The following is a 65,115-nucleotide window of genomic DNA, read 5'->3' on the forward strand; positions in this document are numbered from 1 at the left end:
AGATGACCATAAAGTGAGGAAGAGATTCCACGCCACATGGCTTATCGCCAGAGTCTGAAATAGTTTTTGTTCTCTTGTGTTGACTTTCTTTTTGGATTTTTCATTTTTGATTTTGTTATTTCGTCACCTGTGCTCGCCCACCCGCCACGGAGTCCAACAAGGGGGCACTTTCCAAGTGGCAGGGATATGCATGTGGTATACTCCGTAGGTAAGATTACCTCCCGATTGACCGGTTGAGCCACCACATTCTAGGAAGTATTCTGAGAGTAGGAGAAAGGAGAACTAAAGGGGTAGAAAGTAGGGGCAACGGTGGTATCAAGAGAGATACACGGAGAAAAATAGAGAAAGTGAGCAAGTAAAGAAAGACCTCCTTGGGCTTGGCGTGATCATCCGATTAGTTGAGACCGGGCCCATCCCGACAACCCGTCTAGAAGAAGTAGAGGCCAAAGTAATTGATTGCATCAGAAAGCCTATGCTCAACTACCAGGATCCTTTCCTCCCCCGACACGGGACGCACCCCACGGCAAACAGGTTGCCTCTACTTAGTCGCCTCGTAAGAAACGTAGTGAGGCACGTCGGGCCAATTCTACAACCCCGGACCCGCAGGGGGATATTTCATTGAAAGAGTTCAGGAGAAATAATAAAGAAACAATATGAAATTAGAAATTCTTTAAATTGAAAACTAATCATGCGACTGATTTGTGGAAGATCAAAAGAGCTTTCAGATCAAGTGCAATTTCTTCAAGATTCATGCATAGCCAGTGATACGATTGGTCGCTGGTCTGTTGGATTTAGATTATGCAGTGATACGATTGGTCGCTGGTCTGTTGGATTTAGATTATGTAGTGATACTATTGGTCACTGGTCTGTTGGATGTAGATTATGCAGTAACTGAACTGGCATTGTACTAGAAGTAATTTTCGTATGTTGTCCTGGACAAGAAGATATGTGAATATTGTGTGACGTTAACAGAACAATAATCCATAATAAATATGATACAAAACTGCCACAAGGATCATTGAATGCACATTCAGCACAGCCTAATATACAAGAATTTGTGTGGGAGAAAAGGCATTTTTAGAAAAGAAACCTCACTTGAAATATTATTTTAATTAAGAACAAACGTAAATATTCTCATCTTTCGATGTATTCACATGTTTACTACACTTCAGAAAAATGTGTCTGGGGCAAGAGGCATTCATATCAACCTTGCGGACTGAACATTTGATTTCCCGGGGAGGGGTATATTTATTGAGTACAAGACCCAATATTTTCCATTCATTGCAATATTTGGGACAAAATAGTTTGAGACAAATGAAAATAATGCTGTTTTAAAACTCAGTTTATAGTATTTTGCAGATAAAAGACTTAGATTTTATTACTAAAAGCGGACATATATGCATCAATTTTCATATAGAAGTCCTGAGCATGTATGTCAATCCCTGGTCACCGTGAAGCCGATAAAGTTATTATGTAGTAATAGCAAACATGGGCTTCAGAACGATTCAAAATGGCCATTATCTGCATCTCAGAGTTTTTTAAATATGTGATGGAAGGGCCGATGACGTTCCAATTGCATTCTTAACCAAAAGGGAGGTTACCCAGTGTGAGAAGAATGGGGCAACAGGAACATATTATGGCCTTTCTACGAAGCTGCTAGGCTTCACCTTTGCGGGCGGTATCTGCGTATCTGAGAATTTGCAGATATCATTCTAGTAAAACAGACAGCAAGCATCAGTCTGGTAAAACAAATAGCAAAAGATACGTACACGTGAGGTTTCTTTGCATCAAATGCTACATTCTAATCTACTCTCTTGAGAAAGTGTAAACATCATCATTTTGACATCATATCGTACATGAGATCACAAAGATTCTAGGATTTTAAAACTAAATCGTTCTTACAATATTCTTTCCGAGGTGCAAATTGGTATTTTTGACATTATTTAATTTTACTAAACAACCACAGGACCGTCTGGCGTCCCAAATTCAGCGGAGGAGAGTTTCCAAACTAGCCATTATAGGACTGATGTCACTGTTGTGCGAATTACGTTGCTGAATAACCTAATTAATTACGAGACAACATTTTACTAGTTACTCTCCTATGATACTGGTTGCCAATTTAGACCGCCACCAGCCAACGCAATTCCAAAGCTTAGAATGGAGTGATCCTGCGTATAAAAATGGAATCGCCGGAAAATATCGCAGAACTCAGTCACTGTTAAGTACGTTAGGCAAACTAGACACGTCAAAAGCATTGTGATATTTTGAGCGGAATTATCTACACACGGTGCATATATATCAATGCTGGCCATTGTATTTTTTTTCCTTCTGATTATTCGCCAGTGTTGTCGCCTTCGGAAAATGACAGCTGTGTCTCATTTTCCACTATAAAGTGAGGTGGGCAAAAATGATACCTCGTTTTAAGGTATCGAGTTTTAAAGCCAGTAACATACAAATTAATGTAAAACTGAAGCAGTGACCTACCTGTGGGTCTATTAGTCCTGACAGATGGACTAGAAATGGGTCTTGGATAGTCCTGCTGGTGGCTGTTGCGACTCAGGAGGTCCTTCAGTTGTCTTAAGGTGTTATCCTTTGGGAATCCCGACTGGGGAACCATACAACTCTTTCGATCTATAGGGCAGTGCACCCTTCCACTTTCTACACACGAAGAACACAATGGATGTTGACAGGGCAAGGATAGCGGAACATGTTCTGCTTCATCATAATTGGATCGACATTTGAGACATTTAAGAAATTTGTCCTTAATGGCATCGCTGGTTAGAGTGCCAGACCTTCTGATAAAATTATGTATGTCCTGTGTAGTTTTGTCCACATTAAACCCTTGGAGTCCGTTGCTTGGAACGCGAAATTTCCTGCGATCAGCTGGACACATTATATTAGTGCCTTGGACCAATGACTGAACGCAGGAGGCACATACAATGTGTCGGCATGGCAACAAAAGTGGCTTATGCGCTCCGCTGTCGTATTCTTCTGTACATATTGTACAGGTGAGAAGATCTTCTCTGATCTTATATATTAACCCTGTTGTTGACATCTGCAAATCGAAAGCAAAGCAACACTCAGCTCAGCATTAGTGAAACGGCAATAATCAAATACGTTTGATGATAGTTTTGCAAAACACTACTAATTTGCTAAATGGTGTGGAAGTTTCTACTGCAGAAGCATATTGAAACATGAGGATGAGTATACTGATTAACCACTTTGTCCCCACAATGTTAATTTGTTAATTAGTATTATTGCCATTTCGTCTTGGAAATTAATGCAGTTCGTGACCCAATCTCGTTAGCGCAACTGTTCCCAATTTTTTTAATGAATTACCATCAACGTTGTATTATGCATGTCAATGTTTTCTTTGTAACTCCTGGTACATTATTTTGGCTAATACTTGTAACTTTTATTCATGACTGTAAATTGTATTGATTATCTATAGCTGGGTTTTATACATGCATTGGGTCTATTTGAAAATATCAGAAAACGTAAAATTGCATACGATCCATAAATAGATGCTTAGTAAGTTTTGACATTACTAATAAGAGAATTATTAGTAAATATTTTTACGAGATTAGGCATTTTTCCATTTGGACAGATCGGGCAGGTGGTATCTTCGAAGAATTAACTTAATTCCTTTTGGGTGAGTTAGGTAACCTGACTAGGTATTTGAAAGTATTATAGTGAGTAGTAAGATATGTCACGTGGGGTATATTGCGACATATAGCTGTTATAGACTCTTGAAGGTGTATACAAGGAGAGAACTGAGCAATCAGATTCATTCCTTTTTTGGACTCATTCTTATTTCTAATTGTGTTCTGGTTATGACAACAAATCTGCAGATGTGTTTTATGTTGTACTTAGATATTAGTTGAGAGGAAAAACATTTGGTTGGACTGTTCAGTGGAAATAGACTGTGCTCATTAGACTATACTATTATTCTGGATTGTGAATTATTCAAAGGAGTTCTGGACAACGCCATTTTGACAACGTCACGATTCTAGGCGGACCAATACATTTCCTTTTCTTAAATTTATAGGGAACTTTTCATTGTTTTGGACATTAAAAGAATACTTGGTTTTGCTTCTTTCTGTTACTTAGTTTATGACGATAGAATCGTAACAGTTGATTAATAAATCATTACAGTACTGAATGCCGTGTCAGATATACATGAATATCATTCATCCACAGGTACTCGAATCTATCAGTAAAAAGGATGAAACTCATATAACACCCTCGTCTACTCTAAATTAACCCAAGGTAATTAATTATCGATGACTCCGTGCTAATTGTTGTATACTGTAAGCTCATTTAGCCACTCATACCGTTCTACACCGCAAAGTAGACATTCCAAACTTTTCCCGATTTACAATTTAAGTACCTTAATGATTTTTCATGGCAACTTGTATTAGAACTTTCTTCATTGCCTCGAGCCTTGTCTACTTTAACACTTGTTTCGGGAACAAAGCATTCGGCTTCTTTCGGAATGAATGCGAACATCGAGGAATTATGTGTATCATAAATGAATACCCAAAATCAAAACAACATAAATTTAAATTAAAATCGTTCATTTTCTTTCAGTAGCATTTGCAAAAGAAAATTTCGCACATTTGTTTGTAACTAATTTGGTAATTAACTGTATTGTACACTTATATGTTGAGGTCGTGAACCTCAAGTCATTTGCATGGAAGAAAAGCTTCACCACAGCAACTACGTGCTATGCACGTTGACTTAAGCAGTCGTGTTCTATGCACGTTCTGTTATTCCCAGTCCTTACCTAAGTTTTGACTGACTCGGTGTTTTCCATTAAAAAGGAATTTGTAATTATTTTAATTTTGATTTTATACTTGGATGGGTTTAATCCCCCTCGTTTCTACCAAGGTGCTCCAAGAGTTTTCCAATCCATGTTTCTAGGTTGGTACTAGATCTCTTCCCATCAGCAGCACTATTCCGTCGGTCGACCACTAATTTATTATTATTATTATTATTATTATAGATTAATCTCAGTCATAAATCGGGGGAAGGGGTACATCTACGTGAGTGAATTGTTAACCATTCCTCTAGTTTTCTTGCATATAAATTCAATATGATATAACAGTTTCTTGCATGTTGATATTTAAACAAAACTGTACAGAAAAAATATAGTAGTACCTGTACTTTTATTGTTCGGTGATGCAGCTTTTGTGGCCTTGTCACATACTAGTAGGGGTTCCCCCGCTGATGTAAAAGGGCGACAGATTAAACCTCGCCGTGTTCTTTCAGATAATCTAAAATTGTAAATTGCTGCAAAGTTCTATGCGTGTTTGGGTCATCGTCATTTTTCCCATACTGTCACCTAATGATTTCGACACCGTGTTTAAGTGCTCTCTACAAAACGAGACCTCGCTAGCTTAGCTAGACGAAGATGTTACCAGGTCGTTTTGTTTTGAACTGGTGATTTGACCAAAAGTTAATTTTTCCTATCGCTCGTCATGTGTAACCTGATCATCAGCTGTTTGTGGAAATATCATCTAGCATTCGCATAATATCGTGTCCCAGTTTGTTCTTAAAAAACTGAATTTTTGTATTATTCGATTTGTACTAGAATAATTAGAAATATTTAAATCTGGAAGAGGTTTTGCGAAGGACCGGGGATATTTAGGCACACAATATAAGAAAAGGAATTCCTAATATTACGTTGTTGTTTGCGATAAAATCTTCTAGTATTGTTTCTGTAGTGTTTTCCAACTAGGTACAATTCAACATATGGAACGTATACAACATAAATAATGTGAACACGGTTATTTACTTTAGTATCCGTAGCATATCCTTACCTTGTATTACATGTTACAGCATCTCCCGCCTATTCTAATGTGAATATAAGTATAAAAAGACAAAACACAATATTGATCTAATTTTCTAGGGGGTTTAAGCACTGAATCACTACATTATGCAATCTCAATAAAGAAATATCAGAATATAATAAACAACATATTCAACAGAAACAAAATGGCCGTAACAATTCCCTTCCTATTCGAAACTTCTTGGTAAATTGTACGAAACATACTTCGAATGAAAGCAGATGGCAACCCCTCCTAAGCTTTCCGAGAAACCATCAAACTAGTATGTGCATTCTAACCACCTCGACATAAAATGGCCCGAGAAGTTGTGGATGTATTTCTGGATCAGCTTGCAGAAATAGCAGAGATGGTCTGAATAGATACTGATTTCCTTTCCTCTCATAAAAAATTTCCGGCCAACCAAATGTATGATTTTTCTGCAAATTACTACGCCGACATACATCCGAGCATGTTCTATTTCTCTGTAAATATCCCAGGTTGACCGAATGTTCCCTTCTTTATCGTCGAATAAAATCAATTACATACTCGATATGTATAGCGTTCTATAGATGTAAGTCATGGCAAAACTTATAAATAGACTATCGTCATTACGTTGAATAATAAGTTTGGCATAATGCCCATATTATTTTTTGTCGCGCAATAACAGACGCCTATTGATAGAGTTATAATCATCGATTTATAACCGGTCGGGTTAAAATCTATAAGGTCCTTTTAACTGGGGCAATGTATATAGCAAGTAATATTATTTTGCCAGGTCAGTATGATTTGTGTTTGAGCTCAGCTCAATAAAGTATAGACGAGTTATAATTCCTGGTATATCTGTACTTTTCCTGGAGTCGGAAACATCATTTTAAATGTAAGGCGTCGACCTCAATGTAAAAAATATCATGATCATCATCGTCGACGTTTTACACTCAAGGGCTAACATTGATACATGCTCAGTGCGCATCACCATTGCTTGTTTCTCAGCTCCGAGGCAATCCCATGGTCTTTGCAGACCGAAGTACTTGGCATGGGAACAAATTTTATGGCAAAGAAAATCGAACCTTAAAAAAATGTAATATTTTCAAAGGACTATCCTTTCATCTGAATGGCAGTCCCTTTCAGCTCGATGTCAATTACCTTTACTCGGTAGATAATGACACAATAGTGTCCTTGCGAAGTTTAATGCGTGTACTCTAGGAAATCCAAGAAAAAGAACTGGATATAACGTACATGCTGAATAATTCATAGAAGGCTATGTTTATTATACAGATAGTGAGGATTTTTAGTTCACCACTTGGTGACCTATGGAAGGAAAGTATACATCAAGCAGACAGATCATGGGAGAAACAGACGTGTTCATATTACCTATATAGCGTCCTCGGCAAACATTCGATAACCATAATAAGCAACAATTTATATAGTACTTTACATAATGAAAGCTATATTATATTTAAAAAAATTCAGTTAATAATCAAAGGCCACAGAGACCTAAAGGAGTGTACCTTAAGAAGGGACCAAAGAATGAAATTATCCATTTTCCTTGGCAGATATAATGGAGGCATGTTATTATATATAATAACAAATAATTAACTGGACACCAGGAACGATATTTGGATAAAAATAAGTGCAGTAAAACTGGAACATAATGAAATGGAAACCACATAACTGCCGAGGTCAAGGAAACCTTATTGATATAACCAAGGTCATTATTATTACATCTTGCACTGTGTATATTTCTGATTCGAATTAACCGTGGTGTTCGTCTATGATTCGAATTAACCATGGCATTTGTCCAGGATTCAATCTAACCATGACGTTTGAACAGGATTCAAACTTGCCGTGGCGTTTGTCTCTTTCGTGCCGAGGCTAAACCATTTCGATAGAAACGAGTTTACTCATATGCAATAGTCTATTTCGTTAAATTTCCTTAACGGCATTGTGGCCAGAACGTAAACCCGTACAGGTCACTGCAATAGGTGTAACATATAACAGGCGAGAAGTGTGTTTTGCTTAAATGCATTTGGACACTGAACGCATGTTACTGAATATCTGGGTTGAATTTACACACACATGACAGCTCAGATGGGTTGGGTTCATTAATAAGTTTGATCCATTCAGGCATACTTGTCAAAACCTGTAAATTTGCACATGAAATTAAAGAAAACTTAGTATATTTTAAATGTGTTTATCTGTTTAAGACTAGACAGACAACCAGGACAAAACAAATATGGAGAGGTGAGTCCTAAGGCACCATTGAGTCACATTATTAACTCCTAGCTCAACAAAATGAAGCATGTGGTTTGAAGAGATAGCCATAATTGACCACAAAGACCAGGCACTGACTTCCCACTAAGTTCATAACGAAGATATAGTTATGGCTGACCAAAGTCCAATCACGTCATCGCTTGATACTTCTCCGAAGTGCAAATTTCTTGTTTTTATAAAGATTTACACACACACCCCGGTACTTTTCTTATAAAAGAGGAATACCTTTCTTACTTAAAAATATATTGGTGTCATCTTTTGACTTTGAAAGAATTTTTTTCCAATTTTGTTGAACGTTGTCAAGCTTTTCTATATTTATAGGTCGGTGTAAGATGTATGGATAAATATTATGTCACAAATTAAATTATTTGCATGCATCCCATCAGAATAACGGCTACAGAGATAATTAATTGACGTAATGGGTACTCCTATTACTAATAACAAGGTGGATCAAAAGACAGGGACAACCTGTTATGTACACTGATGAAGACATTTTCAAAATATATTATGTGTGTGTGATTTGGATTTTTAAATTTTTAACGTAGCTTAAACAATTTTTCAGTCATATCGCTACGATGTCTGCAGTGTGGCAGTTTATAGTGATGTCTAGTACTGGAGCATCATGTCGCAGACATGTAGCATGATGTCCCACCCAGTCACATTATCCTGACACCAGGCCAACCATTCCTACAACTAATCTCCTAATGCTTTTGGTATGACTCGGCCGGGAATCGAACCCACGACCTTCCGCATCCGAGGCGGACGCAATAACCACTAGACCACCGAAGCTGTCTCAAAAAATATAGGATGCCAGCCCGTTATGAATTCCAGTCATCACTGATGCATTATCAGCTGAAAACTACATACAGTTCTGCCGGCTTAATCATGTTCCTTTAAAGCGTTATAAAGCAAAAACCAAACCATATATCTTGCAGCCTAAATGTCAATGACATCAGAGATCATATAGTCCCGTGATATCAACGATAAACCATTGCTAGTATCGCTGTAAGAAAACAACTCGAACATATCAATGAAAGTCACGTACTCTTTACAGACAAATGAAAGAACACAAACTTATATTTGTTCTGAAAACGACCGGAAATCTGTAAATGTTACAGCAACTTGAAGAAAACTAGATTCACGAAGCAAAGAGCACATGTCAATGCGGTAGTCACGTGATACCAACAAAAACATCGCTCACACGTGCTCAGCACTGGTTGAAAATGGTTTTCTTCACCCTGCTGCGGTACCGACAGGTTTCTGGTTTCTGGTCGTTGTTCTCAGAATAGATATATTGAGAATTAAGTGTGCATTATATTTGTTTACGAATATCACGTGACTTCTATGTAATATTTTCAAATTATATGTATAAAAACTTTGGAAATTTGTTTATTGTCAGTATCACGTGACCTTTTGACTTCTGATGTCATTGACGTTTAGGCTGCAATATTTGTATAGTCATGTGACTCGGAATGCAAATGGCGAGATCCAGATCAAATTTCAGCAACGATGTACTTTCGTCTCGTCTGTCAGCGGATTAAAGACACGACAAATGATATGCTTGCGAGTCCTGAAGAAGTAAAAAAAAATCATATTCTTATCGATTTCATGGAGGTATGTCTCGATGAAATGTCGTTCAAGTTTGCTGGGCCGGCTAGAAAGCGGCTACCCTATGCCGATACCAAATGGTGTCGGCGAATTCCAACTTTTCGATAGGGAATGGACTCTGACCCTACACCCCAACATTAATGTCCAAATATCAAAAATAGGGTGGCAATGGTCAGAGGAAACTCAGATTAACGTGACAACCGGTGAAAAGAGCTACATATAACATGTTTGCGACTCTACGATACATCCCTTCTTTAATTAAAGAACAGTGGTAGATGCAAAAGTAAGTTTTTACTTACCATTAACTCGATTCAATTTTAGGAATGCTGTTTGATGGAAGAATTAGACATTGTCTTCTTCACCGCACACATCTTAAACAAGCGACCTTATTTTCAAAGCAGGTAAATTATGCGGCACACAAGTCAACGCCGAAATATGATTGGCTCAAAAGGTTATACTTAAATAACATCCATGCATCAGAGAACTGTTTCACGATGTAGACTATTTGTACACAGGCAAAAATAGGTAATAACATAATCGCATCATGTTAGGAATAATCTGAGTGTATTCAATTAATGAGCGTATACATTTAAGTATAACCTTTTGAGTCAATCATAAGGTATTTTTGTCATTCTATGATTTTTTTTCCTTCAGATTGATTTTCCTCGACATCAAGCTCGCGTCGAGCATCCGTGGGAACGCTGTATTATGTAATTTATGTAAACATTTCTGAATCATTGGAGCATTCAAGTTTTTCTTTCTTTTTTTTTTTGATCCATCTGTGAAATTGTTTGAAAAACATTTGCTTCAACACACACATCGACTAGATGACTCTTAGCGCCAAATCTTAAAATCATTTCAACACGGCCTGCAATTCGAGTGATGCTGCCCTAGAATGGCATGCTGTATTATGTCATTTATTTATTCATCTTTGAGGATTCTGTTTTTTTTTAATCGTTTTCAAACAGTTTTGCTTTAACACACGCATAGACTAGAGTGAATTTGACGATTTTTACCGCTAATTTTATCAGCCAATCACGTGAAACTATATCTTCGCATTTGGAGGGTCTGAGCAGTGCTGAAAAACATCAGTGTATGTTTATCGAGTTATTCACTTCCAAATGTCTGAAAGCTGCATTTCCACTGGCTAACTCAACGGTCACCAGAACACGACCTCAAAGCGGTCGCTGTCAGATCTTCATCCAGGACAGTGGAGATCTGATTTTAACCAGATTGTGAATGAGACTAACGTACATTGAGGAGTGTGACACCGGTTGCACTGGCAGTCTGATTAGACTCTGATCTCCACTGTCACGTAGGATAGTGCAGATATGATTTTAATCAGATTGAGTGTACTGGTTTCGAGGCATATGAAAACCTATATTTTCCATGCAGGAAGGAAATGATGTAGCGGAGGACAAGATTTGTGGGCCCTAGGAAAAACTCTCCATTAGTCGGCTGTGAAATACAAAATATGATGTCCGATGGTAGCCATGTATGTTGTGGGACTCCTGAATTTTGTCCTAGATGTTCTACCCTGTCCGCGGCCCTGAGCCAGATTCCTGGCCCCAAAGTATCTATCTATAAGATAATCAGCTGTGATAAAAAGCCTTGTTCCCGATAAAGATACCGTCTATGCATGCGTAGGACTAGTCTGCGTGATTAAAAATAACGGTCTCGGACTCATGATATCAATTTCAGTTCCCATAGTAAACATATGCAAACACCATGATATTAAAAATTCAATAACTTTAAATTTCTGAGTCCTCCTGATCAAACGTGTATTTATCAGTTTGGATACACAAGTAGTAATAGGGGGCTGTTTAGCGACAATGGAAAATACATTACAGACACCACACAACCACCCGGGGCTGTTTGGCGACAACACTTTTTAGCACAAGCTGGGTCTGTTTAGCGACAAGGAGAATTGAACATGGGGAATATTGAGGCTGTATAGTGACAAAGGAAAGTTGGGTTGTTGTATAGGTAGCGGGTAAGTCCAGCGGATAGCGGGTGACTAGTAAGTTCAGCTAGTTCATAAGTTACACCAATGAAACAGTACTTGGCGAGGTGGGACATATAACTTCTTTAGAGATAGAGACATATACATATAAAACACGTATAACATACATACATAGATTGATGAACATCAATCTAACACACAAACAACTATACAACCGACTAAAATTTGTTTAGTCAAGTTAGAAAATCTTTTCGAGACATATGAGTGGCCCTGAAAAGGGCCTTTGGTATTATTGTTAACACCATTCCGTTAGCATAGAGGGCATCGCATAGGTCTTCCTCTCTTCCTCAAACTTCTTCTGAATTCTGGACCGTAGATGAGGATTCTCTTCAGACAGCCTTGTCTCTCCATATAAATCCTTTTCCAAACGCTCGTATTGGTGATCCGGATGATTGTCCATGATGATTTGACATACATGGTTAAGTCCGTGCGGAAGGGCATCGACAATACGAAGGTAGATGATTCAACGTTTGTCCAAATCTTGTGACGAGAACAGGTGAAGGGAATGCAGTGACCCGCTGTTATTTATAGCGGAAGAGCGGATCCGAACGGATTGATTTTTTTCACCAATCCAAACACGCGTTAGCAAGTTCAGTCACAGTGCTAGGTCTGTGCGCAGAGAATCAATGCGACAGAAATTTCAAATACGACGGAAACTAAGAAGACGATGAATTGGGGTGCAACGGCAGTGGAGACGAGAAGCGATGGCATAGCAGCGGCTACCAAAGTCAACACAGTCATACTTCCAGAAGAGACTGGTTTTAATTGGGATTTAGATTTTCTTTCTCTTTCGCAAGTATTTGTTACGGTACCAACACCTTCGCCACCGTCTCCTTCCTTACCACACGTCGATGATTTTAAACAGAGACAGAAAGAAGAATTGGAGAAATTTGTACAGTAGCAGAAGGTAGCAGAACAAGCTTTTCTTCTTCAACAGCAACAACGAGATGAAGAGGGAAGAAGGAAACGACAGGAGGAAGAAGAAGAAGAAGAGAAGAAACAAGGTAGAAGAGAGAAGGAGGACAGTAAAAGTCAAACGATGACGGTACTCATAGACATTTTGGCAGAGTTAAGGAGTCTGAAACAGAAATATCAGACTTCTTTAATACGACCCAAAAGAAAAAGATATTCCCGAGCGAAACAACGCATCCCTGTTACTACGCCTGCGACATCACCCCTAGTGATTTCTATCGAATCATTGACAGGAGCAAGTCCAGAAGTAGGCCTTGGCCGTGGCAAAGGCTTAAGGCAGTTAAAGCTGATTACGTCCCGTTCCTGGGGTGGTTTTTTTTAAACATACACCCGACGGTCCTTTTCAGGACCATTCACTTCTCTCGAAAAGAGATAACATTCATTTTGCCAAAGTCAATTAAAACTCCAAATCCCTTTTTTGCCATGATGTACGTGTGTGAGTGATTGAATGCGTGATTGTAGGTTCTTATTATGATTATAAAAATCAAAACCAAAAGATACGTACGTTTTCTGTCTGGTATATTCTGGTACAAATTTTACAATCCATTATCACAACACAACACTTTAAAAAGTTCATAGACTTCTTCTGTGTTTGTTTTCACTCTCTCTGTTTTTTTTTTTTAAATTTCTTCACTTTCACAAGTATTTCCTTTCTTGCATACTTTTTCCACGTCTTCTTTTTGTCCTCTTTCTTCTCTTTCTGGACGTGTCTGGTTCTTCTTTTAGGGAGGGTACCTCTTCTTCCTGTTCGGAACTCCTCTCTTCCACTTGCTCCTGTTGTTTCTTTGGTCAGTCTGAAGACCAATGTCCTTTCTCTTGACATTGATAAAAGACTTTTTTGTCTCTTCTGATACCTGTCTTGCTTTTTCGACGGTCTGGACACTGTAGCCCAATTCCCTTTCTTCTTACAGATATAGCAAGTATCTTGACTTTTATCTCGAAAGGTGGCCGAGTGGTCTAAAGCGCTCTCCTTTACGGATCACTGCCATCTCACCTCTGTCTTCGGCGGTTCGAGTCTAGGATTCAGCCAATGTGGGTATGTGAGAAAGCTTGCCAGTAGCTTCTCGTGGGTCGGTGGTTCTTTCCGGGGTTTTCCCGGGTTCTTCCTCCACCATTAATACTGGCCGCCATGTATAGCCTATCGTGTGCTGAAAAATGGCGTTAAGCCCCAAAACAACAACAACAAATCTCGAAAGGAGGGTAGTAGTCCATCGGCTTGTCTGAAGAAAATTTTCGTATGATACCTCGCAAACTCTGATCAGAAGTTCGATCTGTGTTGGCTCTTCCATCGTTCTGTTCGGTTGAGAGTGAAATGAATACTGGAAGGGAAGACATTGACCCTTTATATATACACTGGTCTGACATGGATATGAAGGGACCCATGGCGTCTAAAATGTAATCATTTGACTTTTTGCAGTCCAAAGTCCACCACCATTAACTCCTCAAAAGTACTATCACATTCGAGAGACGGAAAAGTGCTCCTCTAGAAAATTTAGAACTACGGCTTACACTTACACGGTGAAGTTTAAAGATTTCAAGTCCGACGTACCGTTGGAGAAAGCAGAGGGGTTCACCACCGAGGTGTGGGATTCTTCGTTAACCACACTGAAACGACAATGTCAAGCCAAAGAAGTCGATGGCTTGAGACTTTCCATTCATCACGATAGTTTGAAGTCCCTCGTTTGGATCGAGTTTAGCAGCCTATCAGAACTGATACCTTCCAAAGTCATCGATATGATTCAACACGTGCAAACAATCCAACGACAAATTTTACATCACCGATGGAAAAGCGACACTGTTCATGACATACGTGTCTCTTCCCCATGGGACCCAACGCAAAAAGGTGGTTTTGATTGACGACCTTCGCAGCATAAAAAGGGCATCGTCCAAATAAACAACCCTCAAGACAAGATGTGTTTAGCCCGTGCCATCTTGGTGGAACGAACGTATGCCGACAAGAACGACACGTTAGAATGGAAAAGAACCTGAAAACTATTCAACGATCGGACCGAACCAAACAACGAAGTGAAACAGAACTCCTGTTATAACAAGCGGGGATATCCAAAGACACACCCTGTGGCATTCCTAAATGCAAGTATTGCAAGATGTCCTGGCTCCACGCTACACCTTGAAAATGTACCCTCAAGAAGCGCGCGGACCTCTGTTGTTTCGGGGCAGAAATTTCAAAGACGGAAAATACATTCACGTCTATCATCACGATGAACATTTTGATGACATCATCAGTATCGCCCCATTCCTGGAGTACGGATTATAACAATCGAGAGCAACATAAGCACTGTGGATAAAAATGTGAGGGATATTTGGCCGCTAAACCCTGTCTTGACGAAGGATAAGAACGAGTGCATTGCCCTGCTTGTCAGCGCACTTTTGTCAGCCATGCATGTTACCAGCAACATCTGAATACGCATCGTTCACAGCAGAAAAGTGCTTGTCAACTCCTGAGATTGTGCCCTACTTGTGGATAAGGAATACGTACCAATAGTGCCAAGTTACAAGTTTGTTGAGGTAAGAAATGATGTCACATTTGTCACCAAATCGTGGACTTGGAACACGAATGCTACATTCAAAAACTACCATTCCAAACAAGAGGAGGAAGATGACCAGAAGAAAAGCAATTTCGTCTTTTTCGATTTCGAATGCATGCAAGACTGGCATTCACATTATTAAATTCTGCGTGGCTCATCGAGCGTACGAGAAGCGCATCCAAGAACCTATCTTTAGTCATTGCCCTCACTGCAGCCAGATTCCTGGAGGACGTGAGACAATCTTTCGGGGACCGAACACGCTAGCCAATTTCGCCCAATGGTTTTTAACCCCATCGACGAGACGTGGAGCCTAGAGGACATTGAAAGTTACGGAGATTGTCACAATTTATCGGAATACGATGGACAGTTTCTTTTGAGATACTATACGGAGCAAAGTATCGAACGTCCTAAAGTGACTTTGAACAGAGCCAAAATCATTTCAATGCAAGTGGGACAAGAACAGTTTAAAGATTCGATGAGTTATATAGGCATGCCTTTGAGCCGCATGCCTTAAACTTTTGGAATAACAGAAATGACCAAAGGCTATTCTTCGCACTTTTTTAATACCGAAGCCAGTCAATATGCCGTTGTACTCCATTTGCCTGAGGCTCAGTACTACGAACCTTCAACATTCGTACCGAACAACGAGAAGCTTTCTAATGTTGGTACCAGACTCACGACTCGAACCCCTTCGACTTTCCGACAGAAATGTTAAAGTATTGTCGTTCCGATGTGGACATTTTACGGCGTTACTGTGGAAAATTTCTAGAACTGTTTATGGAACACGGAGGGATCGGTCATTTGAAAGCAGCATGCATCATTGCCAAAGCGTGTTCCTTAGTGTACCGCCAACGATTCGTGCCTGAAAATACCCTGGCTGTCATCAACCCTCAAACGACGAACTTTGTCAAACGTCAGTACTCGGTCAAAGCCCTACGGTGGCTACATTGCTTGTGCAGCAAGGAAGACAAATGGATCCAACACACCCGCAACAGAGGAGGCTAAAAGACCATCGGAACATATTCGGTAGATGACTGGGACTTAGAAAACCCGAAGATCGTGTACGGGTTTAACGGATGCTCATTTCATGGATATCCCCTTTGCTACCCTCAACGTGACACCAAAAATCAGTTTTTACAACGGGCCATGGAAGATTTGTACGAGGCCACGTGTCAGCGGCGGTTGAAGTTAAAACAGCAAAGATAACGAGTGGTGGAAATGTGGAAATACGAGTACGATCACCATTTAAAAACCGATCCCGAGTTTAAATGCATCGTGGAAAGTTACAAGTTGGTGGACCCATTGAACCCGCGGGACAGTTTGTATGGAGGACGGACGAATGCCCCCTGTTTGCTGTACCAAGCCGACGAGGAGAAAGGAGAAGAAATCAAATACTTAGACGTGATTTCGCTGTATCCTTACGTGTGCAAATATTTTCGCTTTGGCGCATGTCACCCGCAATTGATGACGGAACACACCGACCTGGACAACATTCGACAATACGAAGGCTTGATCAAGTACAAGGTCTTGCCTCCCACGGAATTTTACCATCCGTTTTGCCTCACCATTGCCAAGGAAAACTGATGTTTCCCTTGTGCCGTACTTGTGTCGAAACGTGCAATCAAGATCAGCATTGTCAGCACACCCAGGAATAACGTGCCTTGACGGGAACGTGGGTCAGCGTGGAATTGTTTAAAGCTCTGGACCTGGGATAACAACTCTTAGAAGTGTACAAAATTTACCACTTTCTCAAGACAGAACAGTACCATAAAGGCGACGATACTCAGAAAAGCAATTTCGCAGACTACGTGGATGCCTGTTTGAAACTGAAACAAGGAGTCAGCGGCTATCCTTCCTGGTGCCACACTCGCGAAGACCAAAAGAAATTCAAAGCGAAATACTGGGAACAGAAAGGTATCACTTCAGACCACGTGGTGAAAAATGAAGGAAGGCGATCGTTTGCCAAAGTGGTGTTAAATTGCTTGTGAGGTAAAATGGCACAACGACCATGTTTATCCAAGACGGAGTATTTGATAGAACCTTACCGCTACTTCCGGATGATTCACGATAAACTAAGTACATGAAACACGTGGACGTCTTTCGTGAGAATTTGATCTTAGTTATGAAGAACTGGACTGTAGAAGCTGACGAATTTGGAAATGTCATCATTGCGTCCTACGTGACAGCCCATGCTCGCTTTAAATTGTATGAAGTTTTAGAACTGTTAGGAGATCGCGTCCTGTACTTTTACACTGACAGTTGCATCTACATCGAAGGAAACCGTTTAGGAGCCTGGACGGACGAGCACTTCGACGATAAGATACTAAGTTTTGTTAGTGGCGGTCCTAAAACTTACGGCTACGAATACCGGAACAAACAAGGAGAATTGCACACCGAGTGTAGAGTGAAAGAATTGACTCTCAATTATCGCACCGGTCAAGTGGTGAACTTTGGCGGACTAAAAGAAGCTTTGCAGTATGGTAAGGATGGAAACTTTAAAGTGACCACCTATGAACCGCACAAGATTGTACGTTTATGCACACATCAAATTGTAAGTCAGCCTTTGGAAAGGTGTATCAGATCGTGTACCAGAAGCGAGTGCGACTTCCCAATCAGTTCACTTTGCCGGACACGTCGATATTGGTCAGCATATAAATTGGGATAATGTCCAAGACCGATAGTTCATTGTGACTACCTTGATCAAGCGAAAAAGATTAATCCTTTTGAGCAGACAAGTTCGGTGATTCTCAAGCGCAGTGCAGTGGTGTGCCTTGCGATGAAAGCGATGCCACATACTATGACCTCAGCGATTCAGTACCACATCATGGGAACTTTGCTATGACTATCACTACTACCACTACTATCACTACACCTACCATGGAAAATGATGATCTGCGTGTCAAACCTGACGGATGCGAAAGCGATGCCACTCGTTACAGAACACCTTATCACTATACTGGTTTTCATTGTCATTGTCATTCTCCACGTGAAACCATACAGCTTCCACCCTACGGATGCCATCCAAAACTGAGCAAACTCCTGCGGATTTCACCGTGAACTCATCGAAATGAACATGTGAAAGAAGAATATTCGTTCCCTGTGTGTTTGCCTGGATACTGCAAATTTGAAAAGTCGATTCCAAACGTTCCAAGGAAAATGGCCTAAATATCTGGGAGGAATTACCCATGAAGAATTAGTCAGAGCCGGATTTATCTACTTGGGAAAAGGGAATAAAGTCAAGTGCTTCAGTTGCGGTGTGTCACTTCACGAGTGGGATCAAAAAGATTCGGCTTACCAGGAACATGCTCGATGGTCGCCGCATTGTCACTACTTACCTTGAGTGGGACCCTAGTCATTAAAGTAGCATACCATGTCGTTTAAGATCCCAGCTTGGCTAGGAGTCAAACGTTGGACAACAACGAGACAACTATTTAAACCCCATTTGAAAAGTAATATTCAAGGTTTACCAAACGAACTGCAAGATACGATCTACAACGGTATTTGGCAGGGACTTGTCAGAGCAAAATCTCACTTGTGACTGTAGAACTTTTGTGTCGAGAACTTTACATGAGGAAAGTGAAAAAAGTCAACAAACTCGTCAGATTTCTCTGGATCAAGTCTGAGTTCATCTGATTATTCCGCTTTAGACCGTTTATATTAGAAGATTTTATTGACATTCTTAATTTTTACCCGGAATGGCGAGGTCAGACATTACTGTCCATTACTTTCGCTCTAGGAGAAGATTTTAAATAAAATAATACTGACTGACATGATCATGGATACTTTACAAGAGAATATTTGTGGTTTGCCTATAGGGTTGAGCGAACGCATTTACCGAGAATTAGTCAAAATACAAGTTCAACGCAAAGAACAATTGCATCCGTCACGTCACCGATGTTTAAACCTCTGGTACCTGTATGCTATAAGAGGACTATTTCAAATGAAAGTGTTCCAGTGGTCAGACATTGTTAAAATGGTCGTGGGCGAGAAGACTTCTTTTTACTACAAGGTAGATATACTGCAACGAATTCCAGAGGAAGAGTTTATCAAAATCTTTTACACAACGTAAACTTAGTTCAAGAGGAAACTTCTGAACAGTGTGTTGTGATGTGCAAATTAGTGACCAAACCATTTAGATTCGCCACTGAAGTACGGTCATCACTGTTCATTATGTGCAATTATTACCTCCTACAAAAAGAGGTATGAACACGGGCTACCATGCCATGACCTTTATCAGTGGTAATACAACAGATTCAGTAGAAGGGAATCAGTGAGAGTATTCAAACGGTGGAGGATTACCAACACTTATTACATGAACTGTGTCCATTGAATTGAGGTCGATGTGTGTTGTGTGTCTTAGTGACTTGCTTTCTGTGATTTCGTTTACCAGTCGATTCCTTGTGGACTCATTACGAACAGTACTTACCACCAAATAAAACATAAAAGTGGTCCCTTTAAATGTCCACGAGAGACTCATTCTGTTAAAAGCCTTGCGTTTTCATCTGGATAGTTCTAGACCTCCACGGGAAAAAAAGATTCGTCAACTTTTAGATACTGAAGATGTGTACGACGATGTGTGTAGCTTGTGACTTACACCCTCACTGGACAGATGTACGTGATAAGTTGGGGTTTCGAGGCTTGGACCAAAGAAGTGGCCAACTATGCCCAAGAGTTGTGATCCTCAATTCAAGCGTCCAGAGAACAAAAGTAACTTTTAAACCTGTGTTAGTGACAGTGCCAGAAGAAGAACTAGACACCGAAGACAACCACTCCCTTCAGGACAGGACTGTCATGGACATTCCCGAAAGGCCATTCCGGGAGGACACCTGTGTGACTGTATCCAATGTAGCGACTGTAAGAACAGTACACACTGTCCCTAGAATACCTTTGTTACCAAACACATGTGTGCAGTGACTTGTTTATATTCCACTTTGATCGTTGTAATGTGTATTTTATCATTGTACATAACCCTTTTGCTTTTGTTTCTTTTTGTCTTTCGTGTTGTTTACTTTCAAAACTCAATAAACGTGTCCTGAAAAAAGTATAAAACTCGTCTTTTCTGTCTTCCTGTAAAAAGAGAACTTCCCTACACTATAGCTACCTCTACTGTCTCCACTCCCTCTTGCTTCAGTTTCAAAGTCATTGACGAAGACTTAGATCGTGCTAGTTGGGAGGCCTTATATATACGCCATCCCTTTAACATGTTAATTGCCGAACCCAGTGGTTCAGGCAAAACCGAATCTATCAAACGTTTGATCGAACATAAATATCATATGATCGATCGTCCACCTCAACGGATCGTGTGGTGTTACAAAGTGTGGCAATAGGCGTACAGCCTCTTGCGTGAAAGTCAACTCGATTCGATCGTGTTTGTGGAACGCTTTCCTGTCGATGACGACGGAATCGTGTCTGGACCCAGTCAAACCCATCTGGTCATTTTCGACATGTGAGGAGAAGACGAAGAAGAAATTAAACTGTGGTTTACGCGCAAAAGGCGACATCGTAATGCCAGTGTCATTTACAACACTCAAAATTTGTTTCAACAAAGTAAAGTCCATCGCACCATTAGTCTCAATGCTCATTACGTGGTCTTAGGCAAACAATTATGAACGCCTTGGCTGACTCATGCGTACGACGATGCCACTCAAACCCCACATGTCTATTTACTCGTGGATTTAAAACCCATCACCCCTGATTATTTGCGATTTCGTACCCATCTGTTTCACCACTGGTGCCAAGACGGAAGGCCTGTCGTGTACATGTCCCCGACGTCGACTTAACAAAAAAAATGTTCAAAAACCTTTCAACACGTTTATTGATTTTTTGAAATTTCAGGATACCGACCTTTTCTATCAGGTTTAATGGTAGTTTGTTTGATATTTTGGGTGGACATCCATAGATGGTAGCACAGAATCTGAGCCCTAAGATCAACAGTAATATGGATTTTTACAAGGCTTTGGGATCCCATATAGAAATAAAGGGGGGATTCAATTTGATATTTGTGTATTCCGATCTGGTGGAGTACAACGTAGTGGGATACACCTCCGTCCCGTTACTATGTGTCATTCCTTTCAAAGTGGATTTTACCACGACAAATGACCAGGAAGGTGAAAACACCTATCACGTTCACCTCGAATTTGTACATCCTCACTATTTACCCGTCAGCAAAGGGAAAGTAACTGTGAAACTCCATTTTCGAAAACGATTCTCTAATTATTTGTTAGTCATGTATCCAGTGTACCGAGGAGTCTCTCGACAGGGAGGAAATGGCTTAGGAGATATGTTGAAATCGGCCTTTTGTTCGGTGCCGTCCGTTTTGAAACCGATGGTGACATGAGGATTACACGAAAGATGCCGCAATGACGCACGGCAAAGAATGTCTCCAAAATGGCATCATCGACAAACAAAATCCCAAAGAAGCTTTCTTGAGGGCATTCAAAAATGTCTTGCTTCAAACGGGCAAAGCCATTTTGGGTCGACAAGAAACTCCTATAAATGCCATGGGCACCTCCGAGTCAGGCATTTCCACTTCCCGACACCACAGCAAGGACAAAGCAGAAAGAGACGACGAAGACACCCTTCCAGAGGACTTTATACCCCTAGAGCTAGAAAGACTAAGAAGAGAAGAACTGCTTGAGACTTAGACGTTTTTGATTATTAAATAAATTCCAGAGAAAGAAAGAAAGAAAATGATGCACCGAGAGTACTGCGCCTGTTCCAAGTCGGAACTGGATCTGTTTGTCATACCACCCACCATGATGACGATGCAAGAATCACAATGGGCCGAATTTCATCCCGTCTCCTCCGTCTCGGACTCAGGATCAGCTCCCATCGAGTTCGAAATGAAAGGACAGCCCGAAGATTACATCGATCTGAATTGCTGTTACTTGTACATGAAAAGTCAAAGTGATCGACACATCGACGGACGGTCCCGATATAAAGAACGAAGAGAAATAACCCCATTCAACAATTTCATGCGATCCTTGTTCATTGGAGTGGATTTGTACTTGAACAACAAACTGGTCAGTAGCAGCATGGTCTGAGCGAGGGTACCTGGGAAATCTCTTGACGTATTGAAAAGAAGCCAAGAACAACCATCTGGATGTTTGTGTGGTATGGAAACCTGACACAGCAGCCAAATTCATCGATACCGATTTGATTACAGATAAAGAACCAAACCACAATGTGGAATTCAATGGTCGACGAAACAAAAGAAAAGGACCCAACATAAATTCAGAACGGATGGATCGTTTACATTTAAGCATGTGGTTGCAAGAGAAGTATTTTCTGAACGGCGTGGATGTCCGCCTGAGACTGAATCGTAGCAGTGCCGCTTTCCATTTGATAGCTGAGTCTGCCTATTACAAAACAGTCATTCAAGAAGCCAGAATCTACGCACGACGTGTGGAAGTGTTACCTAAAGTGGGAAACGACATCAGTCACACTTTGAGCAGAACGACCGCCAAGTATCCGATACGATGCGTGGAAGTGGAAACTTTTACCATTCCCGTTGGACATCAATCCATGATGGAAGATCATCTGTTTCAAGGACAGTTACCCAAACGTTTGATAATTGGTATCGTCAAAAATACAACCTTCAATGGAACCTTCGAGGAAAATCCTTTTCAGTTTCAGCACTACAAAGCGTCCAAAATCGAAGTTGGTCGAGATGGCGAGACACTGTGTACCAGGCCTTTCGAACCTGACTTTAGTGACGAAAAGAAGAATTACTTGAGATCGTACTTGTCCCTGTACGAAGCCACGAGACAGATAGGAACCAACATCAGTCACGGCATTACATACGAGGATTGAGCAGAAGGTTACACTCTGTGTGCCTTTGATTATACTCCAGACCAAGGCAGCGACGAGGGACATTTCCAACCTATAAAATCCGGCCAGATTCGTGTGGAACTTCAGTTTGTAAAGCAAATACCCGTAAACAACACGGTGAACGTCATCCTGTATGCCGAATTCGACAATACCATAGAGTTCAACAGTATGAAAGAAGTATTCTAGATTATTAGAAGCAATGGAAGACTACAATCCTTCTTTGAATAGTGGAGACTCTTTGGAAATGGAATCGGAGGATACAGTGGAAGCAGAACCCCAAGACAAAGACAAAAAGGATATAGCGATGAGGTCCTGATGGCCAGAACAAGAATAACATTAAGTCACCTGTTTTGCCAAACACCTGGCAGAAAAAATTACGGAAATGATCAAGAAAGATTGATATGGATGTCAAAATGATCATCCCAGTCAAATTCAACACGACAACTGTCTGATGCTGAGTCAAGATGAAAAATTGGACGAGTATCTGGACAAAACTTGAAGTCTCATCTCAGAAGAAGCGGTGTTGCATCAGTGGTATAAAAACTTGCGTGATTATTCCACTCTTCCATTTATGGTTCCAGAGATCCATCATATCGAAGCTCTCCTGGCGCAGAGTGGGGAGAAAAAGCGAAGAAACGATTACTTGTCAGAGCTTTTCAGCTAAAAGTTCGACTGAATTGATGACTTACATTACCTGTGACAACTAAAAAAAAATTTTTAAAAATGGATAGCTGGAAACTGCATTACATTTTGAACTACAGTTCGTACACTGCTTCTTGGAATCCTGTCGTGTTTGCTAAGGATGAACTGCCTGATCGCAAACCTCAAGACCATCATGCTTATGCCAAAAAAACAACGGACGACGGCCATCTCCTAGGAACACACTGGGTAGCTGTCTAATTTCCCCGTGATAGTTGTGTAGAATATTTTGATTCGTATGGATTGCCACCTTTGGAAAACAACATCATCGACTTTATGAGACGAAATGCCAAGACGACACGATTCAATAATGTCAAATTACAAGGCACAGATTCCATGGTGTGTGGACAATATTGTGTGTATTTTCTTCATCACCGCAGTCTTGTATATTCTTTATACTTGATCGTGACTCTTCTAGAAACGATGACAAAGTAGATCGATGGTTTTGTGACCATTATGGCTATCTCTTGTTATTAGCTAGGAAAAGTAATGTACATCAATGGCCCAATGATTTCCATCAGTGGAAGTCTAGCTTCACTTCACAACGTTGTCAACCTTGTCAAAAATAGCTATTTTAAAAATTGTTTTATTGTTAATTGTTGGATGTTAGTTGTTTGAATAAAAAAATGTTTTGAAAAAATGTGTCTGTCGCTTGTTTCCAATTTATAGCATTATACATGTTTTCTATCGCGTCCGCGCATGAACCATATAAAGCGGGGTAATCTCTAGTCTGACCAAAGTCATCGGTGGACATAGCAGCAAGCAGTAATGCAAACAACAATGGAACTAGCGACGGAGATAATTCCCACCCAAGCGTTGAGCGCACTAAGAAGCCTTGGCATTTTAGTAGCCTCCGCTTGAAGTTTACGAGCATAGGAAAGCAGAACAACTTTACTCTTAATATGGGACAAAAATATTGAAGTAAGGAAAAGGCCCAGGAATCGAAGGGGTGGAAAAAAGCAGCAACGACAGTGGGAGCAATATATGCCGACCCAGTTAGTGAACAGCCCGCCATTTACGACTCAGCAAGAAAATAAACCGCAGCCGCTGACCGAGCCACAAAGAACAACCTCCGCAATCAAAGGAGTAGATGTTCATTTTGGGGCGAGGTCAAAGGTCTTGACTGCCCAGGAAAGGCTGGACCACGTTTCCGGAAAATAATATTATTACCACCACCACCACAACTACAGTATATTTTGGGTTTGTATGCGTTCGCGTACGTTTGTGTAGATAGTAGATAATATGTGAAGTGAATGTAAGGAATGTTTTCCTTCACGTCCGTGCTGTCAGGCGTCCGTCATTCGCGCCATTCTACGGAATAACTAAATAATAAGATGGCTTCTAATACAATTGATAAAATGAAGATGTTACAGGAAGTGGTGGACAATTTGGGGATGATAGAAGAGATGCGGTTAAACCTGAAAGAAGACCACTATTCTTAGAAGAAAAAAGAAACACAAAGGTCCTTTCAAGGACCAATCATATGCCTCGAAAAGATTTGCTTTCTTGTCTAATATTTTTGTCGGCTGTATAGTTGTTTGTGTGATAAATTTATGTTCATCAATCTATGTATATATGTTGTATGTGTTATATATGTATATGTCTCTGTCTATAAAGAAGTTCTGCGTCCCGCCCCGCCAAGCGCTGTTTTATTGTTATAATTTATGAACTAGCTGCAGAGACGTAGCTATGATATTTTGCGCCCGGGGACGAACTATAAAATTGGCGCCCCAGCCCCCTCCCCGTTTAATCACATTTTTGAATATTACCCTTGTTTACTTATTATAATGTAACGTTGTAAGCCTCATTTTGGCGCCCCTGTACCTTGGCGCCCGGGGACATATGTACCCCCTGCCCCCCCCCCCCCCAGCTACGCCTCTGACTAGCTGAACTTAACCGCCACCCGCTGAACTTACCCGCTACCCTATACAACAACCCAACTTTCCTTTGTCGCTATACAGCTATACAGCCCCAATATTCCCCATGCTCAATTCCCCTTTTCGCTAAACAGCCCCATGGTGTGCTAAAAAGTGTTGTCGCCAAACAGCCCCCCTCCCCGGGGGGGTCTGTAATGTATTTTCCCTATTACTACTCACACAACTTCTATGCAGCGAAAACCATATGACCCGCAGCATTTTCTGGATCTACTCGTGTTTCAAACATGTGTTTTTCAATTCCACACCAAAAGGTTAGGTGCGATTTTCAGTAACGAATATTCCTGACTCAATGTCTGTTAAAAGATTGAAATTTTCTCAGTAAAAGAATGTGTCTATTTTTTTTCTTCAGTTACAACTATTATAAGCTTCCTAAATAATATTTTTTACAAAAATCCAACTTTCACCATCAATCAATCCTGGCCAGCTTACCCATAAGTACTCTAGTCCATCTAGTCTGGTTCCCTGCTTAGTATGCTCCCTGCGTTCCACTCCCCAATTCTAAGCACTTAGGGACTCATGCTATGCAGGGAACCAGACTATAGTCCAGCTCCCATTTCTAGACTGGTTCCCATTGTGGTATTTTTTTTAAAATTTTAAATTTTTTAATTTTTATTTTTATTTTTTCATTCTATTTCTTTTTATGAAACCTTAGCATCATTGAGTCCTCTGGATATTTTAGTCTGGTTCTCTGCTTCGATATCCTTCCTGCATTGCACTCCGCTATACGAAGTGGTTGGTGTTTTTGGTCTTAATGTTTGGCAAAGTCTGTCTTGCAATGTAGAAATATACCTCAATATTAAATGTAAAATTGATAAAGGAATGGATCAGAAATCAAACTTTTAGATCATGTAGTGTAAGATATACAGTATTTGACAAAATATCGTCACCCTCACCCCGATAGGAAAGAAATGATATTTTGTTTTTAATCTTTGGCAAATGAAGACTCTCATCTGTCGCCTTACTTTAATTCCGATGTGAATGGTATCAAAGAATCGATTTCAAATGGAGATTTTTTTTTTACATGATGTTGTCGGAATGTACCATGTTGGACCCAATATCATCACATTCACCCATCGTGGAAGAGAGTTGGTAATTTGATCCTAGTATTTTGCAAAATATGAAGTGTCACGTAGAACGAGATATTAATATCGATGCAAAATTAATCAAGGATTTTATTGCAACTAGAATAGTTTAGATGACGCAGTGTGAAATGTGAAATCTTTGCAAAACAAACATGAGCTTCACACCGTCATAAAAGATGGGTGATCTTTTCGTCTTAATCTTTGGCAAAATTTTGGCTGTCGTACGTCACCTCGTATAAATTTGGACATAACATGAATCAAGGAATCGACTGGAAAATGAGTTTTTGAGATGACGAAACGGGCAAGATTGACAAAATAGTGTTGTGAATACCCTTATCCTACATCAAATATATAGCTAATAGCAACTCAGGAGTATACGAGCTATGAAACCAGACTATAGACTGTGATTCATGGCAATCGGAATACCTATGGGTGCTTCTCCAATCATTATTAGATATATTGCCAGGAGTGTTATCGTGTTTTCCAACAAAGTGGGCGAACTGTAACACGACCTCTATAAGCAACTGGAATGGCTGAAGACGGTTTTATCGCAAAGACAGTGCAGATACTGGTTCCCCAACCATGCTTCAGCAAATTCTTTGTAGATCTGAACTTTCTGGATGGTAATAGGCGACGCCAAAAGCTCAAAATTAATGGTGTCTGTCAAGCCCCCCCCCACTCCATTCCACGTTGAATAGCTGATTCAAACTATGAAATATTTTGAGAAGGACAATGTGACACTCGTATCTGGTTTATTTTAGTTGTTATTAATCTTTATGCAAACACAGAAATGAAATGTAGATGGTTAAATTTAAACTCTGAAAATTACATTAGAACTTATTCTATAGTTTTCGCACTCTCCCGTTTGTAAACCACCCACTGTTAAAAAATATAAAAACATATCGGACCAGATGATCTCAGTATTGTTTGCAGCTGAATTAATCAAGGGTATACTGATCAACAGATGGTGATAATACGATGAAACAGTCATTCCTTGAAACAGGCAAGACACTTTGTCCTTGTCAAAATCTTTCAGTACAGATAACACCACCATTTTTATTATGTTACATGTATCATATTCTTTGTTTTAATTAAAATGAGGTCAGCAAAATCAGCAGATTATAAACATTATAATATTGTATTGAACTAAGCCAGAAATTTGACAGGACACCAGTTTAGGTTTTTTATTATGTAAACTGTTACATTGCACTATATAGTACAAAATACATTATAAATTCTTCATCAATCTAACCCCCACAATGTGTTTACAAAATTGAACCATATGTGCAAAACTAATTGTAATGTAGGGACATTGTCTAAATGCTTTTTTTCAACATTACTAATTGTATTACTTCTCAGTAAAATCAAATAAACTATTTCAGTTTTACACAATAGTGAATGTGCTATTGTGAAGATATTTCATTATTAAGTTGGCAGTGCAAAATAAACAGTCTTACATTATTGCATTTGATTAGCATATAAGAGAATACCAGTATCTCACTTAAAATTGGGGTTTTGTTACCTTAATGAAGTTTTGAACTGCTCAGTGTATCTGGGAAATAATGAGAAATATTATAATTTAGACAATTGTAGCTGTCACAATTAAATCTAAGAGGAAACTTGATATTTCAACTGGTCTGAATTGGCTTTTTAATCTGGTCTGAATCAATCTGACGTTTGGATCAAATCAGCCAGTAATTTGGTCTGATTAAGCTTGGTCCAAATCAGCTGTCGTGATTCTAACCACAGAAAAAAGTCACCAGCAAATTACAACATTGTGGCAAAACAAAAGTAAAGGCATATATATGGAATTTTTGGAAAATTTGTTTATACATCAGAGCATCAGTCCATTGACAGGACTCGTTATTATTTTGTTGTTGTTAAAAATCCTTTGTTAGAGGCACATGATATATCTTACTCCAGTAGTCGAATTTTAATTATTGTTATTGTTGTTGTTTTTATTGTTGCATTGATTATCTACTTTTTTTTTAATTTTAAAATTTCAAAACTTAAGTTATTACATAGGTTTCTGTTTAGAAGTACATGTATCTTTGTAACTTTATTTCATTAATGATAATGTAGAACTTTATGATTTGCACATGAACACATTTTTTAGTAGACAGTCGTCATAACAAAATGTTGATTCATGGGACCCAGCATGTTTACCTGTCGGTAGATGAATGATCAACCGTGCAAGAAATCTTCGTTCTTCAAACCAGGCCCCCACACAGTTAAAATCTTCAGAGGAGAGAAATATGACATGAATTGGATTAATTTGTTTGGTAACTATCACTGTTCAGGAATAGCTGAAGTTGCCCTATATTTTATCACACATATAGTATTGTGCATTATTTGATGGCATTCATATATGTTGTGTAATTTATTTTTTAAAGCCTTCATTTTAGAGTTTTTGGATAGGTACTTCAGTTTGTATTTTTTCCTGACAAAGTTAGCATTTTTATATGTATTTCATGGATTTACGTCTACAAATACCCTAAATAGAAAATGCAGAAGAACAAAACTATGCCAAGAAGAAATCGTTGTTGCTTCTGTGGTTAAAGTAGTACTACCCCATGTCATAGCACACATCAAACACCTGTCAAAATCAATCACTTACTGGTAATTGTCTTACCATTCAGCATAAGCTATTGGATTAACAAAAAGACTTTTTTCACAGTTTAGCAACAGTCATGAGAGGTAAAACAAACTAGGTATGCATATTTTGTATACAAAAAATAGATGACCTGTTTAGTTTTTCATGCCATTATAGTAATTTTTCAGATATTTTTAGCTTTGGGTTTGGAGGATGCTTTTGGCTGCATGTTTTACAAACACAAGTTTAGTTGACTTTGGTCTTTTATTTTATAGACCTTTTTTAAGAATTTTAACATCTTTGCCTTTTATCTTTGTAATGATTTATCTTCCTTAAGTTTTTAGCTATATTTACTTTTATATTTTAAAAACTTAACCAGTGCTATATAGCCAAGATTTTTCTAATGTGGTGTTGAACACCTACATATTTCATACATCTGATTATGTGTATAAATTCAGTATATACATTTAAAAGCTAGATAATATGAAGAGTGTAAAGGAAAACATTTAATTTCATTCTCCAGTAACAGGTACCATTTGCAAAATCTAGTGCCATAAGGTATCCAAAAATAAAATGAAATTTGCATGAAAAACATTTTCACTTTAGCAAAATCAGACAACTCAAAAAATGATTTAGGAAGTATTTTCTGACATTTCATGACTCTCCTGGAATCTTGTAAGATTCACATGAATTTCTACCTGGCTGAAGCCTGTAGTATCTTAGCACAGATGAGAACTTCATTAATATTCAACTTGCAGCTTCAAAGTTTACAAATTTTAAAAAAATTACAAATTGTAATGAGTTGAATTATACCATGGTTTGACTTTGTACATAATTTTTAGGATGTTTAGTGGGTTTTTGTGTACCACTGGGAGCCCTTCCCCACCCCACCCCTCCTCATGCTGCAGGTGTGGGGATGTAGTTGTTGTTGTAGGGTTTAATGCCATTTTTCAGCACAAGATAGGCTATACATGGTGGCCAATATAAATGGATGAGGAAGAACCTAGGAAAACCCTGGAAAGAAGCACTGACCCACAAGAAGCTACTGGCAAGCTTTCTCACATAACCACATTGGCTGAACCTGAGACTTGAACCCACGCAGACAGAGTTGAGATAGCAATGATCTGTAGAGGAGAGTGCTTTAGACCACTCAGCCACTTGGGGACCCCTCTTGGGGACACTCCAGCATGTCATAGGAGGTGAATAATGGAGGCAAGAGCTGCGGTGTCTCAGTGGTTAGCATGCTTCACCATGCAAGATCAAATTATATTAAGTCAGCTGCTGTGATGTGTCCCATTTTAATTGAATTGCCTGGGCACTTGAATAATCATTCCATGACCCACTCAATAAAATCTTCAAAAAATATGTGTTGAAGTACATGTTAAGGGATGAAGACCTACAAAATATTAGGCTTGTAACTCAAAAATGGACTGAGATAGAGCTTTCTGAAAGTGAGGCCATTCCAGACTTAATTTACACTTAGATCAAGTCGAAGGTCATTGCTGATTTGAGGCAAGACAAGTTAACTAGCATGATTGTTGTCATTCCAAAATTAATCAAGCCTGTCTGAGAAAGATGGTCATCCGATTTTTTGCCAGTACTTCAAGAACAGCACATGTACTTTCCAAAATTTGGAAAAGTTTGATTTGATAGGCTGATAAGAAGAGGTGAAATAATTTGTCATATGATATGCATAAACATGGACATCTTTATTAGAAGATCAGCACACTTGCAGTGTCAGTGTGAGTTTATGAAGTCTTATTTAATGATATCCTATTCATTTTTCAATAAACGTTTGACTTGAATAATTGCAGAAAGAATATCTAGATACATTTTTGGGTAGGAATGTCATAATTGTTTCACTTCTACATATTTTTGACCAGAGCACTTCATTGGCAACAAAGATCAGTATAGCAGTTTACTATACCCAAGTATGGTGAAGATGTCATTGAGTCACACAAAAATCAGGTTGAATGAGACTTACAGTTATGCAGTGTTTCCCAAGGTTTAACTAGGAAGTTATAAAAACTACATGTTTTACTGTATGAGCTTTGTACCATCACACAGTCACCCACAGTAGTAGGTATCAACCTGAAAATATGATGATTTTAGATCAGTCATCAAGTGAATTGTTGTCTTAATTTATAAGTTATTTTTCCAAAATGCCTTTTTATTATTCTTGGTTAGCTTCAATGAGATTTCTGACTTTTTTGGAGGCCAAAATTAGTCTGAATTTGATAGCATGAGGTATGTATAACATGTTTGCAACAGAGTACAATTTAACCTGGGAAAAGACTACGGGGGATATTTTCAATGGCATTACCATGATTATTTTCTTTGTGATCTGTCTCTCCCACCCGTAAACATATAATGAATAAATTTCCTGGCACATGGATGTGCATATACAATATATCTCAAGTGTTTCCTTTGTTGTAATGTTTGTCCACATTACTTGGTTGTATTATCGCTTGAAAAGCGTTTCTTATTATTTTGAAACACATGCTATAGAATTACTATTTACTAATACTCCTTTGTATCAGGACTCCTCCAAAGTTATGATTCTTTGGAACTTTTAAATATTGTTATATCTAACTGTAATTCATAATACAAACTGAGTTTCAAAATAAAAGGTCATGAAGTGATCAAGTGGAGGATCAGTTACATGCATAATGCATTTTTCATGTTACCCATGTTTTCCGTCATGCCATCATATCCAGAGTAGTTGGTTTTCCAGTCTGACATACATAACAAGTGATGTCTGCATGTTATTGTATCACTGTTACGCTTTGATTGTTAGCATCCGTTTGTTTTGTTTCATTTCAGTGGCCTGTCTAAAGACAGTAGTCAGCAAGTGTCTGGGTTTTGCAATCATTCTTGGATCATTGATAGGTAATGTATATAAAGTATTTGCTATTTGCCCTGTTTGGCTGGACAAGCTCTTTCCCACCCACCCATCTCTACATGGAGTCAACAATTTTGAGTGGGTTTCTTAGCACCTTCGCTCTGGGTGGGGGTCTGAGGGACTATATTGGTACATTCTTAGAAAAATCTGCATTTAGCTTGGACTTTGCACACTGTATAAATGCTCTTTTACCTAGAATCATGAAACTTAGCAAGGAGATTCATCTTGACTCTCATTGCAAATGTAGGTCACTGCCCTATATTTTACACTTCATCAACCTGGATTAAACTTTATCATTTAACTTTATTTCTCAAATTCTGTTCATCATAGAATGATCACTTTATATGACTATATATTTCTTGGTATTACACACATGCAAAAAAGAAAGGTCATTTTGATTTACATTTCATGTTTTACTGACTTTGGTTTAAATATTTGTACATAGCTTATGACCACCAGCGTGCTTTTTGAACCGTGTGTGTGTTATATATATATATATATATATATATATATATATATATATATACCCTAGATTGAATGTATCTTAATGAGTACTACACCCTCGTGAGTAATATAGGTCGCTGTGACCTCCATTTCATGCTTCACTGACTTGGACTAAACATTGTGTTTTGAGCCCATTTCTCATTCTCATTATTCATGCTAAAATCACCAAACCATATTGTATGTATCTGTATTTATTTTAGTATCATACCTTTATCACAAAATAATGTCTCTGTAACCTGCATTTTATGTTTTACAGGCTTGGTTTAAGTTTTGGCTTGTTAGCTCAAGACCAAATATTTCTTAGCATCCTATATTCATACTAAGATTCATGAAATTTTTGATAACATGTATTCTCATCACAACTAAGTCACTGTCTCGTATTTCAGTTTTGCATTTTCCTCATGACAAGACAGTTTTAGGATCCTGCATATATTTTGTTGTACCTAGATTGATGAAAGTTGTTGAGGGAATGCATCTTGATGAGTACAGCACTTTCAATAAGGTAGGTCATTATGACCTATTTATAACACTCAGTTACTGCTAGAATGACCAGACTTGAAGATTGCATACATCTCTTTTAATAGCAGCAATATATTGCCTGTCATTGTTGTGCAGCTTATGCCTTTTCATGCAGACAAACCACCATGTCTGTTCAGTGTGAATGCATCCTCCCACATGGTGGAGAATTGTCAGTATGATGGAATCCACTCATGCACCTGGCTTGGGGCATGAGTAGAACTGTCATCTTTTTTACCGACAATGATTCTGCCAAGTGTAGCACTGTGTGGACATTATGACTAGATTGCCACCGAAGAAAATTGATTGTAGTGTGTACCTAATTATTTTTATCCTATCACAATTAATTCAGTTACACTGTTCTGTAACTTAAATTATGTGCCATTAACATTTTCTTCCTTTTGGAATTCAGTTTTTTAAGGGACATTGAGTTAAGAAGTGTTTCCACCCTTTAGGAGTTTGGGTACGCTATGTTGTACAACTAAAGTACTGGTAAGTCCTTGTGTCAAAAGGAATAGCAGCAGGATACTTGTGTATTCCTTTATCAAAAGAATTTTCTTCTCGTAATTGTGTTCTTCAATGTATATTAATAATGTCTATGCTATTGGCGGAAGAGAGATTACATCATATGTTATTGCATATGTGTCTGCATTATATATTTTTAACCAGCAAATGGTTGCAGTGAGAAACAAAAAGGAAAAAAAACATAAAATGGGTCCTCAATTGTTTACCAAGTGTATGCACAAGGGTGTACTTACAATGCATTGCATATTAACTAGGTGAGTGTACGTGTGACACAAAATATATTGTCATTATTTCTTTTTCAAAATCATAACAATGTCAGGACAATCTGTAGGACAGTGTGGCCACAAGAAGGGCCCTTGGGACACTCATCCAGACTGCATCTGTTGCTCAAAGTACGACATAGAAAATGTTGTGTACATTCAAAATTATGGGCTTGTTTAAACTGGAATCATGCCTATGAGTAGAGGAGGAAACAAAAAGTTCACTCACTTTCATCGTTTAAATTTTCAGGGCTTTCTCTCACAGACTTCCCAAGGTGGAGGGAAGAGAATAAGTGAGAGGCTTAGCTATTTATCCCTTTATGAGAACAACTTTTTTGGTAGGGTAGGGCCCTCTAGAGGAGGGACTGAACATTCGAGGAGTTGATTGTCTCTCCCCAGTAGGATGTCAAGCCTTCCGCATGTTCAGAGCAGCATGTTGCACTACACAAACGTGTTGCTCCCTCCTTTAAGTGATGTTGTGTAACTACATGCATCATACTCACTGCAGTGTGTTGCTCCCTCCTGTTAGTGAGGTGGTGTATTGCATATTTCATTTCCATGGAAGCTTGTTACTCCCTCAAACACAGGAAGTGGTGTACCATTCCCAACATTTTTAGGAGTGGTATGTTGCACACCACAGATGGGAAAGATCAGAATTGCACACTTTTGAGTGATGAATCTGTTGAGGATGAAGTATTCTCCAATTGTCACTTAGTGGCCTCATGGTATGGGGGTTGGGTACCCCCCCAAACTAAAGTCCCAGTCTGTTCAGGATTGGGAGTCTGTCCACTGGGCTCATCCAGGGAAGGGGAATGGATTGATATCCACCCCTTTACTATTATCCAAACTAATCCTTAGGAAGATATGGGGAATTCCACCTCAGGGTCATTGGTCCTGTATTCCCTAGTGTCTCGCTATCACCTCCTCACCAAGTCATATCAGATTGGAAGGCTAGAGGTGTCACATCATCAGGGCAACAGTCGATTATGTCTCCCCAGTCCTCAACTCTGAATTACGGGATGTGGCATAGAGCGTGCCAGTGCCTTCTCATATTAAATCAATCTCCAGTTCAAACTATGCCAGGTGATGATGACTTCTCTATCCTGTTTGACTCCAGTGAGTTCAGGATAAAATCAGTGCCACTGATGTCTCCTATTAGGGTCTCACCTTTCCTTCAGTTGGATATCAAGGTTGAAGTCGTGTTCCTTTGACAAAGCAGTTAATGAAATCTGCCACCTCTTATCCCCGAACATGGCCTGAAACACGTCTGGCACACAGTTCAAGAATATACTATCCATTTTGTAATATTGATATATAGAGGGTTCAACCTTGACCAGACCTTGTAAATTCTTCCTTATTCCTCCACAACTGAAGAAATTTCTCAGAGGTTTGGCACAGGACAAAATATTGCTCAGCAGTGTTGAGACTGGTCCTATCCCTTTCTCAACATTGTCATGTCTCTTCAGCTAGCTACTGATACATTACCCAGTGGCCTACTTAACCTGCCCAATTGGATGCTGATTCATCCAAAATGGGTATTTTCAATGGAAGCCTAAACACACCTTTCCATTAAAATAATTGAGTCTTTCTTGAATCAACCCACCTTACACTAATGTATGAATGTTTACATGTACTGTTATTTGCTTAATTATATGAATGTTGACAATAATTATATGAATGTTGACATTAATTATATGCATGTTGACATTAATTTTATGAATGTTTACATAGTGTCACTAGTGATTCGCTTTAATTTTCTGAATGTTTACATTAATTTTCTGAAATGTTTACATCAATTTTTTTCTTAATGCTTACATTAATTATATGAATGTTTACATTATATTTGTAATGTTTACATTAATTTTATGAATGTTCACATTAATTTTTTGAGAGTTAATATTAATTATATGAATGTTCACATTAATTTTTTTGAATGTTCACATTAATTTTTTGAATGTTTACATTTTTATTAATGTTCACATTAATTTTTTTAATGTTTACATTAGTTATATGAATGTTCACATTAATTTTTGAATGTTTACAATAATTTTATGAATGTTCACATTAATTTTATGAATGTTTTCATAGTATTGTTAGCTATTTTTTCCTGTTGAGTATATGTTGCTCTTGCATCTCTATTCTATTCAGTTTCTCTTCTGAATATTTTTATCATCCTTATAGTTAAATAGCAGGCAACAAATCATTCTGGAAATTTGTGGCAATATTACTAATTGTTATAATGTATGTTGAATGCAAATAATAAGATGTATTTAATTATTGTACTGAGAAAGGGAAAAAAAGAACTGTTGAAAATTCATAGATTCTCCTTTATGCATTTTGGCATAATTTTATGCAAATGATACCAAGCTGCCATTCAGATATGGCTTCCATTACTAAAAATAGAACTCCTTTAAATGACAGGTTCTCTAAACTTAATTTTACCCTGTTTGACAGAAAACATCCAGATGTGAAGTATATTCATTTTTGTTCAAATGATGCCCTTTTACAGTCAAACATGGCAGCTGTAACTAAATTTGGGCCTTAACGTCAGTTCATCTTTAAACATTATTTAATGTAAGTTCATTATTTAATATACCTGGGTCAGCACACTAAATATGGTTTATTGACCATTTTGAGACCAGTCTGTTAACTTGTAACTGTCAAAGATGGTTGTGATGAAACTTTACTCAGGTATACATTATTAATAATAAAAGTATTGCGTATGATAAACACATTATCACTGCATATAATACAATAAATCCATGCTTTTACTAGATGTATATTAATAAGGGTGAAGTTATTTTATGTTGTTTGTACATTTACCATCCATGTTATAGTCTGACTATACCAAGCCATTTGTTTGTACCCTCCTATTGATTTCAATAATGGAAAACTTTAATGTGATAAAAAGTGCAAGGAACTTAGTGAATTCATTCACTGATTTATAATTTCTTACCTGACTGAGTAGAGTGGCCCAAATACCATCATCATCTGTGTATTTCATGCTTAACATAAGTTTTCAATACAGTAGATGGACATGCTCGAGATCCAGTTCCAGTTCCTGGACAAGTGCACTTTCAGCAAAGTGTGTGTGTGCATGACTACAGATGTACAATACATAAGTTGTCTGCTTCCAATATTTACAATGTTGAATGAAGCAAGGGAAAAGAATGACAACAACAGATTTGCCTTTCACGTGGATTTAACAAGTGGTTTAATTTCTATGTTCATGAATGCAAAGGGATATAATTCCAAACTCTCAATGTTATGTAATTTACGGAATTATCTGGCAGTTACCGCACAGGATGAACTACGTAATTATGTTGTCTGATGGAAATAAAGTAGCTCATAGTGTACACAATATGGCGCCATGTTAGTATGTAAAGTCTCTTAAGCATGAAAGTTGCAGGGGATGCCAGTAATAGTGATATTCTGGTCACAGTCAAGTTAGAAATTATAAATCAAAGATTCAGTTGACTTAGTTCTGTGCACTTTTTATCACATAAAAAATTTGTTATTGAAATTGGTAGGGGGTACAAACAAATGGGGATGTATAGTCAGACTTCATTTAGACTTGCATCTGGCTATTTGTTGGCTAACTTGAGTAGAAGTTTGAATGTTTTTAATTTATTATGTCCAAACTCCAGTAAATTTTGACATTTGTATGATTTGTTTTTACACAGTGAAAGTCCCGCAGATCATAAAAATTGTCAGAGCCAAGAGCGGGGAAGGAATTAGTTTTTCCAGTGTTATCTTTGAGTTGATAGCCATCACAGCCAACACTTCATACAGCTTTGCCAAAGGATTTCCATTCAGGTATAATTCTCATGCACGTATACATGCATGTAGATGTATAGATTTGTGAAGTCACAAAAGTTAAGGTAAATCAGAACTTTTAATCCTTGATTGCTGTTACTAAATGTATTTAAATAATTTGTTTGCAAATTCCACTCAGCAGAATTTAACAAAATTTTCAGAAAGTATCCTGATATGGAGGGCTGTCAAGTTCATACACAGAATGCCTATTCACCATCCGATATGGCTGCTGTTACTTAAAACAGTAAAACCTTAAAATGACTCCTTAATGCACTTTCAGATTTATACAGTTGGTGCCCTCTGTCATCAAATATGGCTGCCATTACTAAATATAGAGGGGCCCCGAGTGGCCGAGTGGTCTAAAGTGCTCTTCGTTACGGATCACTGCCATCTCACCTCTGTCTGCGGCGGTTCGAGTCTAAGATTCAGCCAATGTGGGCATGTGAGAAAGCTTGCCAGTAGCTTCTCGTGGGTCGGTGGTTCTTTCCGGGGTTTTTCAGGTTCTTCCTCCACCATTATTACTGGCCGCCATGTATAGCCTATCGTGCTGAAAAATGGCGTTAAACCCCACAACAACAACAACAACAACTAAATATAGAAAAACATGTAAAACTTTATCATAAGAAACCACTCAGCAGAATTTTACCAACTCTTAAAGAAAGCATCCTCGCATAGGAGCCTCTCATTATTTGAGAAATGATATTTATGTGCCATCAAATATGAAGATACAAACTATTATTATGACGCTATGGTTTTAAAATAAGTAATAGAAAAGAGTGAGAAGCATTAAGCTTTGTAAATTTCAACAATTATAATTTATTTCCAAAGAATAAAATGTGAAAATATAAAAAGTACTTATGATATTGCGCATTGAATCTCAGATAATCCTAGATTTACTAGCACAAGTCCTGATGAATAAAGTTCTCAATAAACTTTAGTGGTATTCCAAATAATTTCCAGTACTGAAGGTGTTGATGTGCTTGTTTTGGTTGGTATTAATGTACAAATGGCTTGAATTGTGATGATGTGCCATCACTTTTTTTATGAATCACAATAATACAATCCAAGAAGTCCTTATTTAACTCACTCTAATTCCAAACGAATGTCTCTTTCCAAGAATATTATAAAGCACTTTGTATTTCTAGAGAATAATAAATAATTTCATCCTAATCAAAATCTGAATACAATAGTATAAATGATTTCTGCCCAGACATTATTGCAGGAGTTAATAATTTCTAGATAAACAAGACGATATGAAAAGCCAAGACACAAAACAAGAGCCAGGATACAGGACAAAATTTCATTTCCATAACAATCCAGGCTATAATTAAACAAGGTCTGTTACAAAAATTATAATAAAGAACATGGTAAACAAAATGTCCTTGACTCAGACAATGATATGTTTAATTCTGTTGATAATGATCCTAATATTAAACCCACACTCATAGACAAAATATTAGCTATGTATTAATTGTTTACAGAGTTACAAACAATCAGTGATTCTGGTTAGGTAGACAATGAACTTGATTTGGACGAGGTCAACTACAACATACAATTTTGCATAACCTACTGCATATAATGAATAAAAAAAACCTAATAGACCATGCAAAATATACATAACACTATAGAGAAACCATAAAACAGTTGTCTTCATAACATATGTAGTCAATAGCAGTGGAAAATATTTTAACAGAAAGTTTCCCACTGACCTAGATTTCTCGGCCAAATCCCCATGCACTTGGCTTTGAGGCATTTGTCAGCTAGGGGTTGGTTTCAGGCTTACTCATGTTTCTTGGAGGTTGGGGTGGGTGCACTTTTGTTGACTTTGAGGTTTTTGTAATGAAAACTTTGGTCAGTTGATCAGAAGTCAAATGACCTAGGCAAATTATGTAAAATATGACTTTTTAAAATCACTTCCTTATTTCATTCAACCCTCAAGAATCCTTGAATTTGTTTGTGTGTGTTTGTGTGATTTGGACTTTTAACGTAGCTTTAACAATTTTGCAGTCATATCGCTACAGTGTCTGCAGTGTGGCAGTTTATAGTGATGTCTATCACTGGGGCATCATGCTGCAGACATGTAGCATGATGTCCCACCCATTCATATTATCCTGACACCAAGCCAGCCAGTCCTAACACAAACCTCTTAATGCTGAGTGCCAAGCGAGGCAACTGTTATTAGAATTTTTGTCCTTGAATTTGAGCAGTTGCCTTGAACACTCTTTGAATTTTCATAAACTTGGTTTTATTTTTGGAAACTCCTTGAATTTATCTAAATGGAATAAACTTCTTTGCTTGTTTTCGAAAATAAATGAATTAAATAAATAAAGTGGGATAATATTCAGAGGACCAGACGACACATGACACGGGTAGTTACCATTTGGTATAGCATCCCATGCTGCAGTGGCAAGCTAATTAGCATTATTTAAGTACTTTTTTTCTTCTGTGTTTTTTAAAAACTTAGTTATGTAGTAATAAACAAAATAATATATGGTGAAAATTCAGTTTTCTTTTTGGTGGCGCTCTACAATTTAGTATTTTGCATTGAGTTAGAATTTTAAAGAAACGTAATTTCCGCTTGTTAACTCACTGGTTATACTGGCTACTTAAAAAGAGACCTTGTATATCTTAGGTATTGTTCAAAGAACATTTATTTCCCTATATTTTGATGTATGATTAATGGGTGTAATATGGGTTATAGTGTATACAGCTTGGCCTTACTCCAGATGTGCATCTTTCAAAAACTGCTAGCAATGCTTGGTCATTTTCACTTCCTGGACTTGTAAATTGTAAAAAAAGAGCAGATAACTTTTTTTACATTTTATATATATAGTAATTCATCCATTGCACTTTCAGAAGCTGGTATTGTCTAGTTGGGCAAAATTAATTTCCCTGTTTTAATAGGTGCTAAGATAGTGTACTTTAGACTAATTCAGGCTGATTTTTTTAGCATAAGAGAGCAGTCATTTTCATTTTGGTTAGCAGTGTGCTTAGATCATGTACAATTTCCATAAGTTCAATATCCAAAGAAATGTCAGACACATTACATCAAAGTAGCATAGAGGTATGCCATCATTCTCTCCACTGTGAATGTTTCAAATGCAAACAACTTCACCTTACATTCATCACTCTCTCAAAAGTACATAATAACTGGTGAGTGCCCCCATTAAAAAGAATCTTTAAAAACATTTGGAACTTCTTGAAAAATCTTTAAAAGAAACAACTTGGGGATTGTTTGAACCATGACCTCAACAAAGTAGAGGAGAGGTTTTAGACTACATCTGGCATCGGCATGGGACTTTGCACGTATACTTTCACTGCATATCAATAATTCTTCTTTCTACTGTTTGGCTCATGAAATTGTTTGTTTCCCTATTCATCATGGTTAATCCCCTCCATGTTTGCTTCATGTTAAAATGTCACTACCATAACTAATCAGGGATATGTTCAATGTTACGGGGGTTTGTAGACATTATTGATTGACATTTTCATAGCCAATGTATGAAGGCCACCCATAGAAAGACTGTGATATCCAAGTGATTCAGATTCAGATACCAAGTGAAGAATCAACTGTCTTATATTGATTATATATTTCAACAATACAAAAATAATTTCTGAAGCATCTTATACATGTGTTTTTAGAAAAGGTTGGTCTGCTTTTATTTGCAGTTATTGCTGCTGTAAAAAAATGCATGTGCATAGTACCTAATTTAGTTTTAAAAAGCAGCCAAACAATTTTACATCATTATCAGTGGAAAGTATCACTGACATTTCTAGGAATGTTACATTTTTGATTTATTCAAAGAAATCTTAACTAACGTGTTCACTGTCTTGACATGAGGCACAGTTTTCTATTTGTGCCTGCATAGCATGAATTTATTACATTCTTACATTGAGTAGCATGAGTTTATTACATTGTTACATTAAGTAGCATGAATTTATTACATTGTTAGAAAGGAAGAGTAATATGATGAGACAATTAAACTCCAAAGTGGATGACTACTATTATTTAGGAAAGAACAGGAAAAAAGCAAGAATTTACCAATAAATAGAAAACTTATACTGTAACAGGGATCTGGCTTGAGTGGGTGTTGTTTCTCCACCTGTACCATGCTGTTCGATTTTTAAAGCGGTGGCTCTTTCCGAGGATTTCCTTGGTTCTTCCTGCACCATTAATACTGGCTGCCATGTATGGCCTATCGTGGGCTGAAAAAGGGCATTAAACCCTACAACAACAACAAAAACATTTTTAAAGGGGGGAAAATAACAAAGAGTTATATTTAATAGGCCTTGTTGTGATATAGATCTAACCCCTAATATATTTCTGTACTAATATTAAAATGCATGCAACTTGACATTTGTAACTGTTGCTACCTTTAATTATTGAGAAACAAAATTGGACAACCAGGGCTGATATTATACATTTGGCTACCTCATCTATTTATGTTTTATCAGCTGGGTTTGAAAAAATGTCAGTGTACATGTTTTTCACTTGAACAAGATGTGTTAAAGAGACTTCTTGTTTGACCAAAGTTTATAGAGTGCTTGAACTTAGATATGGAAAAGGCCTGTTGTTTTTGTGGTAAAAATGTCAAATGTCAGGGTCATTTGTAGCTCAAGGAAAAATGTCTGAAGAACTTTTGCTCTAGATGGATGGTTTGCACTTAGGTCGGTAAAGAAACCTGCATATTGTGTGGTCTGAAGGTCACATGTCTTGATCATGGTAAGTGTAATAATAATGGCTTCTGCTCAGTGAGTTTAGTTTAGTATTGAATACCTTGGTCAGTGGTCCAAGTCATTGGTTAAAAATCTTCGGAGTCAGCCAAACCCTATAAAAGTACCTACTTTGGGGACTGTTAAACATGAGGCAGGTACAGGTCATTGGTAAATAATCTTCAGCCAACCATTCCCAACAAGACTTCTACATGAGACAGCTGTATAATGAACATGGTACTCTCTTCCTTTTTTACAAAAGCCTCATTGATTTGCCAATTTTTTTTACAAGACTTGCTTCCTAGTCCCCTTAGCATTAGCAAGCAAAATCAGTGAATTTCATGCCTTGTTGGTCTAATTAAACTTCTCCAGTTGTGTCATCATGGTTCAGGTTTTGGCATGACCCTGCATCTATCCTCCATCCATCTGTCCATCAAAAATTGCTTGTTCTGTAGAGGTCATGCATCTGGTCAGATTTTGATCAAATTTGGTAAATATGCTTATAACATCAAGATCTCTGAAGAGTCTGATAATGAGCATGTACCTATCAATTTTCTACCCAAACATGACCCAGAATTAGAATCCCAAATGTAGGTAGGAAAACGAAACTGTCATTCTGTGAACATGGATTAATATATTCTCACATGAGGCTGGAATAACATTTACCTTAAGGTTTCCTGGTTACAGCTGAACAGGCATGAATAACTTTGCCAAAGCCTTACTTGACATACGAACGGAAATGAATAGTGTTTTCTTGAACAAATCTGTACCATCTGCATCAAGTCCCAACAATTTGTTCAATCCAGATGTAAATAACTGTCAAAATAATGATGTTATTCCCATGCCAAGTCCCTATCAGAGCCTCTCATAATGTCCTGGGGGCCCCGAGTGACCGAGTGGTCTAAAGCGCTCACCGTTACGGATCACTGCCATCGCACCTTTGTCTGCGTGGGTTCGAGTCTTGGATTCAGCCAATGTGGGTATGTGAGAAAGCTTGCCAGTAGCTTCTCGTGGGTCGGTGGTTCTTTCCGGGGTTTTCCTGGGTTCTTCCTCCACCATTAATACTGGCTGCCATGTATAGCCTATTGTGTGCTGAAAAATGGCGTTAAACCCTACAACAACAACATAATGTCCTGACCCCCCCCCAAAAAAAAAAAAACACAGCTGAACCAGGGTCTGAAAAGAAACTTTCCTTGTTACTCAGTTGGTGCATCTTCTGTGATAAAAATTTGAGAACTGCACAACAGCTGTATTTCACATATATATCCCTGTTGTTCCCATGTGTTAAAGAACTCGTGCTGTTAGCAGTGATAGTATCGAAAAGGGGTGTTGTTACACCCACTTCATTCATAAAACTGATATTAATGTGGATATTGGCTGCCCAAAAAGATGAAATTTGAGTTTTGAGAGCTATCCTTGGCTCCTTCGTGCTGGAAGCAAGGGGTCACCTCTCCCTGGGTGTGAGGGGTCTTTTGCCTTGGTGTTCTCGTTTGAAACGAGGGGTTGTGAAAATATCCAAGTCCAACTTTGCCTTCTTTGGTCAATTTTTTGGTAACAGGTGGGAATTGTTTCATGTGGTTTGCTGTGCTAGGAAGGCCTGGAGGGAAGCTACAAAAAAAAATAGCAAGGGCATGTTTCAAACTCCTCCTTTGCCGTTTTTATGTTGAAAAAATCTTGCTGGAAACTGCTTCATTTGTCGATATCTCAGTAGTGGCTAGGAACATTTTTACGGGGTTTGTGCTTGCAGGTAGATGTTAATCGCCTCTATCTAGAAACACCAAATTGGCTACTTCCATATCATCAGGCAAGTGAGATGCGTCAAATTATATGCCAGAAAAATATAGACTTTTTTTCATAATTGGGGAGAAAATGCCATTCAAGCAGTATTTTTCCCCATGCTCCTGACATTGCCCTAAACATATTGGTTCTTTTAATGTTATGGACAAATGGACAGGACAATTTCTATGGCTTTTCACTGCCAGCCCTGCTTCTTTGAGGTCAATGTGCCAGTGTCTCATTCTTTCAAATAGCTGTCATAGTTTGGGAGAAAATGGCATCTAAGTTATTTTTTACCCATGCTCCCAACATTGCCCTAAACATATTGGTTTTCTTGCTGGCATGGACTACATGTCAGGAAGATTTCCATGGCAATTTCAAGACCACATGTTGTATGTTAAGATGAACATCACATTCCCCGGCTCTGAAAATTACACATTTCACCATGATTGGCGATGTGGCTGACAAGAAGCAAGCATACTGGTTTCTCTCTCTCTGTTTGTGTATCAGAATTCAACTCCATAATTTGTATCGGTTTTGCACCATTCAGTGCAGTTACTCCAACTACAATGGAATCGTTGCTTCTATGCTCATTTCATTCCTCTAACATTCCATTCATACCTACTTCACCAAGTCACGTTACCCTAGCCCTAAAGAACTCCAACCCTAACCCTAACTCTAACCCCTAACCCTAAACCCTAACCCTAAAGGACTCCAACCCTAACCTCAAACCCTAACCCTAATTCAGGGTCACAGGAATCCAATTTTCTCCCCCAAATGCCGGGGCTGATCCTCATCAACAATGTATTGTTGGATTTGTCTTTTTGAGACGTATCTTTTGACATATGTCTGGTTAAATTCCTATTTTTGGTCTGCCCTCTACAGTTCAAAAATACTCATTTCACATTGTAGGGGTGCTATAGGTCACACAAAGACGGACAAAATATTTGGACATAGGTCTCATCACAGCTGATCTAGGACAGCAAACCGTATGAAAATATTCCCATCCGTTACTGAGATATGGACAAAAGAAGAAATTTTTGGACATTGTCATTTTTTCAACCACCCTTCCCACAACACGAAGAGAGAGAGCCAAGGCCAGCACTCATTTTCCCAGCGAGGGGGTGACCCATGCTGCCTAAATGGCTATATCTCGGCCAAATATGGACCGATTTTTATGATCGACCAGTGCCTGAGTTCATCCTGACCAAATGCGTTGTCCCATGCCAGAACCAAACAAATGTGACATTACGTTCTGCCCCCTTTCTCTAAGGAACCAAACTGGTTTCCTTGCTCTTGAGACGACAAAGGAGGAGTTATAAAAAACCATAGGCATTTTCCTCTAAGGCTGACCTGGCACAGCAAACGGCTTGGAAATATTCCCAGCCATTACCAAGATATAGGTGAAAGACAGTGTTTTCGGACTTTGCCATTTTATCGACCCCCTTGCACCAGCGAAAGAGCCAAGGGCAGTGCTCACTTTCCCAGCAGGTGGGTGGGGTGTCCCTTACTACTTAAATGGCTATATCTTGGCCAAATATGAACCGATTTCAACAATCAACCCATGTATGAGTTTGTTTCAGCCAGATTTATCGTGCCAAGCCAGAACCATACAAGTGTGATGTTCTGTTGTACCCCTTTCTCTTAGGAACCAAGCAGTTTTGTTGCGCTACAGACGACAATGGAGGAGTGGTACACAAACGATTCCCATCGTCTTATAGCTTTTCTCACGGCCCACCTGCCACTGTGAACCACATGGAAATATCCAGACTAAAATCCGACCTACTCAAGCTGACGTTCAGTAGTATATGCGTAGTAGAGCCGTGAATTTTACAAAATGAGTGCTTGGATTTTTATGTTGGATGTGTTAAGTTGTAGCTAAAGACATCTCTGTTAATTATAGAACTCTGCAGGGAATTATACACACTGGTATTTCAACTAAACAAGGACAAAAAGCCCATATCATACTGACATTAGCTAACGATTTTAGTTCAGCATTTCATAAGAATATATCATCCAATTTGATCTTAAGATGAAGTTAGTATAAAAGAAGATGAAATGTTAAGCAAATTCTTCATTTATCTTTTATGTTTTTGGATTTTATTAATTTATAAGAAAATTAATAGGTAAAGAACAAAAATAATTATCATAGTACACTGTAGTTTGATATTGATTGCAATATCAGGACTTGATGTCATCATAAAAAAATGCAAGTGATCTGGATTTTCTGATACTGTTAACTTTACATCATCCCGCAATCAAGATCACATTACTGTGATCATAATATATATATATATATATATATATATATATATATATATATATATATATATATATATATATATATATATATATATATATATATATATATATATATCAGACTGGCTGAGCACATTTTCATTTTGGGAACTTTGACTTTGATTAGTCTTGGTAAGTTGGATTAAAACATCAAGATTATTGATGAATAGAATTACCAGTATGAGCGAGATCTGTGCATATTAATGAGGTGGTCATTCTGCACCTTAATTGCTTTCGCATGACACTTAATGACTATTTCTGATTTTAATGAAATTTAGTAAACAGACTTACATCATCAAGATGTTGAATTAGTTTTGTTATAAACTAGATAAATGCATAGTAATCAGGTATTCTTGCATTGGAATGGCTGAGCTTTTGTACCACTTGAATTGATTTTAGTCATACTTGGTTAATATAATAAAATCATCAAGATGCTGAATGAGTTTTATTGCAAAAGTGACCTTTGATCGGATTGGCTGTTTTTTTCTCTCCACTTTTGAGTCTGACTTTGTTGGAATTTAATTAAACCTAGTCAGCAGGTTTATATTATCTGGCTCTCAGATGAGTTTGATTGTGGTCAGGAGCCACAAGTATATTGGTACCTTTAATTTGCTGTACTTTTGAACTTGTTAGCAAATTTGTTATTTACCAGATTTTTATCAGACTTGTTAAATTGCCTTGACGTAGAACAGAGACAATTAAATTTGTATAATCTGTGATGTTAATGGCTGGCAATCTTTTAAATATGGTATTAAATATTCTACCACACATAGACTGTTTCTGTTGCTCATAAAATAATTAGTTGTCTGTGACCTGAAATCAAATTATTACTTTTATAATAATTCTTTATATCCAGTCATCATTTTTCCTCAATCTCTCCAGCAAAATCATAGTTGTCTGTTACCTGAAATGAAATTATTTTTTTCATAATAATTATTTATATGCAAACAAAAATTTTTCCTCAGTACCTCAGCAAAATCTTAGTTGATTCATAATTACTCTTTTGAAAATATTGAGGAATTTGTTTTAGTTAGGAGCCCCCTGTAATGATAAATCGCTACAAGTTTCCACAAAGAATGCAAATTTTCCTTTAAATTTTTTTTGTTACATGCAAAAAAAAGTATATTGATTTCTGTATTGATATATATTGTATACCTCATTGTAAATAAATTGTGGCACACATTGCAACATGACTGTTACGAATCATAGGTAATAACTGATCATTAAAAAGGCTAGTAGTTAATACAAAATCTATATTTTTGTAATTTTCCAAAATTTTCATACGTTTATAAAAATGCGCTTTAATCAAATGCTTAGCATTTGCTTTTCTTCTTTAGAGACACCTGTCTGGCAATGTTTTTATTAAAGGAGCGCATGTACAATGATTGCCATAGAAATGGACTTGTTTGAAGCATATTAAAAAGTCGGACAAAAGAAGGAAAAAAGAGACATTATTCCAGGCATGAAGACAGTAATTTCCAGGTTGTCAGTATGAGGCATAAAAGAAATGAAGGAACAGACAGAAAAAGCTCATGAATGATTGCTGTGAGAGTGAGGGTCAGAACTGACAAAGCAAGTTTTGAATGACTTTCGGATTCTTTTCAACCAGTATTTGATATACAATTCCAGCAATTTATTTAAAATGAACATAAATTCTGTATACAGATCTTAATTTTAATCAAGCAGCCACAGTGGCCAGCTTGAATATCTTGTTTTCACTCCTTCAGAATGGACAGTCAATATCAATAGGGAGTTTTTCACTGGAAGACTTCATGTGAAAATATTTTGTTTTCAGTTCATATGGGGAAGGTCTGTTTCTGGCCATCCAGACCAGTCTGATTGCATTCTTCGTGATCCTGTACCAAGGTAGCCTGCTTAATTCATGGCTGTTTCTGGGGGCATATGGTGCCATCATGGCCTACCTGCTTTCTCCTGCTGCCCCTATACAGCTACTTGCACTTCTACAAAGTGTCAACATATTGATTGTCATTCTTAGCAAGGTAAGGAAAACTGCATGTAACCAGGATGCTTTCCATTTTTTAAGTTAAGGACAGTTGTCTTTGCATGTAACTGGTATGCTTTCCAAATGGAGCAAGGTAAGGACTATTCCATATATAAAGGATGCTTTCTGGTTGGAGCAAGGTAAGGACAATTAAATGTATAAAGGATGTTTTCCAGTTGGAGCAAGGTAAGGACAATTAAATGTATAAAGGATGTTTTCCAGTTGGAACAAGGTTAGGACAATTCCATGCAACCAAGATGCTTTCTAATTGGTGCAGTTTTCTGTCCTGTATACTTTAAAACTTGAATATGCACTGCATGCTTTCAGTTGTTCCCTTATTATTCATAAATATCAGATTTATATAACCATAACAAAGTGTCATTATTTTACATGCCCATAGAAAGTAGTCTGATTTTGTGTGCATATGGAAACTGGTCAAATTTTTATGCCTATAAAAACTCTAGTTCATTCGACAAAGCATCGCAAATCCGAGTCTGTTTCTCAGAATTTTTGCATCATCATCTTGAAATATAGCTAAAGGTACCAAGTTTGTTTGATGCAGGAATGATTTTAACATAATTCATATTGACATGAAATCCAACACCATTTATTTGATACATGCTGAAAAAAGACTGGTCTGTCTACATGTAATCCACTATGTTTGTCTTTAGTTCTGGAAGAGTCGACTTTTCATGCTACAATGAAATCAAAGGGAGGCAACTACATTATGCCGAATAGGAAAGCTGATGATGCCTTAATAAAAAAATTGACTTTTCCATGGGTCATGGCAGTATTGAAAACTTTGATGTAAACAGAACAGCATATATTCAAACAGTGTTGAAATACTTTATGCACGAAATGAATTAGTTACTTTTAGCTGCATTTAGTGACACTAACCTGAAAATTCACGGAGCTACAGATGTGGAAATGATTTTTGATGCCATGCAGAATAAACTATAGTCTAATTTTTAATGCCTATAGAAGCTATGGTTTGTTCTGCACAGCATCACAAATGATATCCAAGTCTGTTTTTCATTTTTTTTTTTTGGAATTTATATGTCGGCATCTAGATATGTAGCTAAAATTACCAATTTTGTTTCGTACAGGAATGATTTAATAATTCACATTGACATAAAACCCAATACCATTCATTTGATACATGCTGAAAAAAACTGGTCTGTGTACATGTAATCTATATTGTTCTGGAAGAGTCAATTATTTAATACTGCAATGAAATCAAGGGAGGAAACTACATTAGGTCATAAAGGAAACTTGATGACTCCTTAATAAACATCAAAACTCTTTGACAGGTCATGGCAGCATTGAAAAATTTGATGTAAAACAGACTACCCTGTTTTAGCATGTATTTAATGACGTGTTATTCTCTATGTCAATAATTCAAACAGTGTTGAAATACTTTATGCGCAAAAATGAATTAGTTACATTTAACTACATTTAATGACACAAACCTGAAAATTCACTAAGCTACAGATGTGATATTATTCATGATGCTGTGCAGAATGAACTAAAGTCTAATTTTATATACCTATGGAAACTAGTTTTTTTTTATGTACCTATAGAAACTAGTCTTCAGCAAAAATAAGCTATTACCTTTGTGTGGAACACAGTAGCCCAGGGGTTGGCAACCTATTTTGCATAGCATGCCACTTTTTTTTATATTAATTACAAAATGAACGAGTGCATTCTACCAGTAAGAGAATAACACTGTTGAAATCAAGATTTTTGGCTGCCCTTCGTGTGCCACACAAAACCTCTTGACATGCCACCTTGTGGCACATGTGCCATATGTTGCTGACACCAGCAGTTGCCTTTAATTATGCAATAGCCTCTTTGATAAAAGAAGATCTTGTATAGGCTGTTTTCCAATTTGATCTATTTTTAGAAGTTAACTGATATTGCAAGATGTGACTGTTTTATGATAAAGCCAATAGCATATGCTAAACAGTACAGTGTGACCCTGCTATAGTGCGCTCTGTTATAACATGAATTCGGATATATAGCGGTTGTGGTGTGGCTCCCAAAATTTCATATACATGTATTTTTCTTGTACACAAAACCCCATAAAAACTTTATTATCATTTTGGAGAAGAGATCGCATATGAATAATGCAAGATGATCGTGGCATGGCTTCTGAAATTTTATATGTATTTTTCTAGTACACGAGGGGGCCCCGAGTGGTCTAAAGCGCTTACCGTTCCGGATCACTGCCATCTCACCTATCTGCATGGGTTCGAGTCCAAGGCTCGGCTAGCATGGGTACGTGGGAAAGCCTGCCAGTAGCTTCTTGTGGGTCGGTGGTTCTTCCATGGGTTTTCCAGGGTTCTTCCTCCACCAGTTATACTGGCCGCCATGTATAGCCTATCTTGTGCTGAAAAATGGCGTTAACCCTAGAACAACAACAACAACAACTTGTACAAGAAAAAGTAGTTTTTTCTTCATAAAAGTACGAAAAATATCACTTAAAAAGGTTATTCTGGGATCGCATAGGTCTTTGCCAATGTCGCAAATTTGGATTGTTTTTTCCTTATTGGCAGCAAAACATACCATGTGGCAATTTTTTATTATTAGTGACATTGTTGGCTGTTTAAACTTTTATATACAACCATTGGTTTGGAGTGCAGAAATTCAGAGGCCACATGAAAGGAAGCCGCAAACTGGATATAAAATGCACTGAAATTTATCTATTGTTACATGCACAAGTTCTTTGTCCATATTGACAAACCATCTAAACAGTGTATTGTTATATTATAATCCGCTTATCATGACATCTAGCATGAGTACTGTATGTTGTGAAATATCCACTTTTTTGTTGTTGACATTTCTGGTAACGGAGATCAACTGGACGAGGTGTTATCTCGCAATCTATCTTTCATCAGATTTTTGGCCGCTTGCTAGTAATTAATATATTTACAAAGACTGACATTTGTATGTTGATGGTAAGTAAAATTCCTCTTCTTTTCACTCAGAATTAAATCCTTCAGAACACTCACATTTTCTGTAATAATCCCTGTCATCAAACCTGAACACCTGTGTCTCTATCATCCGTTGACCCTTTGTTAATTTTCATGGAGGGACAGTGACTAGAACAGTCCAATCGACGGCCAATTCCTTTTTAAAAATGTACCCAGATAAAACCAGATAAAATTGCTGAAATTTCAAAGGAAACAGATTACCTTTGAGGCACCAGTTGTTATGAAAACGTACTCAGCAAATGGAAACAAAAATCAGTCTCAATCATGCAATACAATTATTTTATGTTGCTGCTGCAATAAGAAATGGGCATTTGTTTGGTTCTCCAAAGCTGTCCTTTAGCGGTGACTTCAGTAACGCATGCACCATTCATCAAAGAAAGCCGACTACAATCTTTCAATAAAAACAAAGAACTTTTCATCAAAGGAAGTCAGTACCAAACTTGAAGTGATGGAATCTGATGGATTTTTGCATTTTCCAACATGACTGGAACACGTTAACTATGTTGTGGAAGTTTTCTTTTTGTAGGGAAAAAATTAATGCTTATGAACGCTACCAACAGTGGCTTAAAATGCAAACTAACTTTTACCGACATGGGACATACTGAAAAGTAAATGTGCTTCGTCATTCATTACGTGATTGTGCTATATTTTTCCACTGAATTCAGACCAATATGACCTGTGACAAAATTATTGAATATTTTAAAGCTGTGTGTGCGCATCTTTTCAATGGAATCACTTGTATTGTGGATTCAGTGTATATGATGAGGTTCGCGGGTAAGTACACGGTGTTGATACTATTCATGCTATACATTAGACATGTATATATAAACAGTATTCATGTATATGTACCAATTCGTGGTTCTCTTAATAAAGTAAACTGTTATACAAGTCTTTGTTTTCGCTACAGGTGTATTTCTCATTTAATATGCATCAATTTAAGATGGTAACTGCGCCGATGAAGCACGTATTTTACCGCCCACATTTATTATCTACACCTCCTCCCCACAATTTTTTTGTTGGGTACATGCATAATTGTCTTCAGCTAAATGACCTGGTTGTTTATAACACGGTTCGGTCTATAACGAGGTCGGGTTCTATGGCTCCCAACTACCGTGTTATAGCTGGGTCACACTGTATTATCAAACAATAAGATTGGGTATTTAAAACTTTTCAAGTGTGGAACTGGTAATAGACAAGAAATTACTTTAAATATTTGCATTTTTGATATTGAAACACAGAGTTACAAGTCACATGTTTTTTTTGCTGATGAATTTCAAGCTTGATATTAGTCATTTATAGTTGTTGGAATCAGGTATTAGTCATTTATAGTCTTTGGACTTGGATTTTAGTCATGTATGGTCTTAGGAATTGGATATCAGTCATGTATGGTCTTTGGAATTGTATATTTAGTCATTTTTAGTCTTTGGAATTAGATGTTAGTCATTTATAGTCTCTGAAATTGGATTTTAGTCATGTATATTCTTTGGAATTGTATATTTAGTCACTTATAGTCTTTGGAATTGTATATTTAGTCATTTTTTGTCTTTGGAATCAGATATTAGTCATTTATAGTCTGCTCTGGTGGCCAAGTGGTTAGAGCGTCCACCTTGGATGCGGCAGGTCATGGGTTCGATCCCTGGCTGAGTCGTACCAAAGACTTACAAAAATGGTACTAACAGCTGCCTCGCTTGGTGCTCAGCATTAAAAGGTTAGTGTTAGGACTGGTCAGCCCAGTGTCAGGATAATGTGACTGGGTGGGACATCATGCTACATGTCACATTGCAGACATCATAGCGATATAATTGCAATGCCAGTAGCTGGTAAAGGAAAGTAACATTTCCGTTGGTCAGAATGTTACCACGTGATCAAAATGAATTGTGTTTATTTCTGTATGAACTGTAAGGAGAACTACTTTTCCACTTCTATAAATAGAGTCACATGTACAGCATAAGATAAACATTGCCAGTGAAGGCAGACACGAAGTTAGCATTAAAGGAAAAGAACATTCTAACAATTTTAAAAAAAAATAATTGAATAAGTTTGGTTTTCATTGGTTGAAGGACTGGTATTATGATGACCTTATTACAATAAAGCAGGACAATCCCAAGTGCTATAAATAGCTACATAACAGAAAACCCTAAACATGTATTACTATGCTCAGTTAAGATTTCTGTTTTTTAATGATGCAAACAAAATAACATAATGAATAACTGAAATTTCAATTATAAGAGTTTAATGTTTTTTTCTGAGTTTATCGTGGTATAAACAGTCAGTTGCTGACTCACACAGCTTACATAACGCCCTTTGGGCGTTATTTGCTGTGTGAGTCGGCAACTGACAGTTTATACCACGATAAACTCAGAAAAAAACAACGTTAAACTCTTAAATAACTGAAAAATTGTTAAAGCTACGTTAAAATCCAAAACACATTTATAGTCTCCGGAATTGGATTTTAGTCATGTATATTCTTTGGAATCGTATATTTAGTCACTTATTGTTTTTGGAATTGTATATTTAGTCATTTATAGTCTTTAAAATAGGATATTAGTCATTTATAGTCTTTGGAATTTGATACAGTTCCATGATCAGTAGTCAATTTCTGCTAACCTATTGTAACTGAATTAATAATCAGTTAATTTGTCTAAATAATGTTTTGCCAAATGGTGCTTTTTTCACATAGTCTAAAGTCTAATATACCTGATTGGTTAATTGAATTTCAACTCCGAATTGATCACTGGTTAACTGAATTTCAACACCAAATTGATCACTGGTTAACTGAGTTTTAACACCAAATTGATCACAGGTTAAATGAATTTCAGCTCCAAATTGATCATCAAAATCATAGTTAATTGACAATTGCTCTGAAAGTACCCAGTGAGTGACCATGTTGATTAATCATACCTTATTGGTTAATCAGAACAGTTCTTGACATCCATATCAGGTGTTAAGAAAGTTTTTGTGAAATTTCAGTGGTAAGATTTCACAGTGAAGACAAACACAAAATAACAACCAGAAATACTTGTTCTTTGTATATCATGAACCTTTTAATTTTATGGGGGTGGGGAATTGAAACAAACATAATTAATGATACTGCTTAACAAAGGAAGAAATAATTGCAAAATGTATTTACTTTTTAATGTACAATGGACTAACAGATAGTCATTTCTATTTCAGATGATACAAGTTGTGGCCAATTATCAAAATGGCAGCACAGGTCAATTGTCAGCCGTGACAGTTTTTCTGCTCTTTCTGGGCTCTGTGGCTCGTATATTTACATCCATTCAAGAAACGGGTGACTCACTTGTGATAAGCACCTACATAGTAGCCTCAGTCTGCAATGGACTTTTAGCTGCACAGATTTTATATTACTGGAAAACAGATAGGCAAATTAAGACAAAATAAGATGAACTTGTAGCCTACATAGCAATTACTCTTTAATCGTTTGAAACTAATGTTACTGTAATAGATTTTTTAATAACTTTCCATAAAAAATTTAAAATGGGAGCCAAATTAGAAGTTTGATTGTATCTTAATCATGTTTGCATTGTTAATATTGGGATATCAATGTTGAGGATTCATCGTATGAGTGAAATTAATGGTTTCTTGTACTATCATGTAAACTATTCCTAGTAGATTATTAATTATTGACACAATTATATAAGCTGTCATCTGGGGTCCTGGGCATCCAAATGGTGCTTGTCTGTACAGATCACTGACATCTCATCTCAGTCCATGTGGGTTTAAGTCTTGGCTCAGCCAAAGTGAGTATTTGAGAAAGCTTGCCAGTAGCTTCAGGTATAAATGTCGTATTTCAAATAACATCGATCAACTTGGCCAACAACTGTTTCCAATGCAGAAGAGTTATTTCCCTTGTGCAGCATCATAAAAAATCATTGCTCAGACATGATTTTTCTGTTTTAAAGCAGAATTCTGGTTTTCTCCTGGCTTGAATCAGAATTTTTGTGATTTAGTCTGTTTTTTATATCATCTCCGATCCAGTTTTTAGAAAATGGTCTGTCTGCTCCCATTCTGCAATTACCCTTGTTAAATTATTGGTTCCATATATTAGTTATCACACAACTCTCGTAAAAAGTATTCTGATTGGTCAAAGGTTTAAATTCTTCCAATGAATCTTCATGTAATGGAAACTGATGGCAATGGAAAGAAGAAGCATGCTTGCAAAACATGGCGTCCCAAGTTGTTGAGAGAGACCACGACATGAAAAGTTTAGATAAAGGTTTAAAACACATATGGAAATGGGAATGGCTGGAGCAAAAAGTAGACAGAAATTTAGTTGGTCAATTTATAAGAAAACTGAACACTAGAGAATTGGCATTTTGTGACCTCTGCAATAAAAATCTTAATTACAGTAATCACAGTTGGAAGAGGTCGGAGCAGCATTTACAAAAGAAGCTGTATACAGAATAATTGAAGCTCAGAAGGCATCTGGAAAAAGTGCAGTCAATTACTATAAGAAGAAAGATTTCTTGCATGAGAGAACAGATGTAGCCCTCTGTCAGAATATGCACACTGCATGTTGCCAAGCACCAACTTGAAAGTAAAAGAAATGATTGCACATTGAGCTAAAGAAGTCAATGGTGACAAAAAGGAAGGCTTAAGAAATCTTTGCCAAAGCCACAAAAAGAGCTTGACTGGCATATCAACAGGTTGTTTCCTTTGGAGAAAAAGACAAGTGAATATGGGATTATTTGTATATAGTTGATGTACTTGGGTGTTTATTTTACAGATTTGTTATGAAAAGAGAGAAGTATAATATATTTGTTGCAAAAAATTGAGAAATTATTGTGACTTAATTACTATGTGAACACTGACATGCACATGAAATAACTTCAGCATCAGTAGTATTGGAGAACAAACTCATCTGACTATAAATATTGTGAAATTATTGAACTCATGTTGAACATTTTTGGTAAGTTTATTAGTTTTTCAAATTATTGGTTTATTTTATGGTCATAAGTTGCACCAGGAGCAGTTTTTTATGAGTGTAAAAAGCGTTTTTGTCCAGGGGCCCTGGACCCATTTATCGGGTGCTATCTCTTGAGACTCCATTGGGGGAGGACCCCAACCCCTCAACATTTTTTCAGATTATTTTATGGAAGACCAAAATCATGTCTGATTGCTATAAAGTTTGGTGTTGTATCTGAAGAAAATTATGTTCACCTGCTGAATGCATGGAAGTTCGTCAGATTCAGACCTACCAACCCTAGCAAGATCATTTCAGTAAGGCAGTTGCTTTTTTGTCTCCATATGTACGATCAGTTTTCCATAAGGTGTAACGAAATATCATGTACTGCTGCTGTCAAGATGCATCAACAGAAAGCATTATATTCATCTGAAAAGTTTGTAAAGTGCACGTACACCTTATTTATCTCTAGTACTGTTGCACAAACTTAATTTCTCAAACCCTATGGAGCTCAGTGGCTTGTTGCTATCTTTCAGCTTGATGTAATTCTTGGAATTTTTTCTTCATTTTACATTATACTATTTTGCATAAGAAGGCATGATTTCTGTTAAGTATCATCTAGGATAACCAAACATTATTGGCACAATTGCCTCTAATATATAATGTAAAACTTAAAAATTCATAATTCAAAATCATCAGTAGGTATCAGTTGCATGTACACATATTGTGTGTAATCAGCTGATAGTTCCAGCAACCTTTATCAGTCTTAACACTAATTAAAATATATATCCCATTTTCCATTTTTATTCCTTTTTTTATGACACCATAGCAGCCAGAATATAAAGTAATCAAGACTATTCCTTCTTCCAGTATTCTCATGATTTGCTTGACTTATTACAATCCCTTTATGTCTTTTGACGAGTATTGATCTCTCTAGTGCATGATGTCACACGTGGTGACCCCAACCTTAACCGCCTCATTGTCAGGTTGATCACAGTCATTCTGGCCTTCAGTTCTTTCACTGTCTTGGCTCTTATACACTCTGCTTGTTTCTGCAAGGAGGTGTTGATCATTTCCAGAGCCTTATTGTTCGTGATGATATATTGCATCAATAAGTGTGATGTTTCTTTTATGGCATTAATTATGCTTTACCCAGCCAGGCAACAACTGCAGTTAAGACACATGTGGGTGGGTAAAACTGTCATCTGTCAAAGTAGGTGCTAATGGGCTTGTGTTGTCTACCATGTGATCTTTGTGATAGAGAAGTTGTGGCATTAGATCTTCATCTATCAGATCTTGTGAGCATTAAGTTGTGGTAATGTCCTTCAACACTCCCTGTGGAGCTGTGTGTTGACTCATGAGCTGGGATGGAAGAGGCATTTACAGAGGTGACACCTTGGATAGGGGAGCATTTTCTTTCATCCCAATATTTAGCTGATATGTCCTGTTCTTACTTTAGGATGTCCCTTCCTTCCAATGGGAAATATGGGTTATTACTTATTGCATGATACTGCTTATCAATTACCACATAACTATTCATGTTGTGGTTGTTATTTTCTTGTTTTCCAGTATTCTGCACAGCTCTAAATTGTAACAGTTTCCTCTTTAGGGTCTAGTCAAAGGTCTTATTATGTCTTCCACTATCCTGTCAAGTGGCATGCCATCTTGCATATCCCCAAATGGTACACATAACTTTTTACATGGTTGGTGTTTTAGCACACGCATCATGTTTCATTACCCAGCTAATAATGTATTGTTTCATTTCAAATTTCTAAAATTTATGTTGTGTCAGCGCTTTGATTTTACTCATCCCCATGTGACCTCATATTATACAATTATGCATCAGTATCAAAACTTCATTTCTTTGACATCTAGGTAAAATCAACTGTGAAAAGGTACCTGTACCATTCCACTTATAGTGTTCCATGTACAGTGATCCATTTTGAAACTAAAGGACCTCCAGACTTGACATGACATTAAACCCCATCATGTCATAAAAAGTATGCTATGTCAATGGACTCGTGTTTTTGGAAACAATGTCACAATGTTGTATACAAACTCTATTTTCTTCACATCTTTCCAAAAGGAATGTTTAAATTTGGACAATAAGTTAATAAAACCTATTGACCTCTGTGATCTGATTGTGGACTGTATATTTATGCAGTCATTGTCATGAATGCCCTGGGCATAGGATTCTGCATTGAAAATTATTCCGACATTTGGTGGATTTCTACATATTTAGCAAGTCTGAGTAAAATTCACTACAAAGGAGAGTTGGGGGTGAAACCAATGCTTAATACCATAAGATTTATCACAATGCATTTTTCTCAAATTACACATTAAAAAGGGTACTGGGGAAGTTGAGCTTAACTTTTTTCTAAAACATACTGAGGTCACATGTATGATCTTTATCCTTTCTGCATTAGAAATGATATTAGTATGGCTCTAACCAGTCTACTTGACCAGTCCAATAACTGGAACACTTATTGTTTTGGGTTTAGCACCATTTTTCAGTGCTTGATAGGCTATGCATGGAGGCCAGTATAACAGGTAGACTAAGAATCTGGGAAAACCCTGGTAAGAACCACCGACCTAAGGGAAGATACTGGCAAGCTTTCTCACATACTAACATTGGCTGAACCCGCGACTGTAACTCGCATAGACAGAGGTGAGATAGCAGTGATCAGTAAAGGTGAGCACTTTAGATAACTGGGTCCCCAGTAGTACATGGGTTGAGCACTTTAGACAACTGGGTCTGCAGTAGTACACGGGTTGACTATACCAGTATGTTTCAGTCAAGGTGAGCACTTAGAAGACAACTGTCCCCAGTAGTACATGGGTTGATTATGCCAATAAATTTCAGTCAGGCACCCAAAAGATCCATACAACTTCAGTTGACCGAAGAATTTCTCAGCCTCTAAAATGGCAAGAACTCAATAAATTTAACTTGTGAACAGTTCAGTTATTGCTCAATTATATATTCTTTATGCAATAAAGTGGTAGCTGAACATTCCAAGGGATTTTTCTGACTATGCTCATAATTTATACAGTTACAGGACTTTATATATTTGATAACAAACCTGTTCTTTCTCCTTACTTTTTCCTGATTTCCCAGTTGCATGGGAACCCCCAGTTATAAAATGTAATAATTGGATGCATTTCTGCTTGTACAGTACTATGATCTTAAATCAAAGGCCACTATGACCTACATTTTATGCTTTCCTACCACGATTCAAGTAATGCGTTTATGATTACATTGGTTCATTCATGTGAGGCCTATATACATCCAAGCTTACTCAGATGGGCCCTTTCTGACCACTACAGTTGGAAGTAGGAATAAGTATGTGTATTTAGGGATAAACTTTTTACATTAAGGACATTACATTGCATATTGTGTTAGGTTACCCTCAGTTGGTTAACAGTGTATTGTAGATGAGAATGAGTATAGGAATTAGGTGAGTGGATAACTTGCTTTTCATGTGAAGCCTCACCTGTTGTAGTTAATCTTGGTAATTATTGATGCATCAACTATGTACAACAGGCTGACACTCCAGGGATACTCAAGTTCATGACTTTCACCTAATAATATCTGGTTCTTACATGTGGACAATGACAAATTTTAAGAACAGTGATTTTAATAAATTATTACAACAATTACATTATCTTTCTTATCAACTTATTACCTCTACTTAACAACTTATTACTTCTACTTATCAACTTATTACCTCTACTTAACAACTTATCAACCTCTACTTATCAACTTATTACCTCTACTTTGATATGATTACAAATTATTTTTTGTGTCTTTTATGTCTTGTCACATTAGGTAAGTATAGTAGGTGGTTTCAAAATTTCCACATAATACTGGCCATATAATGCCTATTAAGAGTTCACATTTCAAATTTTTAAATGATCAAAAGTTCAAATGTGAAGATATAAGAATTTGGGAGAAATTTTTTTTTTTTATAAGTGGCTAGGATTAGTTTATTGTGAATTTATTTTCTGCATGGCAGGGGTGCAGAAATCCATTGTTTGGATTGTTTGAGTAGGACATTTGTTTTTACAGATGAGCAACTTTTGCAGAGTTACTTGTCCATAGACAAAGAAATTGTGGCCAGTAACTCCAAAGGGCATTTCCCATTTTGTCTGAGTGATATTTACATAAGTGACATTCATACTTGTCAGCGAGTACCATACAGGTGCATTGTATATTTACATAATGTATACTGAAATTTATTAATTAGGACTGAAACCAATGGAAGCAGACAGTACTAGTTTAGGAGATATTTTCTGATGGTTGCATCATAACAAATTTCATTGGCTGGAGGATTTGACTTCCCCAAGAAATACGTTGTTTTGAACCAATCACTGCACTCCTTGAAACCATTATTGTGTATTGTGTTTGCTGAAAGATGTTGGATTAATATTAACTGAGGTCACCTTTGTCATACTGATAGTGGGAAAATTATGGTCAACTTATGTAGCAATCACAGTAATCAAGAAAAGGTTTCAAACTGGTACATTTCAGGCTTTGTTGCACCGAAAATTTCTGTAGAATACAGTATTTTTATTAATTCAAGTTCCCACCATCACTATATCAAGGAACTTGTTAAGCTCAGTTAGATCAATGCATCAGTGTGCTTTGAAGTCAATTGGCAAGAGTGAAAAACAAAAATGAATGAAATATCTAAAATGATAATATGTAGAATGGATTTATAAGACTTATGCTTGTATATGACAAATGAAAATTTTGGATAGAAATTGGCATACAAGACTTACAATTCCCAAGCTGATGTCAGTGAGATTGCGACTCTACACCAAATACTGCACCATGAGCAACACCTAGGCCTAGTTTAACAAACAGTGGCCATCTTGAATATCTTACTGCTATTCCTCCATGACAATAAGTCGTGTCAACATTAGCTTTTCACTAGAAGACTCTGTATAATGTCTAGTTGGTACTAAAAGAAAATACTGCCATTCTAACATCCATTGTTTCCACCATAGCAGGAAATTTAAATAAATGGAAAGTCTATCGACATGGGATTTTCACTTAAAGGCTTGTTAAATTATCTTCATTGTACTAAATAAACACATGATGCTGAAGGTGCTGTCACAATTAAAATATTAAAAATCTTGTCTCTAATTCTCCTCAATGGATGATCATATCAACATGAGGTGCATCAGTCTACAGCAATGTTCAGTACATGAAGGAACCTTTTGTTATGTGTCCTGTATTTTAAATTTGTTAAAGGAGGTTATATTTAGCTTGTGTTCCATTGAGTATTTTTAACCAACATTTGTTCTGTTAATCACCTAAATTTATCTTTTATTATCTAATTACCTGTTATACACACCTTTACATCCAACGATGATTGTGGACTTTAATATATTTTCACCACATCGTTGTAATTTTGTACTTTTATTGCTCCTTGATAATAAACCATTTTGATATATACTGTTTTATTATATGACCTTTTTTGTGGTGCCTAATGGTTGTACAGTGATGCTATTGTCGATGGTGGTGGTGGCTTTGCAAAATATGGTGGCTGTGTTAGCTGAAAGTATTCACTCCTTGATTGACTCTAGGAATATTGGCACGAGGGACACACAGACCAATCTGACACACTTTTCATTAGGGCATGCAGATTCATTGCCGTTGGATGTCCCAGTCTTGAACAACAATGCAGCGCAAGGGGAAGACAACTTCCATCTATTCTGTGACAGTCGCAACAAGGCAGTCCTAAGGATCAGACTTATCGAGTTTTGGTTATCAGTGTCTCTCTATACCTCTTATCAGCCCCTTGCAGCTCCACATATAGGTGTCAGACACTCTTCACAACCCTACAAACTCCCCCAAGTCTCTCTTCCTGAGGTATTCCTATAGAAAAATTTGCCAAGCTGAGCAATTGCCAAGTTTCATGCATTCACAAATTTGCTTTTGACCCCCAATTTGTGTCATTACTTAAATGTATTCAACTATTATGCTCATATACTTCATACCTGCTTCCTACGGTGCATATATGGAATATTGGCTGATGTTTGTTATCATAGCAGTCCTCAGGATCAGACTTATCAAGTTTTGGTTATTAGTGTACCTCATATCAGCCCCTTGTGGCTCCACATACAGGTGTCTGACACTCTTCACAACCCTACAAACTCCCCCAAGTCTCTCTTCCTGAGGTATTCAGATAGATAAATTGAGAGCTTGGCTGGTACAGTGTGCAGTGACAGGATTTGCCCCTGTTATGCCAAAGATTATTTATACGTACAATAAAGTTTCTATTGAACCTATGTATTGTGTGTTATTTAAATGTTATGTTGAGCTCCATGGTTGTGGTCTGAGTGGTCTGAGGTATTCACAAAATCAGGTCACTCACATCTCACCTCTATCCACATGGGTTCAAGGTCTCTTGGTTCCTCCTCCTGGCTGACATGTATAGTCTGTTATGTGTTGAAAAATGGCGCTAAAGCCACAAGACACGCATCAGACCTCTTGGATTTCATTAACATTTTTTCACTAGAAATGTGCCTGTTTCAAACTTTCAATGATATTTATAATTTTTATTTCCACCATTGGAATCCTATTTAGGGAAACTTAACAACGACCTACTGGGTCCATTACTAATCTCCAACTCAACAGCAATCTCTTCTCTGTTAGTAGCAACAGCATTATCAACAGTTAATGGTCTTGGTTAAAGGTTTTCATTTGCTTACTGGTATATTTTATTTTTACCTAAACCCCTTCATAGACACTCTACATACTTAGCTTTACCCATCATGAAACTAAGACACTTCATTCTACAACATGCTCGCTTGATCATTCCTTTTACCTTGCGGTCAAGGCCACAAATTTTGCATTAAGATTTACTTTGAAGGTTTTTCATTTCCTTATATTTCCTAAAGCTCTCAATAGATTTTCTTCATACTTTGGAAAAATCATTATGAAGCTAAAACAATTCACTCTACATCATGCCGACTTACTCTTTTTACCTTGGATCAAGGTCACTCTCATAGAAATTTGTGCTACGGCTTTGGCTATAGTTATTTTATTTCCTTATGCTATATTTCTAAATACTTTCATAGTTTATCATCATGCAGGGGATGAATCATTATGAAGATAAGGCAGTGCTATTACATGCTTACTTACTCTGTTGACCTTAGATCAAGGTCACAGAAACATTTGCATTAAAATTTCTGATTAAAACAAATGGTTATAGATATATTTTTTATATTGATGGATTTTCTTAACACATGGCATGAATTATTATGAACCTAAGACATATTCTATGCATGTTTACTTCTAGTATTTTATGTAACTAAAAGTTATTTAGTGTGTAATCTTCTTTATACTTTTACATATGTTTGTTAATGACCATCGATGTAAATTTCTTGGTGAGTATCTTCATCATGCAAACAATTACAATAGTTTCTCAACTGAATGAAAAGAATTTCCAGGAAGTTAAGACCATGTCTTCCTTTTCAGTACAGAGTGTTAAAACCTTTGATATTCTGCAGCAATAACAAGATTTTCTAGTTAACCTCTGTTGTGGACATCAGATGCCAGATTTCTGTTTTTCAGAAGGATAACATGACTTTCAAGACGTATGTCATGGTGGCCATATTGGATATGAGAATTGCGCCATTTTCATTCATTATAATGAGTCTTTCAATAAAACAGAGCGTTTAGACCAGCCATCTTGCAGAAGCTGTGAGACAAAATTTTCAAAGATGGCCATTGTGGCAGCCATATTAGATGTTAGAGATGCTATTTTCATTTATGACCAACTAGATCATGTAAGACGTCTTTCATTGAAAAGCCCCATGCTGATTTGACTATTTATTCAGGAAAAATAATGATAACAGGATTAGAAAGATGGCCACCGTGTCAGGCATACTTATAAAAATGGTACTAATAGCTGCCTTGCTTGGTGCTCATCAGTAAGAGGTGAGTGTCAGGACTAGTTGGCCTGGAATCAGGATAATGAGACTGGGTGGGACATCATGCTACATTTCTGTGGTATGATGCCCCAGTGCTAGACATCACTATAAACTGCCACACTGCAGACATCATAGTGATATGACTGAAGAACAATTAAAGCTACATTAAAAATCCAAATCACACACACACACACACACAAGGCATAAAGTCACACAAGGCATAAAGTACACTAACAATCATAGTTAAATTAAACAAGAAACTTGCTGATATTAGCTCTTTTCAAAGGATCCTATTTCCTAAATTGATTAATTGATTGCAATAATCACACACACACACACACACATATAGATACAAAAAGACATCCAGTGAGCCTTCCTCCAATAAGAAGAATCAAATGTACAAGAAAGACTTCAAGTTAGGCCCCCTTCTATAACATGAATCACATACATGTACAGAAAGACTTCCAGTTAGGTCCCCTTTTATAACATGAATAACATACATGTACAGAGAGACTTCCAGTGAGACTCCATACTATAACATGAATCACATACATGT

The 65,115-nt window shown here is 37.4% G+C and overlaps 2 protein-coding genes across 3 annotated transcripts in view; one reads left to right on the top strand and one right to left on the bottom strand.

The window, feature by feature from the left end:
* Positions 1-6,393, bottom strand: part of LOC149798867 (uncharacterized) — a 14,586-nt gene extending 8,193 nt beyond the window's left edge. Inside the window, exons 1-2 of one of the 2 annotated variants that reach the window (XM_089957781.1) lie at positions 6,056-6,393; positions 2,485-3,055 (exon numbers count right to left, since the gene is read on the bottom strand). In XM_089957781.1, coding sequence (XP_089813907.1) covers positions 2,485-3,055 — 571 coding nt within the window. In that variant the 5' untranslated portion in view covers positions 6,056-6,393. Of the gene's footprint in view, positions 1-2,484; positions 3,056-5,822 lie in introns of both variants that reach the window. The other variant, XM_089957780.1, reaches the window with a different exon arrangement.
* Positions 6,394-27,233: 20,840 nt separating this feature from the next.
* LOC149798868 (mannose-P-dolichol utilization defect 1 protein-like) lies at positions 27,234-60,275 on the top strand. The gene is made up of 5 exons (XM_089957782.1): positions 27,234-27,419; positions 32,213-32,278; positions 37,780-37,912; positions 48,495-48,699; positions 54,869-60,275. Exons 1-5 carry the CDS (start codon positions 27,326-27,328, stop codon positions 55,094-55,096), a joined length of 726 nt encoding a protein of 241 aa, XP_089813908.1. The 5' UTR covers positions 27,234-27,325; the 3' UTR covers positions 55,097-60,275.
* Positions 60,276-65,115: the final 4,840 nt, after the last annotated feature.

Source organism: Sinohyriopsis cumingii, chromosome 5 (assembly GCF_028554795.1).
Source record: "Sinohyriopsis cumingii isolate HCF-2022 chromosome 5, ASM2855479v2, whole genome shotgun sequence".
Taxonomy (NCBI): domain Eukaryota; kingdom Metazoa; phylum Mollusca; class Bivalvia; order Unionida; family Unionidae; genus Sinohyriopsis; species Sinohyriopsis cumingii.

Bases quoted from the DNA above. Each gene is read 5' to 3' on its own strand.
- LOC149798868 (XM_089957782.1), top strand. From the start codon at position 27,326: ATGGCTGAAGACGGTTTTATCGCAAAGACAGTGCAGATACTGGTTCCC. The intron at 27,420-32,212 runs GTAATAGGCGAC...GTTTCATTTCAG, and splicing joins AGATCTGAACTTTCTGGATG to TGGCCTGTCTAAAGACAGTA. The intron at 48,700-54,868 runs GTAAGGAAAACT...TTTCTATTTCAG, and splicing joins TGATTGTCATTCTTAGCAAG to ATGATACAAGTTGTGGCCAA.